Below are 72089 nucleotides of genomic sequence, written 5' to 3'. Positions count from 1 at the left end.
AAGATGGGAATTTGATCCGAGAATTAGATTATGATGAGAGTTTTGAATGCAGCTGTGACACTCTTGAGTGACAGAGGAAGCGAGCAGGCAATTATAACGACAGGCGTCTCCCCTAATCTTTACAATCCCAAGCTCACAGTCACATCCATTTAAATTAATTTTTATGAAGCCCGCAAATTTATAGCCTCACTAAATTGGAAATTTGTTTGTTTATTGTCCACAGGAAATAATTTTAGGGGAGCAAATAGCAAAAGCCACCATGTCTGTCTTGTCTTTTTAACTTGTAAAATTAATAATATGAGATTCATCTGAAGGCTACTGCCTTTATGAAAGCTCATTGATCCTTAGCAGCCAAATATGATTATGATTATCAGTGGGAAGGTCAAAGGGAGGCATGTAAAAGTCACAGCTGATTCATGAGTTCCTACATCGAGCAAAGGATTCGAAAAAAAAAATGGACTTGTGTTGTTCGGTGTTATAAGTGAGGAATCAGTCTTCTTTGCATTGCTGAACCTGAAATTTTCAGGAATGGATTTTAAACAACTTTGGACATAGTTATTTCAAGATGTCTGTTCAGTGGAGATAGCAAAAGTTCATTACCATGCATGCTGAAACCTATTTTAAGAAGTACTTTCCTGCACAAAGATTAATTTACCACATCATATTTTTTTCCTTCCAGTAACACTAATATAAATAATTGTTGTACCTTAAATTGGCATTATATTTTGATAGTCTAGTTTTTAATATACAAAGAACTGCTCAGTGAAACAGTTCAGAAACATGGAAACAGAGGCTGAAAATAGGAGTCTTCAGGAACTGCTCTCAATTTAAATTCCCTTTATTGTTCTGATGGAGTGTGGTAGCTGAAGATGCCTCGCCGTAACAAATAATGACGGAACCAGGATTGTTTGCAAATAAGCTTCAAAAAATATCAAACTTCTGTTTGCAATTTAGATATGGCAGAATCTGAGACCTCACCCTAATTAAAAGTGGTCTTTTCATTCCCATACATTAATATCCTGTTATCTCCTCTTATGGTTATCTAATAGTGCTATCTTGTGTCTATAAGGTTGGGCAGAGCTCTGTGACATTACCTTCTGGGTGTTTAATTGTCATGAGCTCTCCTAGTAATGAGTGTTAATGTCATCATCCTACGAAACAAAAGTCAGTAGACAGTATCTATAGATAATAGAATAGAAAATAAAATACATGATTAATGTCAAAAGTTGAAAATACTAAAAAGAATAATATGCTTATATTTTGGAGAGGAATTGGGGAAAATAGCTGCATCCTCTATACTCGGGGATATTATTTATAATGTCTAATGTTAAACAGCATCAAACTATTATTTATGAACAAGATGATTTAAAACTAGAAATAACAAAATGATTTGAGTATTTACCACTGGGGACACAAGAGAAGATAGAAGGATGCTTCAGAGAGAGAGAGAGTTCTCATGTCACATTTTTTTAGTGATGTGCTTGTATTTCTGTGAAAATACTTAAAACTAATTTTATTTTAAATATATACCATCTATATGGCATCATACACCATGATAAGCTTCCAATTACTGTCGATTAATTCAATTTCTTTTCTGAAAGACTAGATATTCTGCAAAAACTTTGCTATTTCCTTTTACTCTTTGTCATTTTTAGTATGATGAATAACTCATTGGTCCATTTTATTTCATTTTCTGCGTACAAACACAGCGGCAATTCCTAATGTATCAGTGTGTTGCGTTTCAAATTAGTCGCATAGATTTAGAAATGAACATGGATGACGTGGTGCTCGGCGCCCAGCTGTCAGTCAGTCCTGTGTGCAGTGCTGGACTGTCTTCCCTCCTGGTTCCTCCCCCATCGAGGTAAGCAGTCCTCATCGCCCACTTTCTATCACCATCATTTGGTGGCATGTAAATTCACGACAGGGATGGAGAAGTGCTGAAAAGAGGGTCCCTCAGAGCTGCTCCTCCCCTCAGGACCAGCCTTGGCCTGTAGAGGTTTCTTCCTGTGTAGGCGTCTGGTACCCTCCATCTGTATCTGGCTTGAACTGTGTTCTTATGTGACCCCAGAGGTTATATATCTGTTCAAAACAAATATTGCATGCATGTAGTACTAATGCTCAATTGATTGCTGTAAGTTCACCCTTGGGGGGCAGTTTATCCAATCAACTGCAGGAAGCCTCCTGAGATGGTGAAATGCATGCGATGGGGAAAATTTGATGTTGGAGAGGTCACAGTTTATGATGACTTACGCTTGGATGTTTTTTCACAAGCCCCTACTTGATGTGCGTTTACAGAGGTAGTGACGCTAACCTGAGACTTAGGAGGCAAGTGTGTCGTTCAGACTCTACCAAGCTCCAACCTGTGACCCTGGCCAAGTGGTTAACCGTTGTGCTCCCTTGTCCATCCTAGGTGCTCACTGTGACCTTCCCCAGGTCACACTTCTTTCTGTTGTTCATTCAACAAACAGATATTAATGCCCATTCTGTGCACAGGAAATAAACAATGAGCAGCAAGCCAGAGACATTTCCTAACTTTATGAAACTCAGTATCTGGGAAAAACGTAAAGATAGAAAACAAGACCTGGCTGAGTGGAGATGGTTTTCCTGGTTGAGAACACTTAACATTATACGTATTTAACTCAGCTGTCTCCAAAACCCAAAACGTAAAAATCCAATGGAGACTTTAGTAATTGAACTTAATAAGCAAACTGTGAATAGTAGACGGAAGGAAATATGAACAAGATTAGTCCAGACAATGTTGAACAGTAGGAATAGTTTGCTATACCAAATATAAAAACATATAATTAAAATATAGTAATCAAAGTAGTGCATGTTGTCCTAGGAATTAAAAATGAAGAAAGCATGAAAATGAAGACTAAGAGGAAGCTCCAGAAACAGTCGAGGAAGAGAAGAAGGGCCCTTCAAAAAACGCTGTTGGGATAATTGGACCAAATTTTTAAAATTTATATTTGTTAAAAAATTGGACAATATTTGTTAAAATTTATAGTTAAAAATAAAAGCACACTTATGTACATATATACACACATCTATAAAGAAACGGATGAACAAAAAGTGATAGAAGATATATATGTAACATTAATATTTTGAAAAGGAATTACTAATGTTTATAGAGATTACACAATCATAAATTAATACTCAAATAATTTTTCAAAATTACACACACAGGTGAGTTAATGGCAATTTAATTTCAAATTAGATTTTAAACCATGTAAATATACTTCAACAACTGAAAGGATGAAAAATAAAAGATTGTGGAAAACAACTGGCTCAAAACAGGCCGGACTCAAGCTTAAGGTCCAACTGGGTTTACAGAAAATTTTCTCAGATATTTATGAAAAAACTAATTACTTGAGTGGGGCGTTTGTTTTTCCTAGAGCACAAAATATGGGATATGTATATATAATTATGGGTATACGTGTATATATATATGGAGATGTGTTTCTATAGGGTATATGTATATACAATATGTATATGAGACATATTCCTATATAGTTATATATAAATATTGGTTTTATTAGAAATATTGCATAACTGATAACTAAGGAAAAGATATGTTTCCTGAAGAAAACTACAAACACCTCCCTATTAACATGAATGTAAAGTTCTTAATTGGAAATTCAATCTTGTAGCATATTTGATGATACATGAAGACATGAACATGTCTTCACACAAGAATCTTATAAATAATAACAAATACAAAATATGTAATAATCTCAATAGATCGACACAAAACTCGAAAAAAATGTGCAATTGAAATGTGTATGTAAACTACTAAACTAAAAGCATAAGACTATTCCACTTTAAGCCATTTAATTTTATTCAGTCTGTTTTCCTGAGAAATTTTTGCCTTCATATATGGATACCCAAAGTTTTATTAAAGAAAATAATGTATGATAAGTTATTATGCAGCGGATTTCTTCATAAAATTTTCTTCAGAGATTTTCTTGAGGGTGTGTCGACACCATGCATTAGATATCCAAGTATTTCTTAACCCTCATGGTTGTTAAATTAAAATTATAGGAACATACGATTGTAATATAAAAAGTAAAATTTTATGTATGTGCCCACGAGTGAAAACACACACCTGCATACAGAACTTTCACTATCTCGCAACAGCCACTTATATAAAATATTAAACGTTCTGTCATAGTTCAGAGGAGAGCTCACAGGTATCAAGATAGTAAGATGTTTGCCTGGAACAAGGCTAACAGTAGATGAGAAGGCGCTTTCCCCGCTGTGATGTTGCTCACAACGTAAATCAGAGTGGCTTTTCTAAAATCGACTTCTGAGAACGACTCTCCACAAGTCAGCAATAAACATAACAAAAAGATATATAAAATGAGGAGAAGTAACATAATCCAATAGTTTGAAAGAACACTTACAAATAAAAGACAGTACCCTGTTTTCCCCTGGACAATAAGGATAAAACAAAGAGATGATATTCTAAATAAGAGTTGGTGGTACCTAAAGCGTGGATCCTGAATCCCTGGCTTGTTTGAAGTGACTAAGAAGGAACCCTCCGGCATTCGTGTAAAGAGGGCCCATATCTGTTTTAGTGCCTTGAAGCTTTACAGATGTCAGATTTACAGTTTTGCCAGGTGTCTCATGATTGTAGGCACTCTTGGGAAGCAGGAGGTGAGAAAAAATGATTTCCCATTGTGTTTTGTTCACTGCCCAATTTTTCAAAAATGGAGGCCACTATTGGGAACCTCGGACAGAATAGATAAACTTAAGATTTTAGTAAATGAGTGATGGAGCTCATTCGAGTGATCATGCATCCCAAATTCCCCTGCCCATCTGCTTCAACAAAGAGCAGTAGTGGGGGAAAATATTTGCAAACTATCTCTCTGACAAAGGGTTAATGTCAAAAATATACAGGGATCTCCTACATGGCAATAGAAAAAGAAAAAACAATAAATGGGCTGAGGACCTAAATAGACATTTTCCAAAGAAGACATAGAAATGGCCAACAGTTACAGCAAAAGATGCCCAATATCAGTAATCATCAGGTAAATGCAAATCAAAACCACAATGCAATATCACCTCACACCTGCTAGGATGTCTATTATCAAGAAGATAGATAACGAATGTTGGCGAGGATGTGGAGAAAAGAGAATTGCTGTGCACTGTTGGTGGGAACGTCAATTGGTGCAGCCACTACGGAAAACAGTGTGGATGTTCCTCAAAAATTAAAAATAGAAATACCGTGTGATCCAGCAATTACTCTTTAGGATATGAAGCCAAAGGAAATGAAATCAGGATCTTGAAGGGAGAGCTACACTCCCATGTTCATTGCAGCACTATTCACAATAGCCAAGATACAGGAACAACCTAAGAGTCCATTGATGGATGAATTGAGAGAAAAAAATGTGATATATACAAACAATGAAATGCTATTCAGCCTTACAAAAGGAATTCCTGCCATTTGTTACAAAATGGATGGACCTAGAGCACATTATGCTAAATCAAATAAGCCAGACACAGATGGACAAATAGCTGAAGTGACTTAAATGAGCGATCTAAGCTTCAAACTTATAATTGCAGACAGTGGAATGGTGGTTGCCAGGGTCGGGGGAAACAGGAGGGGCTGGTCAGAGGGTACAAACTTCCAGTTATAAGATGAGTAGAATAAGTCCCAGGCGCCTAGTGTACAACATGGTGACTATAGTTAACAATACTGTATTGTGCACTTAAAAATTTGCTAAGAGGGTAGATCTCATGTGTTATTATTACACATAATAGTAAAGGGTAGGAGGAAATGTTTAGAGGTGATGGATAGGCTCATGGCAGAGACAGTGGTGATGTTTCACAGGCATATACTTATCCCTAAACTCTCCTAGTTGTATACATTAAATATGTACAGCTTTCTGTGAGTCAGTCATACCTCAATAATTTTTTTTGAGGAGCAGTGTGGGCTATGGTGAAGCATCCTGGTCAGGGTCACAGCACACTAGGAGTGAGGGGGACCCTCAGGATGCCCCTCGATTGTGTGTGGACGCTCCTATTTCTGCTTCCCCTCTGGGGAAGGCTCTGTTCTTTTCTCCAGGTGACTGTCTGTATATCCTTTGTTATTGCCCTGGACATTAACAAATAATTTAGGAAAATCATCAATTTGTAACATTTGTTCATCATTTTTTCTTCAACATTAGTGCAAGACATTCTGGTATTAACATTTTGCCTTAAAATGCTAGTGAATCATCCTTATTTAAAGAAGTATGCATTTTCCAAACAATTCTTAGTTTTCCCTGTTGGGAAAAAAGCAAAAGTGAGAGCAGACCAAATGTGTGTAGAGTAACATTGTAGCTACACGTAAAATATAATTTACCATGTGTCCATTCTTGTGGCGTGTCCAGCAGACAATTACTGATTCTACGTTATATGTAAAACTTGCACATTTCCCTTTTATTCCAAATTACTTACAAAACTCAAATGTATATCACCCATTTACACTCGATGTGCAAACATTTGTCACAGTTAGATTTTCTCAACTTTTTAGCTTGTCTTTCTCATCATTAATTCTAAAATATCTCTTACTCTACCAAAATAAATTATGTTTGAGGTTCAAAAAAATGAGTAGATCCTATAATGAGGCCCTGTGTGATTCTAATAGATTCTTGGCAAACATCAGGCTCATTTAATTATTTTCCTGTAGGATTTGCAATAAATGAACAAGAGAAAATTGAAATAAATTACTAGTATTTTTGGTAACGGATGCGGGATTTTGGAAGAGTCCTTACCTGTTAATGTTATTGATACAGAAATAGAGAAGAGAGATTCTAAACTTAAAGAAGGGCGATTCAATATTTGGCCCTGGAATTGATCCAGATTCACAGGTTTGTTTAATATGGTTAAAAACAAAAACCAAAAACTCGTCCAGCTGTGAGGGGTTAATATTGAAGATGAAACCTCAATCATGAGACCCAATTGAAGAAAATAATCTTAAAGAAAAACATACCAGAATGACAATGGTTCAGCTAATATTGAAACACAGAATTCATGCTAATAGCAGATCATGCTAGCAAAACACATATGAGTAATTCTACAATCAAGGCAGATTGTGTGGACCTTAATGAAACTGGAAGGAAATCATGAGAAGATATTTGTGTCCATATGTAGTTTGTGTTTAGGTAAAAGCTATTAAGTGGCCAAATCTTGGTGACCTTCTCCATGGGAATCAGCACTGCTATCGATGGAAGGCGGGACTTTTCCAGTTATAACCTGAAGCGTGTGGACCAGAGAAGCCTACACAACACAGGGAGCTTCTCGCAGACTTGCACGTTCTGGGCGATGGTCTGTGTGAGGCTGCTCCCGAGTTCCCTCCCAATGGGGAGAATGTTTCTTACCTCCAGAAATTGTAGACCTGCTGAAAAATCCTTCATAAGTCACCTTATAGAAATGGAAACTTTATTCACTGGAATGTGTCTAAATTCGTCTTGATGTCTGTCTAGATAGTAGGGAAGTTGTAGGCAGGGGCTCTGCTGGCAACGTAAATGGATGACATCCTGCCTCTTTCTTTTAGTGTTTGGATGACTGGACAAGGAATCCAACTCTTCTGTACTGTGCAAAGCAACTGAACATCCCACTTCCAAGTCAAAGACACAAAGCCTAGATCTCGATTCCAGAATGAGACGGAAAGGTGATTCATGCATCTATGTGAAAGCTATAAGTTTTGTCCATAAAATATAGTACTCTTCTAGATTACTCATTTTCAAAGTCAAATGACAGTACCTACTATATAGAAGGTAATTAATAGAATGTTTCTATAGAATTCATTTAGTGGTGTAAATTTCTCTATGTGTATTCATTCAAATTTTAAATCACCTTAAGTAGATTCTCTTAATTAGGATGTTAAGACATTTTTCACCTACTGAAATTATTAAGCTTTGTGTTTTTTCACCATCTCATTAGACGTCCTTAACAACAGTTCTTTTCACTTTGACCAAATATATAAACTAGTTACTGTCATTGACTCTGTATGTTCAGAGGGGACCATTTTCTTTGTTATAATACTTTTACCAATGTGTAATACTTGATTTTTTATTTGAGATTATAAAATTACAAAACTTCTGTCACAGTTTTCTAAAGAAAAAATGGATTTTCAGGCTATATCAAATGGCCTTAGGCTTGGTTTATATATCTATATCTGCGTATCTCTCTCTAAATGTCTATTTCCATCTTTATCATCTATCAAATCTCTTAATTAAAAATTAGAGAAATAAGACGGATTTTTTGTTTTGTTTTGATTGAGAGTGGACCTTCAACTAAATTTGTAACGGGGGGAAAAAAAGCCAGCCTTCTGTGGAAAACAAATTAGAATATTGTCAAATCATATATATTAATAAATACAATTTTTTGAAAATTGATGACAATAAGGTTGATTTTATTTTTTCTGTTCAGAACTTTACAGGCTGTGGAATTTAACAAGTGTATTTAACAGCAGAAGTAGATGATGCAGCTCAGGTCTCTGGGTACGGTGGACAGCAACCTCTGAATTTCACATGCTCAGGGCTTCTTTGTTGCTGGGGGCTAGGTGAACTCGCTTTACATTCCTGGAATCATGGTCCAACAGAGAACTTTCATCTCTGCCTGTGAATCACTATGTCTTCTAGTCTCACGGCAGCAACTATAAAATTCACCTTTCCAAATAGAATACAATAGGAAGGAAGGAGCAAAGAGCTCAGAGGCACGATTTCAGGATTCAGATCTTTGAATTTACTGCTAACGGACCCTGTGATCATCAGCAACTGAATTTGACTTCCTGAATTGGTCAGCTCATAGGGTAAAGAGAGATAAAAGGATACCTATTAGAATTGCTTTGAAAGTATAACGAGCTGAGGCACAAGAAAATGCCTCGTATATTTTAACTACTATTTATTGCTTTCCTCTTGTAAACTCCAACTGGTATAAATCATACTCTTAATTATCAATGCTATCTTTTATTTTTATTCAGCTGTATCTTAAATAAAGGGATACATTTATCCCTTCCAAAAGGGATCCATTTATTATTTTATTTTTAGTATTATGTGTGTATAAACTTATTACACATGTATAATTTTATTTTCTAAATTTAAGGAAATGGTACTATGCATTACTCCTCAGGTAAAACTATGTTGAGATCTACCCACATCTGTGGTTTTATATCTGGCCAGGCAGGAAGACCTTATTAAGCTTTTTGATTTGTGGCCCAATAACTAGTCCTAAGTTTCAGGTACAGTTTTCGGGACATTTTCTCAGTGGTGTTCCCTTATTCAATAACAGTTTCTAAAGTTTACAACTTTAATCAACAAATAAACTTTACTGAACATCAAGTACGGGCCACGACTGTATGACATCAGAATTATGAAAGTTGATATGCACCTACCTATCTTCAAGGTGCTCACCGTCTGGTGGGGAGTGTGTATATGTACAGATGTGACCCCTTTAGAGCAGCTGCAAGTCCCTTTTATGATCGTCTTTGGGATGTGTGTCCTCCTTTTCTCCTGTTTCTATCCTCCTCTAAACTACCAGGTAGGGAGTGACTACATTGACACAACCTGCCTGTGAAAAGTATTTTAAGCATCACTGAGGTCCGGGGATGTAAGGACTCATCAGCCATCATGGAGATGACAAATGCACTTTGTGAGGAAAGCCAGGCATCGCTCCATGAGGAGACTTCTCCCATCTATTCTTTCCGATGGAAAGCATGTTCTCATATCTGGAGCAGGTGTTGGGGCTCAATAATTCACAGGTAAAGTCTTACTGAGCTGACACAGAAACCAGTGGTTCTCAGCTGCTCCCACCCCTGGGGGGCATTTGGCTGTATCTGGAGACATTCTTGGTTGTCACAACTGGGGGTGCTCCTGACGGTGGACAGAGTTCACAGATGCTGCTAAACATCCTACAGTGCACAGGACAGCCCCATGGCAAGGAATGCTCCACCTCAGAATGTCCTAGTGTGGAGGCTGAGACCCTGAGGCTGACTGTGAAAGAAGCTGGAGGCATTTGGGCAGGATATTCACTCCAGATCCCCTCCTGACGCCCGTGCCAGAGCCACCGCTACTGCTATGGTCGCTGAGCATGCCTCAGCCCATCTTTGCCTTCTTCATATCAAGTTAAAGAGCATAGAAGTAAATGGAGAACTACCAACGTTCTTACAGTTCATTAAAATCTGATTTTTTCGCTTTATGAACAAGGAAACTCAAGTGCTCAATGTTAAATTGTGAATTAGAAGAGTCAAAACAAAAATTTATGTCTCTAAGAGTCAAATTCCTTAGGTAGACAATTACAACCCGCTGGGATAGTGTTAACTTGGGCTAACCAACCTTCTGTGGGGTTTACCCAGCTGATTTCCTGCGCCACAGCATTCTGGCTTCCAGATCAAGGTGGTTTGTACGTCCATCTATAGAAATAAACCAGTGTGGAGAATGGATTAGAGCGGGGTCCATATTGGAGGCAGTCTGAGTAGCTAGTGTTAAGTGTGTTTTGTTTTTTAATTACTGCTGCACAAAACATGGCAGAGACCTGACGTAAGACAACATCCATTCAGTCTCCTCCTGCTTTTTACTTTTCCCTCTAATTCTGTGTTTTCATCTGCTCAAAGGATGACCCTCTTTCTGCATGCCCCATGCTGTACTCCCTCTAGCCCGGACTGCCCCAACCATTTGCTCCTCGGCAATATTGTGTTTACTTATGTGTTGCTTCAAATTTTATTTCAAGTAACAGTTTTTACCAGCAGTATTCATAATTAGAATTCTCTCCTCCTAAGACCTGAATGTTTGTAGGTAATTAAACCCAGGGGGTGACATTTTGATGACCTGAAATGCTCCGCCCTCATTCAGAAAAATGTTCTGAGTCTTTTGCACGCTGTTCCTGTCTTTACCCCATGATCTGATGTTGAAAGAGCTTTTCCTGTCTTACACTAAATGGACTGTGTGCTCAATATAATTGTCCCACCAGCAAAGAAATATTTTCAAACACAATCTCTGTATGATATTAGAAATCATCCACTGGTCCTCCGTATCTCAGAGCCAGCACTTTGTAACCATTCTCCATATCACATGGGCTTCTCTGAGATACCATGTTCCTAATTTTGGAAAGTCTTAAATTAGTGAGTCTGCCACCAAATTAAAAAAAAAGTCAAGCATTGCTTTATTGTTCTATAACGTCTTTATGTAATGATATAATTTGATGATGAATTGCATCTCTTGGAATGGAAACAGAATTGAGAGACCTTGATGTGGGAATTTTGAAGAACTGCTGATACTTATCTCTCTCAAATTTGATCCCTAAACTTCCTTAATAGCGAGAAATCCTATCTTAATTCAGGTACTACAGAGGCCAAGAGAAGTGCCTGTCTTTAACCTTATCCCAGTATCCTTACTGTTTTTATCTTCCTACTATCTATTATGAGATGAATCCAGTTCCATTGCTTAATTAAATTTGGCTCATTTCAAAATTATAATTATTTTGACAATGATACTTCAACTTATAATAATTGAATGTTGAGGTCAAGTGAATAACATACTAATGCCCTTCCAGTTGAGGATTCTTGCATAAAATAATTCACATTGGAACTCTATGAATCTGGGAACATTATAACTGTTCAATTGTGTAGGAGATGGAATCCTGAAAAAATAATTATTATAAACATGTATCTTTATGATTTATTGTGTTCTGAATCTGCCTAGAACTTCATGAGGATATGTTTGATTTTGTTTTATAGATAAACTCAAGTATGTGGCTCGAGGTAATTATTGAATGCCAACTGAGAAACATCAGAGTCATACTTAAAACGATTTGAGGTAGGACAGAGTATACGTTGTAATTAAATCAGTTGAATGTAAAATTCACATATACTATTCTGGACATACATGTTAGGAACCTATTTCCTAAAGATGTGAGTTTTTTTTTTAAATCTTTCCATTGAGGATTGTCTAAAATCCAGCCACTTCCCCGCCATGTGTGTGTTTTATTCCCTCTGCTACCACATTGTTTTTAAGAAATGATTGAAATGGAAAAGTAACAGGTAAACTTAAAATATTAGGAATATGCAATAACTGTGATCATCCAGACGTTTCATAGTTGGAATTAAGGCTATCTATTGAGCAGCAAAGTGAGAAGATTACCTCTTGGTCTCTCTCTCTCTTTTTTTCTCCTTGTCTCCCCTTTTCTTTCATTTTCGTTTCCTCCAGCATCTGTTCTTTCTCTCATCCGCACCCTCGCCCTGTCATCACTCCTGGCCCTGCCCCACACCTGTGCTTCAGCACATGCCTTCTGCTAAGTATTGCCTCACAATTAATGTGTTTGCTCCAAACGTGAATTACCCGAATGCCTCTTTCAGAACTGACCTACTTTGGAACTCATAACATTCAACATGAGGTAACCAATAAAGTGGTTTGGCATAAAAAGAGTAGTGATTTGCAGAGAGCAACATTTATGGTGGTTTTAGCTGATTATAATGTGGAGAGTTATTTAATAATCGCTATCTGATCATAGCAATTTCCTTTTAGCAAAAATCAAAACTGTGGCAGACTTACACTTCTGACCAAGACGGAATAACAGGGACTGGATTTATGCTCTTGCCTGAAACAATGAATATATAAAACCAGGAAAAATATATGACTATATGATGTATGCTTTCAAGGTACTGGATATTAGGCAATAAAGGAAAATAGTGTTTAAAAGGAAACAAACAAAGGAGCCCTATGATTTTCTGAGATTACTACCTTCAGAGAATTTCATGGCTGGGGCCCAGGGAGTGGGAACCCCGACAAAGACCAGCAGATTCCTGTGGTGATGAGATGAGACTGAAATTCAGGGGTCACCAGAGCACCAAAAGTTCACAGGACAGAGCACTGGAGAGAAGAGAGGGGCCCAGAGAGCAAACTCTGGACATCAGCAGTTGGTCCCTCGAGTGCTCAGTAAAGTACACATTATCACGCATGTTTGCGGAAAGGGCCATCTGAGAAGATGAGAGTAAAGAGTGCCCAGCGCTCACTCAAGGCTGCCAATGGGAGCTGTTCCTACCAGGCAGACCAGATGACCCTAGGATTCCTGGGACATTGGGTAGAGTAATAGCGTGGACTCTTGCTTCCACAGTGGGGAATGATTGGGCAGGACTAAATTATATGCCCCGGTCTTGCCTAACAGTCTTTAAAGCAAGAAGCAAAGGAACCAAACTGCTTCCAACCAACGTAACCACATCCTAAAACAAAGCACAAGATCGTTTATGAGAAAATGGTTATTCAGCACCCACCAAGAGAAACACAATGTCTGGCAGGCAATCAAAGATCACTAGGCAAAAAAGAGGGGCATGAGGCCCAGAATTAGGATAAAAGTCAATCAGTCAAAACTGAACTAGAGCAGACACCACTTAAAATTAAGAAAGACACTGAGACAGTTATAACTGTTTCATACTTTTCAAAATTAGAGACCTGGAAGACAGGAATAAAAGAACTCAAACCTAACACAAATTAAGTCAAAATGAATTAAGTGAATTGAATGAATTAAATGAATGAATTAACACAACTAAGTCAAAAGATCTCAACTGAAAACCTGAAACTATAACATTTCTAGAAGATAACACAGGAAAAAATATTTTAAATCTTGGTTGAAAGATTTTTTAATATACTAAAAGCATAATCCATAAAGTTTTTAAAAATAACTAAGTTAGACATCATCAAAATGAACTAGTCTTTGAAAGAGTTAGGAGAATGAAAACACAGACTTGGAATATCTTTGTAAAGAATATATCTGATACAGGATTGTTTCCAGAATGTAGAAAGATATATAAAGAATTCTCAACCCTCAACAATAAGAAAAAACACAATGCAATTAGTAACCATGCAAAAGGTTTTAACAGAAACTTCACCAAAGATAGAGATGCCAAATATACATTTAAAAAATGTTCAAATTTATTAGTTCTTCAGGAAATGCAAACTAAAACTACGGTGCACATTGCACATCAGAATGGCTACATTTTTTGAAAAGACCAGAACTAACTTTGGTCCAGATATGGAGCCACTGGCTTCTTGTACATTAGTGGTGGGAAGGTAACATTGTACAAACATGTTGAGAAAGGATTTGGCAATTTCTTTAAAATTTAAACATAAGCTTACCATATTATGTAGCTGCATGTCCTTACAATGAATATGGATGTCCATGGAAGCCTTATTGGTAAGAAGGAAAATGGTGCAAAGGTCCATCAACAGGTGACGGGAATAAACGAAATTTGATATGTCCCTACAATGCAATGCTACTTGGTATTTAAGAGGAATAAACAGTTGGTACATGTAGCAACATGGATGAATGAAAGAAGTCAGAAGGAAAGAAGTCAGAAAAAAAAAGTGCATACTCTGTTTCCATTTATGAAAATCTCGTGAAAAAGCAAACGAATCTATAGTGACAGAAAGTGGACAGGGCTTGCTGAGGATGGGGTCCTGAGAGGGGAGTCAGGGATGGGTCTCAAAGGAGCACAGGAAACTTTGGGTATCCACAAGTGTTCGCTCTCTGGATTGCCGTGCTTGCCTCACAGATGTGTACTTAGAGCTTGCCAAATTGTACACTTTCAGTACGTGCAGTTCATTGTATGCAAATTATCCCTGAGTGAAAATGAATCACTTAACTGTGTGGATTGCAAGCATGGATTTTTATGTCCAGAATTTGCTCTGAATCAGGACAATGGGGCTTTGACCTCCTTGTCTGTTAATTATAATATCAGAGATAAGTGTTTTGAAAGTCCTCCAAAAATGTCGATTTTGAGACATTTTGTGCTTTTTTTTTCTAGAACAATTCTGATAGCCATTTGTTCACAATGATGGTTGGTTATCTTTAAATTGTGAAATATAAAATCTTGCATCATCGCCCAAAACCCACAACCCCCAAAATCCACTGAACCCTTTTTACCCCAGAGAAACTTCACTACATTTAGAACATACACATATAATGGGGGCTGAGAAAATGGGGAATCAATTCATATTTTATCCTATTGAAAAAATCATGTCTAAATAGCAATGCTCAATCTACCACTTGACAAATCAGTGTAAGGGAGGGCTGATAATATTTCTAGATGACAGATCAGTTTAAAAAAAATCTCTAAATTGCCCTTTAATCAGAATAATAGCCAAGGAGAGTGAGTATCCAGGCAACCACACAGACATGCTGGAGCTACGAGAAGGCTTCCTCCAACCCCAGGGAGAGAAGCAGTCCGTTCTCCTCTTCCTGATAAAAGTGTTACATGTGATCACATGTATTTTGGGGGGTGAATATAAATGCTGGGAACTACCTTTTAAACCATCATGTAACTGTTCAGTGTGCTGAAATGTTGTGTGGCATCCCCCTATCCAAATGTTCTTCACAGCACGTACGGCCGTCTTCATAACACACGACTCATTGTCACGGGAACTCCTGAAAACACCAAAAAACTAATCATAGCTGAGAATCTGTCCTTGAAGCTCTCTGCAAAGCCCTTCTCCATAGATAATACCAGGTCACTTTGGTGTATACAAGCAAGCGAGACTGCTCATGTGTCAGGGAACTTTTAACGCAAAATACTGACTTTCTTGTTTCTTTTGTTTGTTTGTTTGTTTTCCTGCTTTTGTGTGACTCACAGGATTTCCTTACTTCATCCAGGCATCCATTTTGCTTGAGGCAAAAATCACCCACTCAGAAGGGTATTAATTAGTACATATTCCCCTTTCTGTCGTGAGTGAATGAATTGCAGTCCTATCCCTGAACGGCATTATTTCTTAACAAAGGAGAGGTTACCCGTGTTGCACAAGCACACACACACACCAAATCAAGGAAATTCTTGACTGATTATGAGGCAATCTGCTTTGAAGTTATGTTGCAGTGTTAGCCTCTGCTTTGCTCAGAGGATCTCCTCTAGGCAAAGCTCATGGAAGGGGCATCACCATACGGGGAGAATGGTGGCTTCAGGGGCCCCTAGACCTGGACTCAGGTAGAGATTCTGTCACGTATCAACTGTGTAAACCTGGATAAGGCACACAAATGTTGAGTCTTCACGTTCATGTTTAGAGATAAATATCATCTTAAAAGATGGTGTAAAGACTAAACGTTGTAACAGAAAATCCTGGTGCATCTGACAAGAGTTTGAAAATGTTCAGTATAACATAATCATTGCATTATAATTGTCAGGGGCTAATTAAATTTTTTCTGTTTATTCCTTAATCTTAGATAAATATTGATATTAAAATAAGATAAAGCAAAATTATCATTTGTTTTTTCTACTGTTATTGTATCTTACTTCTTAACTTTATTTGCACAATAATTTTTATTGAATTAACTATTAGACAAATAAATGGACAAAATTGTAAAAATTAAAGTGCTTTACCTTTGAATTTCCCCTTGGACTATCATTTGCTTAATAGTATTTACCTTTATTCATGTATTCATTTGTTAAATAATTACAAAGTTCTATTCTGCAATATGCTAGGTGCAAGGACTATAGCAATTACTAAGTCTGATTTGGTTCAGGCATTATGTCATTTACAGTATAATGGAAAACACAGATATTATGCAATAATAATAAGCATAAGAGCAAATAATTGAGTGATAATTAGGAGTAATGTAGTGAGCTATCAGAATATATAATAGGCAGCTTTAATCTCCTCTGTGCTGCTGAAGGACAATTAGGAAAAGATCTTTGGTAAAAGTCGTGATAAGGACTTTGGTCTTAGCTACAAAGGGCGCCAGGAGGGTGACCACTGAGAGTTTGGGGCAGAGGGTTGTAAGGATAATATTTTCTTTGTAAATAAGGTTACTTTGATGACTTTGTGTGTTAGAAAGGTGCACTTGTGATTGCAGGCAGACTAAGAGGTTATACACTAGACTGGTGGCTTAGAATGAGCTAGTAAAATGGAAGCTGCGAGGAATAGATGTGAGAGGATGTAGCATACACAGAATTTGGTGATTTATTAGATTTGGAAGTTGAAAATGTCAAGTAGAAGATGACAACTTGAGTCACAAATACATATGTAGGTTAAAGTGATTATGGGTCCACAGATGTGGATAGAGTGAGGCATGGTAATATGGTAAAACAAAGCACATTGATAATGCAAAGAACCTGTTCAAGGAGCTTGCTTGTGCTTTCAGGATCTATTCAGATCTATTCCTGCGTGTGCTACTTGTATTTGGTTATGATGTGCAAACAATTACTGATGGTTTGTCCAGATTACGTGGTTACCTGGTGCCTGCTGGTCATATACCTCTCTCTCCTGGGGCATGGTGGCAAAGCAAGGTGTGGTCATTAACGTGAGCTTGGTTATCAGGAAAACAAGATTGCAAAATGGCTGAGGTCTCCCTGTGATCCACTTAGGGCTTTCCTGAAGCCCTGTGAATTATCCTAGTCTGTCACAAAAACTTGTAGCACTGTTGGATGGACTAAATTACGAAGGCCAATTGGCAAAGACTGTTGCTCTGGAGACAATACCAGCTGTAGCACCACCCCCGCCCACAAATTCACGTGTTGACACATAACCCCCAAGGTGAATGAATTTAGAAATGGGGCTTTTAGGGGTGATTAGGGCTTGATTAGGTCATGATAGTGGGGCCCTGAGATGGAATTAGTGCCCTTATAAAAATAGGAAGAGACATGTGATGTCTGTGTGTGCACGAACCAAGGAAGGTCATTGAGGCCATCACCAGCAAGAGCCCTCACCAAGAACTCGACCATGTCGGCATCTTGCCCCTGGAGTTCAGCCTCCCGAACTGTGAGAAATCTGTTGTTTAAGCCGCCCAATCTGTAGCATTCTGTTACAGCAGCCTGAATTGAATAAAACAAGAGTCTGTTTTGCTCTGAGATTCACTCCAAGCTGATATTGTGGCTCATTTTCTTAGTGGTTAGAAACAAAAGGGATAACAACTTGTCCGATACAAGGGTACTTCAGAAATTTGTTAGAGGTTGCAAGAGCTTTTATTTTAATGGAATTTGTTTCTCGTCGTCTGGAACACATGTTTACTATCAAAGCATATAGGAAACCTGCCACTTCCAGCCTTCCAGGTAATGTCAGCATGATGTCATCAGCATAGGAGATCACCAATATGCCCTGTGGACTTACAGAATCAGAGGAGCCCCTTTGGAATTAATTATGACACAGAGCCAGAGATCTGATATAACACCTTAGGGTTCCATGCTTATTGGAGTAGGAAAACAAAAGTATCGGCAGGATAAACAGTTTACCATATGTCAGCGCTTCCAGTAAGTAAAGTAAAATTGGACCATCAGATGCAGTTGAAGGAACCAATTGATTAATCCATTTTATAAAACATGCCGAGGGGGTTAGTTAAACATGGGTACAATGAAAACCACCAGATCTGCCTCTTTTAAGACTTTTTTGAAGACACTGATCCTTATGGTTTCTCCAGGACAATGTTACAGCTTTTATTTACTTATTTATTTATTTGAGGAAGATTAGCCCTGAGCTAACATCTGCTGCCAATCCTCCTCTTTTCTTTGCTGAGGAAGACTGGCCCTGGGCTAACATCCCTGCCCATCTTCCTCTACTTTATATGTGGGATACTTCCCACAGCATGGCTTGCCAAGCGGTACCATGTCCGCACCCGGGATCGGAACCAGAGAATCCCGGGTGGACTAAGCAGAACATGCACACCCAACTGCTGAGCCACCAGGCTGGACCCTATTTATTTGTTTTTACTTTCAAGAGGCAGGGGTCTTCACTCTTAATTTGCTATCAAATTATTCTTTCTTTTACAAGTCAGCAAGGTAAATATGGCAGCTCTTCCATTTACTGACATTATTATTCCAAAACTCCATGAAGTGGGAAATAGCCCAGTGATGGGGCAGGGAATCTACGGGGTCTACAAGGAGAAAGACCTAAGACAAAATTCCACTTGTCTGCAACCCATAATCTGACATTCTGACCAGACAGACCACAGATCTGTTCTTTCCCTAGCATTCCATTTATTTTAAAGTCTGTGTGCAATAATACCTCAAATGCTAGATATTTCTCTTTAATGATTGTATATTTTGTATTTTTGATATAGTGTGTTAATATGCAGTACCCCAGGTAAATGGATACAGATGCGAAGACCTGAATGTTAATGGTGTTATGGCAACATCCCTCCCAAACTGGGCTCAAGTGGAGTTTGACCTGTGATGTGACTTAGGTCTGGCACCTGGATGAATGACAATTTTTCCAGCTGGCCTCTATCATACTGATGTTTTCAGGTGTAAAATTCAAGGAAGACTTTAGTGAGATACTCATCTATTTTGGAGTATTTCTGTGTCAAACTATTCATGTCTGTTCCCTTCCATTGATTGTAAACATGCTCACCTGCTCTCTGATAATTAAATACAACCCATGATCTTAGTATCCCCTTTTAAATCAGAAAACCCATTTCACCTGAATCCTCTACCTTCGTTAAATAGCAATTAAAGCATTTTTTCAAGGATAATGCAACCCCTCTCAACAAATATTTACTTATCAATGTTTTCATAAAAGAAGTACATTTTGAGACTAAGAGATGGATTTTCACATCACAAATGAATCATTCTTATCAAAGACTTTGAGTCACTTTCTACACTTCATGGCAAATAATTTCGAACATCTCAGGTTAATTTAGCTGTGAGTACCACTGACTGCAGATTGCACTGAGTCAACTGAAGCAGATTTTAAAAACTCACAGAAATTTGAGTTATCAGTTTTAATCTGGAATTTCCTGAAACTCCACCAGTTTAAGCGATTTCAGTGTAATCTAAACTCTCTTCTGTCCTCCTAAGATGGCATTCTCATAGGATCCATTCCCATACACATTCTTCAGAAATTCACTGATACAAATTCAAAACATTTTGCACTGTCCTGTGTTGATCAATTTTGATGGATCAGTGCAGGTAGAAGCCATATGGTGGGTGTTGGGATGTGTAGATATCTCTTCCAAGGTGTGTAGATATGAGAGGGAGCAGAGAAATAGAGGAGCCACTGGAATGCAATGTGGGCTCTAAGAGTTGGCGTTTTATTTGGTTCTGATTTTTAAGATAAAAAACATCAGTATGTGTTACTGCTAAGCATTGTTTACAGAGGAAGAGAATGAAATTAAGGGAATAAGAGAGTATAGTGGCATGATCATGGAAGGGATCCAGAGAAAACATGCAGAAACTGGACTAAGAAAAGAAAAGGAAGGAGAAAGGGAGGTATAAGGATGGAATCAGGTACGGACATTGATTGGCAAGCATTGAGCTGAAGCTGTTGAATGGGTTGTTTACGACAATTTATTCACTAACCAAGCAATATTTGTCTAGTCCTACTCTGTGCCAGATGCTACACTAAGCACTGGAGATAGTGGTGAAAAAGATGAGGTACCTGCTTTTTTTAGAGTTTACATTGCATGTTAAAAAAAATAAAAGGTCTCAGACTAGTTAGGAATGAGAGGAAGCCATTTGGGTCTTCCAGGTGAAAACTTGCATCAGTCAGGGTCAGGGTCCAAAAGAATGATATAAGCAAAAGTCAGTAATTGTTTTGTTTGTTTTGTGTTTTTTTCCAAAGGAGTGGAGGAACAATGATCTGATAGTCGATTGGTTATATCGTGGATAATTCTACCTCCACTTACAGTCCCTGGGATACATGAGCTATCAAAGAATAAATAGGTTCAGTAGTCAGGGTTTCAGAAGGAACACAGGTTGCTTGGGAAGAACGAGTGGGAAAGAAGGAGCTGGGTTTAATGAGGATTAGAGCCAAAGAGATGATGGAAGACTAGAGGGTGACTTCATGCAATATCCCCATGGATTGCAACCACTTTGAAAAGATCAGCCTGCAGACATGGAAAGATTTGTTGTGCTGAGATGAGCTTTGTTTTGGCATAATAACTTTATGTTGCAGTCACACCAGGTTTCTTTGTATTAATCTCTCAGATTCAGGGAAGGAGTAAACCTTCCCACAGGATGTTATAGCTGGAAAGCATCTTGGAAACAACATGCAAACACAGGTTTATTGACTTATATCTGCATTTGTAACCATAGCTCTCTGTCAGCTAGTTTTTATTTGTTGCCCAAGTAGCGTGAGTATCTTACTTAGAAACACAGGGGCAGATAACAATTGATCTACCCCAAAATGAAGATACTTTCCTGTAAAAGGAAAATAATTGGAGGGGGAAGTGTAAGGATGAGTGGAGAAAATAACTGCTTTTTTTTCATCATAAGACTTTAACTAAACTCTGCTTTTAAATATATCTACGTGTATTATGCAGACAATAATAAAAAACTAAAATGCGATAAAGTGACAGCAAGAAAGAAGAAACAGAGTAATCCGCTCTGTGTTTAACTTGGCCAAATTTGGGCACATGGAAGACAGGCCATGTGTGGGCTCAAAGACAGGAGCAGGTGACATAATTATAAACACGGCAGTCAGTTCTGGACCTCATAGGGATCAATATTTAAGGCAAAGCAAGGGAATGTTTCTGCTTCCATCTATACTGTGTTAGATTGTATCAGATCAATTTTCTTATCAAGAACAACCAAAATAACTGGATAAAATGCACAAAACCCTCAACTACTTGAGAATATTAGAAAGCAATCGATGGATTAGGACTTGAGGAGGCCAGACCCTAGAGAAAAGGAAACTGACAAATACTGAGCCTGGAATTCTGCGTGGAATTTCCTCTCTAAACTTTTGCCAAATTCTAAGCTGCTGAGGGGTGAATGACCAAGAAATGGAAAGGAGAATAGTGGCTGAGAAGCTAAACCCTAAGGAGAGAAAAGTAGGTACTCTGGCCAGAACCACGAGCATCCGTAAACACTCTTAAAGGGCTGCATCTGAAAAGTAGACAATGGTACTGAAAATAGACAAACTCACAAAGCCACTTCTATCTCTTAGTGCATCAGAGTGAGCTTCTGCCTGTGTAACTGTGGACTGGAAGAAAACCAAGTACGGTCTGGAGAAAGAGAACTTTATAGAGAGGATCTTCTGTTGCCCCACGTCCAGCCTCCAATAAAAATTGCTTGACATCCAGGAGTAGACGTACAGGTAAAGCAAATCATAGTTATCTATCTCAAATTCTTAAATATGATGAATATGTTTAAGAAATGAGATAACTAGATGGAAAATTTCACCAGAGAACTATAATCTATAAAATAGAACCAAAGGGAAATTATAGATCTGTACTTAACTATTATTGAATTTAATAATCCAGCCGAGGTGTTAATAGCATATTAGAAACAGTAGAAGAGAGTATTAGTAAAAGGAATTACAGGTCAGGAGAAAATATACAGAATAAAACACAAAGAGAAAAAAGGATGGGAATACGGAAAAACGGTCACAAGATATGTGTGAGCCTCGGTGAAAAACCATAACACATATGGGATTTCATTCCCAGAATGATTGGAAAGGCAGAGAGAGAAAAAGACTGAAGCAATATTTGAAGAAAGGCTGTTCAAATTTTTTCCATATCTGACAAATTAATTCATGGATTCAAGAAATCACAGATTCAGCCCCAAGCCAAAGAAATATAATGATAATCACACCTTGAGACACAATGGTGAAATTCCATAAAACAAAGAGAGAAGGAATAAAATTAACCCTTAAAATCATCCAGAGCTGTTACCAGAGATTATCTTTAAAGGGAATAAAACAAATGATGGGAGGTTAAAGAAAATAGAATAGGTTCTTTAAGCCAAAAATAATAAAAACAAACTGTGAAACTAGAATTCTACACTCAGTGAAAATAGACTTTAAAAAATGAAGGTGGGCTAGCCTGGTGGCATAGTGTTTAAGTTCACAGGCTCCACTTCGCCAGCCCAGGGTTCACTGATTCAGATCCCAGGCATGGACCTATGCACAACTCAACAAGCCACGCTGTGGCAGGCATCCCTCATATAAAATAGAGGAAGATTGACCCAGATGTTAGCTCAGGACCAATCTTCATCAAAAAAAAAGAAGCTGGGCCGGCCTAGTGGTGTAGTGGTTAAGTCTGTGTGCTCTGCTTTGGCACCCCAGGGTTTATAAGTTCCCATCCCAGGTTCAGACCTACACACCACTCATGAAGCCATGCTGTGGTGGTGTCCCATATACAAAATGGAGGAAGATTGGCAACAGATCTTAGCTCCAGGCCAATCTTCCTCACCAAAAAAAAAAAGACCAAATAAAGATATTTTCAGGCAAACAAAATCTGAACTAATTGACATATCAAAATGAGTTCTTTGGCAGAAATGAGGTAACTCCAGAATTTTGATTATTCAGGGAGAAATGAAAAGCCAAGAAGGATACCATGCAGTTAATACTAAATAACTGTTAATTATCTCACTTACAACCATACAAGTATGTGGTGTTGAAAATAAGATTTTTGCCCATCTTGTTGAGGAAGAGGGAATGAGGCATGGACCTCACAGCTGAAGTCAGGCTCCTGTCCTTCCGGCAGTTAAGTACTCCTGTTCCTCTCCACATTCATGCCTCAGGGTGTGTGGAATGATTCTTCCTCAGAACTGCCACTAATCTTTCTCATTTAATACACCAAACTTGTCTGAATAGTGAAGAAAATACAATGGACTTCAAAGCCACAGTGAAATCCCTGTGGCCTTCTGGACGCCCTGACTTTCTCACCCTTAAAGATGAAATGGAACTTCTGAGCCAAAAGCTTCTGCTCTGGTCCCGCGTCTTGCTGATTTTCTTTATTTCTAGTCATTGAGCTGCCTTAGCACCAAACTGAGACAACAGTCCAGAACTGCTCTTTTTTTTTAACCCCAAGAGTCTTGTTTCCTTGACACCCTCTTCCAGCAGTTTGAGAGGCATAAGATTGGAATAAAGGCCCTAAACTAGAAAATTGTGTGTAATTAACGATCTCTCACCTCATTGTCTCCTTTTGGGATGCACAGTAACTTGTGTCTTCAGATTTGTTTGTATATGCAAAAACAAATAATTTCAAAATGATGGCAACTTGACTTCCAGACAAGATGGAATAAATGCATTCCACTCTGTTCTTCCAAAGGGTTACAGTTAAAAACCTTTGACAATATACGTAAAACAAATATCACAAAACTCTTAAAGATGGAGAATGAAAAGTCAGACGGGCTAAGGATATGGAGATGTGGGAAAAGACACAGTGGTGGGTTCCTTTGTTTTATTACCTCCATATGAGAAACACTGCCTCCTATGTATCCCAGTTTGGAGAAGCCCTTAACTCTGAAATGCAGTGGTGGAGAGGAAAAAAAGGCCCGAGGAAAGTCCACTTTGTCGCGCCAAAGGGGCCTGCCAGGGGTGGCCAGCAGGATGGAGTCTGACAAACCCAGCCTACCCCAGCTGAGCACCAGGAAATGGCCACACTCACTCCCTTCCTCACTGGGCTCCGTGTCTGGCAGGGAGTGGAGTGGAGCCTGTGTCCATCTCTGCTTTGCTGTAGCAAGGAAGAGCTTCTTTCCCTCCCGGGTGGAGGGGGAGGATGGTTAGGGAGGGGACGAGCTGGGGAAAGGGGTTCTTTAAGGCACTGTATGAAGGCTGAGGCAACCTCCTGAGTGAGGGGCTGACAAGAACCAACACAGCCAAAGACTCGAGGACTGAGCCTCAGTGACCCCGCCACTAAGACTGCAGATCAGCCTGGCCCAGCACACTCACAGGGTCACCAGAGAGAACTGCAAAGGCTTTCACACGGACCTTTGAACCACAGTCCACAAAGTGTCCAAGGCTAGTGTGCTAGACCGAAGCAGGCTGACTACCAATAAAACAGAAAATTTAAAAAGGAACCAGAGTCTCGTAACACAATACCCACAATGTCCAGGACGCAAGCAAAAATCATTTGCATACCGAGAAACAGAATTTCTCAGCGCTAATGAGAGCACACAAAGGACAGACAGGGGCAGTGAAGGAAGCAGATGCTCTAATTATCTGACAGGGTTTGTTGTCTTCAAGTAGTGACTTGGTGACTAAAAAAAAACTTGATAAAAACGTGAGCTGTTTTGCTGTGGAGAAGGAAACCTGCAGGTATGAATAACCTCTGTGGACCCTTAATTGGACATCGTATAAGTAAACTGAAGGCTCTTAGAAATTGATTCTGAGTTTGAAAGATTAAACCTATGGAGACAACTTATTCAACAAATATGCCGGCGAGATGCCTACGAGGGAGAGTAAATCTAGGAACGTATAATCGGTCCGTAGAGATGAGACATGGCCATGGATTACACAATTTAGGCAAACCCTAGATTATATATGCCCAAATACACAGCCTCGTGCGTGAATGAGTGGCCAGGGGAAATCTATTCTCGTCTTCTAAAAGTCCATGTGGGAGATGGGAGGTGATCCTGATGGACTGAGCCACACACGATGCATTTTTATGTTTGTGATTTCAAACATACACAAACATCCCTGCTCTCACACATCTCTATAGCCGTCAGAAGGAAGAGAGTTAGGGAGGAAAATCTCCACCAGTCACAATACGCGCCACCCAAAATAGCGGGTGCTTGCATATCGCTGTTCAGAAAAAAAATAGTTCTTCAGTATAAATTAGTGCATGGTCACTAAAAATGATCTAGATAGTGCAGAGAATTTGTAAAAAGTAGAGCCTATGTGCTTTTAATCACAGTCGCAGTGAGCCTGTTGTCTTTTCTTCCCATCTATTTTTTTTTCCCTAGGTAATTTTTCTATCCTCTGTTGTTGACATAACTTAATTAACCAGATGCCTGGGAGATATTTTTTGTCTTTTCACAGAAAATGTCAGAGTAGAGTGAAAATGAAGGATCCCATTATAGGTCTGGATTTAATAATGGAATGAGTCCACAGCCAGAGGTGATACAGTTTCTCCACCACAGCACCAAGTTCACACCCGTACAGAGCCTGCATAGACGGTTCAGATTATCATGCCGATTCTTGGACATGGAAGTGGCTGTGTCCATGCTGGACAAGAGAGCAGTTAAGGAACACCTATCCAGCCAACAGAACTACCTTCTCGGTCACATCAGGGGAAAGGACAAGGTGTTAAGAATTGTCAATTCCTCCGTCAGTAGCAATGAACGCACACCACTTGAGACAACCGTCGGTTTCTTACAGAGTTTAACGTGTATCTGCCCTATGATCTGACAACTTAATCTCTGGATATTTGTCCTGGAGAAATAAACATATAAGCACACACGCAGGCACATTCACAACTTAAATAGGAATATTTATTGCTTATAGTAACTTTATTCAAAATAATCAAAACAGTAGGAACAGCCCAAATGTCCATGGAGGGGAGGCATGACTAAGCCAACTGTAGTTTATTCAAACAAAGAAACGCTTCTCAGCAGGATGAAAGAAGGAGCTGACAAACGCAACCACATGGACAGATTTCAAAACAACATTTGCAGAGTGAGAGAAGTCGGATGCGGAGGAGCACAGATGTCCTATCCCATTTATGTGAAGCCCAAAAACAGGCAAAAACAAATCTGTGGTGATGGAAACCAGGAGGATGGCCTGTGGAGGGTGGGAACCCATGAAAGGGGCCCAGAGGAACTGACGTGAGGGAATCTCTCTTCTTGAGGGTGGTGGTGACATGGGTGCATGCATTTCCTGAAACTCATTCAAATTGCATGCTTCAGATCTGTGCAAAAAGGGAAGAGAGAACACAGAAAAGTCTAGGAGAGGAGAGCAGGCATTAACGGAGAAAATACAACCAAGAGGAAAAAAGAAAGATCATTGTGTCTAGAGAAAGAAGTCTTTTCCTCCAGTCTGTTGGTCACAATGAAAGAATAGGTAAAAGCTTAGTAATCTCTTTCATGAGAAAAGAGGCCACCCTGGACTGTAATGGGCGTTCCTGATGAACAGCGCAAACCCTAGGTGTTGTGGTAACATTCTCACTGCCCGAATTGAATGGGAACCTTAAAGACAAAAACCAAAGACCCCCCTCCCTGCAGAATGTGGGCAGGGCTTTTTATTCTCCTCTCTCTCTTTCTTCAGAGGCCATTTTCAGAATCTTATTGAGACTATACATCTGTTATGGACTGAATTGTGTCCCCCAGAATCCCCCTCCCCAGAACCTCAGAATGTGACTGTATTTGGAGATGAGGCCTGTGAGGAGGTGATAAAGGTGCTTATATAGAGAAGATGAGAGACAGAGATCACAGAAGAGAGGCCAGGTGGGGACACAACAAGAAGGTGTTCTCTGTAAGCCTGCTTGTCCTCACCTGGCACTGAACACTCCAGCTCATTGATCTTGGACTGCCAGCCTCCAGAACTGTGAGAAATAAACATCTATCGTTCATAAGCTACCAGCCATAGTACTCTGTTATGACAGCCCAAATGGACTAAGACAACATCTTGGTTGTCTTACTCTTTCTTTGCCCGGGTACCTCCATTTACTCTGGGATGCTCCAGTGGAGCCACATGGCTGCGTCATCCAAGAAGCAGGTTCCTTAGACTCTCGTTGCACAAGTCCTGCATACTTTCTCTGCCAACTGAGCAGAGGAGTTTGCTGTTATGAGCTGGAATTGATGCCCCGGTTTTCTGTGCCTTTTACTGAAAACTTCATCAGGAGGGTACATATCAACAACTTTTCTGGTGATTTTCTTTGTGATGCATATGAACAGAATTAGCCCTCACTAACCTTTTTAATATTGAACTAGTCATTTTATCCGACAGTTTCTAACAGCATGCAGAATATCTTTATACAGCATTAACGCACTGCCTTTTAATGACTTCAGACAGAGAGGTGGAATGTCTTTGGTGAGACAAGAAAATATATATTGTTGGGAGAGAGAGTGGAACCCAACTGTGCCAGCTCTTCTGTTTGAGCCCCTGAATAATCTCAAGATCAGTCTGGGCTTCCCAGAGGCTTTGAAGACTAGCCACCTTTAAAGGATACAACATAAATTTTCCACCTGTTATAAATCACCAGGGCCACTTATCATGGTGTTGGCCAGTTTAACGTATTAAATGCTTTATAAAAAATTCACTGTCATATCCAAATCATTGGAAGTTCTGAATAGTCACTTCTTCATAATTTTTGACAAATGCTTGTTAACGCTTACCATTGGCCAGGCATTGTTTTAGAGCTGAGAAATATAGCAGTTAAAAAAGAAAAGAAAGGAAGGAAAATACGTCTGCCCTCACAGGCATGTCGTTTTAGTTGAGTTTGGTGGATAATCAACAAATAGACTAGTTTGTATGTGATACGTCTGGAAAGTAATCAGTGCTTTAGAGGAACATAGAGCACATTTTGGATCATATCAGAAGGCAGGAGTGGAGCGTGTCTACCTCAATTTACATGTCAGCAGGTTCTCTAATGTGATGTATAAAGCACAGATTTACAAGAAGCGTGGAAATGAGCACACAGTACAGATATCTAAGAAACGGGCATTGACATTAGAGGGAGGAGGAAGTAACTTTCTAACAGCATGCAGAATATCTCTATACAGCATTAACGCACTGCCTTTTATTGACTTCAGACAGAGAGGTGGAATGTCTTTGGTGAGACAAGAAAATATATATTGTTGGGAGAGAGAGTGGAGCCCAACTGTGCCAGCTCTTCTGTTTGAGCCCCTGAATAATCTCAAGATCAGTCTGGGCTTCCCAGAGGCTTTGAAGACTAGCCACCTTTAAAGGATACAACATAAATTTTCCACCTGTTATAAATCACCAGGGCCACTTAATCAAGATAATAAACGAGGCCAGTGTTGGGTTAAAACAGAAGAGTGAGTGAGAAATAGCAGATGCGAGCAAAGAGGTGGTGGGGGCCTGTATCATGTAGGTGCTTGTGGACCGTGAGAAAGAATATTCATTTTATTCTGAGCTGTGAAGCCACTGGACCATGTGGAGCAGAGAAGTACCGCTGAATGGCTTCTGTCTGTAAGGCTCTCTCCAGTTGCTGTATAGACAGTAGACCCTGAGTGGCGATGACAGCAGACAAGGAAATCAAGTGATGTGGCTATATGCCAGCTGGATGTGCAGTGGGAAGAGTCAGCTACTGTAAAGGAGGGATCCACTCTCTTCGCCGATGTTTTGGGTTTGCACATGGAAATAAAAGAGAAAATAGCTGGGAATCTCAAAGCATGCGGGCTGAAGAACTGAATGAGTGGGGTTGCCATTCAGGGAACAAAAAGAAGTAACACACCGGAGTGTGATACTCAGAGAGAAATGCACGCTATGAACAAGAGGGCAAATATCCAAATTGGCCTCATAAACTATGAGTAAATGGGCATTCTGATAGGGGGCACACAAGGGAACATGGAACCTGAAATTGTATCCAGGACACCCATTTGGCCATGTTTCACATCTATAACGTGTCCTTCTCCCGCTTCTCCATCCTGACCGAGTATGGGTTACGCCTTCAGAAAATTGCTTCTCTTGTTTTTTTGTTCCCGCTAGCAGACCTATTTCCCATGTGCAGTGCCCTGCTCTCACAGCGCTTCTGGCTGCTTGAACGAGCAGGGAAGAACATTATGATTACCAGACACCATCTGGGAAAGGAAAGGAGGTGACAGACTGTGTTGGGATGTGACAGTCAGGGGCAGGGTGGCCCCTCTGGGACAAAGTTGTGCTCCCTGAACACAGTAGAACACAGAGGCATTCACCTCACCAGGCTCAATCTGTCTGCCTTCAGCCCACATTCCCAAAGCTACTGATCCATTGCCAGAGAGAATCTGAGGCCACATTCCTCTTTCTAAAAATGTGTATTGGGCTGGCCCCATGGCCAAGTGGTTAAGTTCACACTCTCCACTTCGGTGGCCCAGGGTTTTGCCAGTTTGTATCCTGGGTGCAGACATGGCACCGCTCATCAGGCCATGCTGAGGCAGCATCCCACACAGCAAAACCAGAAGGACCTGCAACTAGACTATACAACTAGGTACTTGGGGGGCTGTGGGGAGAAGAAGAAGAAGAAAAACAAAAGAAGATTGGCAACAGATATTAGCTCAGGTGCCAATCATAAAAATAAAAATGATTCAAAAGAAAGAAAAACGTCTATTAACAACCAGACCATGCCACCACCCTCAAGAACGAATGCACTGAGTCAGATTTACTAAGCCTCCTGAACAGAGGGGACACCCTCAGCGGCTGTGGTTTATGAATTCCCAACGGCTCTCCATTTCTTCTCTTTGCAAGGTGTCTCCACCGCATGGCTTTGTCTCCTCCCTCTTGCTATTGTTCTTCACCTTGCACATAGTAGGCATCTCAAAATGACTATTGAAATCTTAGAATATTGATCATGAGTGCCAGGATCTGAAGAAATCATGGTGCTAAACTAACTCATGAAAAGTGAGAGAAGGAGATGACATTAAAATCCCTCGAACACACTGATTTCCATGTTCTTTGATTATAACTCAGATTCTTCTAAGAAAACATCAATCCAACACAGAATTCCTTGGTGACAACTCAGAGAAGGCTTAGCTTTGGTTGAAAAGTGTAAGTTTTCCCCTCCAGCCCCTGCCCTGCAGACTCCAGTGACAGCCCACAGGGTGGGGTAAGAGAACACTGGGGTCTTGTGAGCTGACCTACCAGCATGTGTATCCCTTCGTCCATCCCCTGTGAATATGGCCTCAGTCGTGGCCAAGTCTGACTGAAGGGGCTGGGTGAGCTGGCCCCCCTCACCACCACCCCGCAGTGATGCTCAGCGGGGAGCAGGAGAACAGAGTTTGGGTGGACAGCTCGTCACTTTTTCTGGATATCAATTCCAAGCTTATAGTAATTATTTGGACTTAAAATGGCATGATTATAATTTTTATGTTAGGTCAACTTTTTCCTGATGAATTACATTGACATCTTTATATCTTTCCTGAACTTTCTCTAAATCACAGTATAAAATGTGATTTCTCTGAAGTTTCACAGGAGCTTCGCTCAGACGACCTGTGCAGGTGCGTGACTTTCCAGCTGCACACATGGAGCTTGCATCTTCCTGAGTGTCATGCCTTGTGCTCTTACTAACTCTTGTGACAATTACTTTTTATAGATCTTAAGTCAGAGAGGTCGTATGGTGTTTATGCTAAGATCTCCATTTTGCTGAATACTATGTATAAAATCATGTCATTTTTATTTTATCCAGTGATGACTTTTCTGACAAATATCTCTCAATTATAGAGTCTCATTTTGTATTGATATAGAGGTCAGATTCCAATAATAAATGCAGGCAGGTCATAATAAGTATATGCAAGCTTATAATCCCAGTTCATCATTTTATACCCAGAGTCCCAAAATTATAAAACCATCCTGATGTGAGAAGCACTTTAGAAAGTATTTCCAGCAAAAAAAAAAAAATTAATATAAAGCCAAAGACAGACAGGTATAAGAAAAGAGCATTTTATGAAGACTATTTTGACAGTGTATTAATATAATTTATTAAAATTCTAATAATCTAAATTACCTTAGAATCATGTATATTTGGGGATGACTATATTCATAGAGAAAAGAAGTACGCTAGTAGCATTTGATGTTCAACTTACGTTGACTATTTCTTTACTTAAATAGAAGCACATTTCCTTTGGCATATTTGTTCCTGTATGTTTATACCTAGGTGTGATTTATAATGTGCGTTTGTACATTTTTCCAAAATAAAAGAATACTTAATGTGTAAATATTTCATATATAAGGGAAATTATATATATATATTAATGTCATATATATAAAGATCACTTTTATATATATGAATACAATTTTATTTCTCCTGATTATAAAATATAGTAATTTTGGAAAATACACAAAACATAAAAAGTATGTTAAATTTAAAATATAATAAATATAAAATCACCTATAATCTCCACATATTTGTGTTTCAATCTCTGATTTTTCTTGTTAAATAAATTTACAAACTCTGACTTTTATTCTATTCACAGTTTGTCCTATACAAACTTATTATTCTAAATTGTGAGTAGCAGCGTACTCACATGCCTGCTAAGTCTTCACCCACTGTGCTATTCTCAATGTCATTGCTGGAAAATGGTTGCAAAGTTAGAAAAATATATCCTTCTGTTATCTTTTGGTGATAAACCAACATACACCATATCCAAGGGGATGAATCTCGTGTCTTCTCATTTTGGTGCCTTAGCTGATGCAGCAGAGTTGAGAATGCAACTCCCAACCGGCTACACCCACACAGGCTTGTCCGTCCTGCATCTAACCTCCAGCAAAAACGCTTCTGAGAAATGAGGAAAGGAAAAGGTTTCGGGCAACTTTCCTGTGTAGCAGGCTTAATGTGCTTTGACGAGTGATAGAAACCTGAAAGTCGTGATCTTTCAAGGAGAAGTTCTGCTAGTTCAATGTGTTTCTCCAGTTTTTCCTTCCATTATTAATTATGGGTAGTGCATTTCCAAAATCTGATTCATTGTATCAGAGTCAGCTGAAAATGAAAACTATGGTCTCCAGATTGTTAACATCCATTCAAGAGAAATGCCACCTATGTGGCATGGAGATGCACTGTCCAGTGAAAGTCTAGACAAAGCAATTAGAAAATAATAAACCTGATGTTTATTACTTAAAAAGATAAACTATTTTAGATCAGTTTTAGATGAGCAAAATTTGGGAGAAGGTACAGAGATTCCCCCTATAACTTCCAGTCCCACACAAGCACCATCTCCCACACTATCAACGTCCCCTGGCAGAGTGGTTCATTTGTTATAACTGATGAACCCACATGGACACATTGCCCCATCACCCAGAGTCACAGCTTATACTAGAGTTCATTCTTGGTGTTGTTTATTCTATGGGTGTGGACAAATATGTGACATGTATCCACCATTATAATATCATACAGAGTAGTTTTACTGCCCTAAAAATCCTGTATCCTCCACTTCTTTATCCCTCTCTTCCCAACCCCTGGCAACCACTGATCTTTTTACTGTCCCCATAGTTTTGCCTCTTCCAGAATGTCATAGAGTTGGAATCACACAGTATGTAGCCTTTTCAGATTGGCTTCTTTCTCTTATTAATAAGCATTTAAGTTTCCTCCATATCTTTTCATGGCTGATAGCTCATTTCTTTTTAGAGCTGAATAATATTCTATTATCTGAATGCACCACAATTTACTTATCCATTCACCTACCAAAGGACATCTTGGTTGCTTCCAAGTTTTGCAAATCATGATTCAAATTGCTATAAACTTCAGTGTGCAGATTTCTGTGTTAACAAAAGTTTTCAGCTCCTTTGGGTAAATACCAAGGAATGATGTTGCTGGCTCCTAGGTTAAGAGAATGTTTAGTTTTGTAAGAAACAACCAAACTGTTTTCAAAAGTGGCTGCACCATTTTGCATTCCCACCAGCAATGAATGAGAGTTCCTGTTGCTCCTCACCCGGTGTTTGGTGTTGTCAGTGTTCCAGATTTGGGCCATTGTAATAGCACGTAGTGGTTTCTCATTGTTGTTTTAATTTGTATTTCCCTGACGACATAGGATGTGGAGCATCTTTTCACCAGCTTAGTTGCCATATGAATATCTTCTTTGGTGAAATATCTGTTAAGGTCTTTGGCCCCTTTGTTAAGTGGGTCGTTTGTGTTCTTAGGGTTGAGTTTTAAGAGTATTTGTATGTTTTGGATAACAGTCCTTTATCAGATGCGTCTTTTGCACGTACTGTCTCCCAGTCTGTGGCTTGTCTTCTCATTCTCTTGACTGTTTCTTTTGCAGAGCACGTGTTTTTATTTTTAATGCAGTCCAGCTTATCAATTATTTCTTTCATGGATGATGCCTATGGTGCTGTGTCTAAAAAGCCATCACCATACCCAAGGTCATCTAAGTTTTCTCCTACGTCATCTTCTAGGACTTCGATAGGTTTGCACTTCACGTATAGGTCTATGATCCATTTTGAGTTATTTTTTGTGAAGGGTCTAAGGCCTGTGTCTAGATGCATTTTTTTGCATGTGGGTGTACAGTTGTTCTGGCACAATTTGTTGAAGAGACTATCTTTGCTCCACTGTATTGCCTTTGCTCCTTTGTCAAAGACCAGTTGATTATATTTATGCGGATGTGTTTCTGGGCTCTCTATTCTGTCTCAGTATTACGTTAGTCTATTCTTTTATCAATACCATGCTGTCCTGATTACTGTAGCTTTATATTGTCTGAATGTCTATTGCTTTTTAATAGTAATACAATCCTGTGAGTAGGAGTTTTAAAGCCCTGAAATATCTTTTTTTTCTTGATGATTTAAATTGTTTCCCTTGTTGTTCTAGTTTATTGTGTATTCCTTGAGAAAGCTAAAATCTTGCAGGGTATCTCCTCTGTGTGGCTGGAGCCAGGGGCAGGATTAAATACATGTTACAGCCTAATCTTGGGAGACCAGGTCACTGACGGGAGGTTGTAGGAAACATGATGTGACCCAGGTTCATAAAAGTCTGTGCATTAAGTTCTTACAAAGGCCATGGTATTTGCTTTACTTGATGGAATGACGGACACTGTAAACGTGGAATGAAATTTTATTTCTCAGCATGTGAGGAGCTAGGAAAGCCTATGACTTTGGATATGGCTTCAAGGAAATGAAGAAGTATTTATTAAGCTGTATGCCCAGCACAATGCCAGACATTTTGAGAAAATCCAATGCAGATACCTCTCAAACCCAGATTTCCTCCTCTTATTTACATGTGCACTGCATTTTCACAGTCACTGTGTTATCGTGTAACCCTATGTGGTATTTCAGGTAAATGGCATGAGGAATTGATTTTCAACTCCTTTTTTTTTCTTTTTTTAAAGAAAAGCATAGAAATACTTTCGCTTATCAATAGGCAAGACAAAATAAGTCTAATATTCTTTTCCTTTTAGAAAAAATTTATTCACCTGCTACCATTTCTGAACTTCTAAAACATAAAGTGACAAACACAAGTCTCATAAAATATCCTGGTTCTGATGAGCAAGACAGCAGAACTGGATAACAAATGCTGAACGGGAGCCGCCGTGGCAGAGCCACTCAGCCAGAAACTCAGACCTGCCAAAACACTCTTTAGGAAGGAAGGCAGAGCCCACTCTTCAGAAAGGTCTCTTAACAGTCAGAGGCCATACTGTTGTTCTGCAGAAATGCAAGGAAGATAGACTGTGTTCTCATGCTTGGATGTGCCAAACTTCTGCCTGGAGCACCGCTCAACGGTGTATTATTTGCAACATGACTTTTCCCCCCTTATTTCTAAAGGTAATTTTGTTTAAAATACAAATATAATTAGTGTAATACAGTAATTGAGGTGAGCATGTCTTACAAATTCATTCTCACGGTCTCAAAAAGCCAGGAAAAAAAAAAATCCATTTCTTTTAAAAGAGGGGCATTCCTCTTTCCAACACCTTCTTCTAGTTATTTTTTCCTGTCAAAAATGTCTCCCTCCTTCTTTAGAAGGAAAATAAATGCTAATTTGTACACAACACATAGGACAAAGATCTCTCCTCCTGAGCACATTCGCCAATTGTGTGTCGGAAAGATACTGTGAACCCACGAGTGACTTGTGACAATTAATCTAAAGCTGGCACTTGGCACCGTGCCCTCCAGGAGACCTTCTTCATCAGGAACTTGTCTTATGCGTAGACTTCTGGGCAGAGAATAAAACTCACTCTTTCTATCACCAAAAACACCTTTTGAGGTTTTCTGCTTCCTGAAGGTGACCATTTCTTCCCTTTCCTAACACGCTATTTATTATGACCTTTATTCTGGAGGCTCCCAAGCACTTACAGGACCCTGGGAATACTAACTATTTAAAGTCTGCTTCAGTCTCATAATTAATTTTCCCCAAACTGCAGAAATTTCAGCTACAGGGATCACCTGATTGGTACAGGGGCCCTCGATAGCCGCCAGCTCCGTGTCCGTAGGGTGAACCAATCATGTATCAAAAGGCCTAAGATGGCTGCTTCTGTGAGGAAGATGTACAGACTTTTTCCTTCTTGTCATTATTCCCTAAACACACAGTACAGCAAGTGTTTACATAGCATTTACATTGTATTGGCTACTATAAGTAATTTTAAAGTGGACGGGAGGATGTGCAATGTGCACAGTTATGTGCAGATATTTCACCATTTTATATAAGAGACTTGAGCATCCTTGCAATTTGGTACCCGTGAGGGTCCTGGAGCCAATCGCCTCTCAGCTACCGAGGGATGACTGCATGTATATTCTTTGTGTAGAATATCCCTTTATTCAATTTGTTGTCAGGAGATAACATTATAAACGTTTCTAGAGGCCAAACTGCAAAATTTTAAAATAGCTCATCACTGAAATACCTCCAGGTAAAGATTCCACTCGTCCTGGTACAGCCACAGGGAGAGGTTTTCCTCTTGTAGGTGACAGGTCTCTGCCCAGGTTTGTTGACTCCTGGTTAATAGCTGTCCTCCACCACAGGGCCAGAGCCTCCTGTGCTCTCATCCTCCAAGTCAACACAGGCAAAGAGACCTCAAGCACCGAGGAGCAAAACTCACACAATGACAAGCCAAGCTATTTCATGACCGCTAATCTTCATATGTTGAGAGCTGTTGAACTATGGTTGAGGACCACAAGCTGAATGAAACCACGGCCAGATCTTGCTGAACACAATAACTACAAATTTGTGACAGGTCTTTTGCAAAGTTGTGAACCTCACCTCCCAATGCAGATTTACTCTTCTTCACTTCATTTTCTCTCCTTTCAGATATTCAATGGGCTTCTCCTGCTTGGAGGGGCTGCCAGCCTCTGAGCATCATTTCCGTCTCCTGTCCTCTTAGCTTCCAGTTAAAACTCACAGCTTTGGAGGATGGCTTGCTTATGGCTCATTTCTTAGCTCCATGCCAAGGACTGGTAGAAAACTCACCAGAGTAAGCTATCTCCTCTAAAACCATCATTCAGCATGCACGCTTTCCTCAGCTCCCACTTCTCATCAATCAATTAATCTAGCAACAGTGGTACACCGAGAGGGGCGCTGTAATTGCAAAGGGAGCAAAAATAATTCAGGAAACATTCCCGTGGTTAAGGAGTTTACTTCTTTCCTGGATAAGCAGCCTAATACCATGGGAATGATAACAAAAAGTGGAAGGGTCTTATTCGGTTTGCATTTCTCTGATGACTGGTGTTACAGGTGAGTTCAGTGAATAAGAGTTGGAGAAAGGGAGATTCATAAGAGTTGAAAACTCCCACATGTGGGAAGCAACTGAGGCTCCAGTTCAACCTGCACAATGTGGAGATGCAGACCTTGAAGACTAGAGAAGGGGCTGCCCAGACCCTCTGACCTCCATCAAGTTCTTTTTCTTCCAACCCATAAACAGGCAGAGAACTTGGCTGAGAAAAGTGAGATTTGAGCTAAGGTTTGATCGTGCGAACGACCCAAAGTGAAAATTGTAAAGTCATTAAAAGACAAAAGCAAGCCCTGGGAACGAGTGGTGACCGGAGTCTGGTCCTCGCGTCACAGCTGCAAAGGGAGGAGGGGTCTCTGTGGGACTGGACATGAGCAGTCAGCTCTGCCAATGTCAAAAACCACCCAAATCTCAGCGGCACGCAGGGCTCGCCTGATGCCACATGGACTGTGTGCGTCAGGGCGGCCCTGTAGCTCAGGCCCAGGGACTTCTCATTCTAGAAACAGTTGGAAGCATCCTTTATCTGGAACACATTATTCTTATGGCAAAGGGCAAAAGCGAAGTTCAAGACAAACGGGACAATTGTATTTTGAGCTTCCGTTCCGATATCAGGTACGGCGGTGTCACATAGCGTCACAACAGGTCACACTGCCAACATGACAATGGGACGAGAAGGTGCATTCCACCTCCAGGGAGATGCTGTAGGTCACAAGACAACAGTGGGATGTGGGATCCTCTCATGGGGTGGGCCAGAGCAAACAGTCACACCAACCAGAGCTACTCTAGGCTGAAATGGATCAACCACTTGTCTTCCTACTGTACCTGCAGTAAGTGACTTCCCAGATCAGGTTAGTAAAATAAAACATTAGAAGTGCCTGACATTTATCGTGCACCTTTTGTCTACCTGCAGCTCCAGGCCACAGCAGTCAGTGAGAAAGCTACTGTTGAACGTTGTTCTACGTTTGTTTCTAAAAATACATTATTTGCAGAAAAATTTTCCTAGTAAATTTCTGTCACATTATTGGCAATGAAAATGAAGTTCTCAAAAAACAGCTTGACTTTAACCCTGTTGACCTGATTTTTCTGCACCCCTCCCAAAAATAAAACCTACATCTGATGCCCGTTTTTTCCACCGATGTGTGCCCTGTGCTACATGGAGCTCAGCGGACACCGAGCTGTCAAATTTAAGATCTATCAGAGTTTAAGCACAGTTTAAACAGGGACTGACTCAAGCATGACTGGATTCACAATTAGGGCAGAAAAATCTGAAGTCCAAGTTTACAAATTTTTTTGGAGCAAATGATACAAGAAAAGAAACAGGTCTTTGACAAGTGCCTGGCGTTTTTCTCAGGGTTTCATCTTTACAAGCACTTTCGCATGTCAAGAGATTCAGAGGTTGACAACCACTACTCTTGCGGTAGCCTAGGAAACAGAATCAACAATGGCCTTTTTGGCAAAGATGGAAAGAGAATTTATATTAAAAAATAAATACTTCTGCTCCTCTTGTCTAAGCAATTATACTAATTAGATTGAAAAATCCTGACATTTCCAATTAGCATTTACTACCAAATGTATATGTGCAAATACAACAAAAGGTAAATACTGATTTGCGAAATCGGAATAAATTGCATGATATCATGCCACAGGCGTGAAATTAGCCCAATATGGTAACATTATTGTCTAAGTTTTACTAGTTTTGAATTGAAACAATCGTTTGTAAATTATAAGTGTTAGGAAAAATGTAAGTGAAACATTTGGAAATGAAATATGTCAAGGTGGGCTCAAAGCAATTAGAAAGCAAAAAAAGAAGTTGTCTTTCAACTAAAAAGTCTGCAGAAGATCATAAAACGTGGGAACTCCCCATCAACGGTTACTCACAATGGGTATTTTTGAGGTCTCCACACCTAGTCTACTCTCATGCATTGTGATGATCGAAGGACAGGAAGTCCAATGGACTTACCACTGGTCTGTCATCACATGTAAGGGGTGTGGAATTGCTGCCAAATCCTAGATTTAGGGAAATTCAAATTCAGATTTTAACTGTAGGCTTCCATATAGATTGCACAACTGTTCTGTGGGGTTTCCTTTGCACTGGTTTGTGCTTACACTCTGAAATCTCCCTGTTATTACGTTGGTCATAGAGGCGCACATCATACCAGCGTCAGGTGGAGCCATGGGACTCTTCACCGCCCACTCTTCCTGCAAACTCTTCATGTCATTTGCCTACGATGTTCCCCTGAGTCCCTTTGAATTCCTCTAACAGTAAGTGGTGTTTGTACACACTTTGGCGGATTGTTGACTATCAATCTAAGTGTTTCTCTTAACTTAAAAAATCCTGAAGAGTGGGACCTGCACCTCGGCTCACCTGCCCTTACCTACAACATTCTGCTAGTTACAGTGGAAAAGAAATTGAAGAAATTAGACTACATTTTAAAATTCTGGTTCCCGAGATTGTCTGTTCTGATAAATAATCTGACATTTGCTATATTGAAGACTGTGTTTGTTCTTATAAAGAGCAACTTAAGCAGGAATGTTGTTAAACATCTTAATTTTAAAACTTAAACCACGGTAACAAGTGACATGATGCCCATGACAACCATCCCAACAGACTTGCCATTTTGTCTATAATAGTCTCAGTCTGTTCAATGGAGTGTAGAGAGGTTGATTCTGTGGAACAAAACTTTTCCTCCATTTTTATCCCCAACTTTGAGATTTTTGTCCCACCCCTACCCCCAAAACACACCACGTACCTGCACACAGAGATACACATGGACTCACTTACACACCCACACACAAGGTGTCTGTTAGGTATGATTAGGTTAAGTTGCAGTGATAAGGTGACACCTAGTCACCATGGCTTGGCAAAATGAAGGCATATACCTCACTCACAGATGTGCCAATGGCCTGTGGTACAGTTTGCTCCATATCTTCTTTCAAAGACCCAGGCTAAGGGATGCTCTGCTCTCTTTTGCTGCAATTAGGTCATCATAACACAGGAAGAAAAAGCTGGAGGGTCAGGAAAACACATGTTGTTCTGTCTGTGATTCATTGACTAAAACTAGTGCAACAGCCCTACCCAGCTCCAAGAAAACTGCGGAATATGGGAAAGCTGATGGAATAGCAGATGAGCAGCTGAACTGCTACCCTTGGTTATCGCTTCCTAGAGGAGTGTAAAGACTGAGAAGGAGAGCTGTCACCAGGAGAAGGACGCAAGCTGGGAGGGTGATCAAAAGAATCAAATTACAGTCCTAAATGCGAGAAGTAAAATAGAAGAATGAACGGAAAAACACAGTTCCTCCGTCATTCAGTTTCCTCATACGTATGGAGTAACGGGGTAAGAAGAGACACCTATCTGAGGTGGTTGTGAGTCTGCGCACCACAAGCCTGCTATAGATTCTGCATCCACCAGGACAGGCAACAAACACCTCAAAATCTCAGTGTCTCAAAACTCAAAGACTCACTTCTCACTTTCTCTGCATGTCTGTCGCAGGTGGGCTCTGGAACAGCACTGGTCACCCTCAGAGGAGAAAGAGGGAGCCTGGAAAACTGTGCTGGCTCTGACATTTTCCAACTCCGCTCATATCTTCCACGGTGAGGTAAGTCACATGACTATGTCTGACTCTATCAGAGCACAGTGGGGCCATCTTACCATGGATTCAAGAGAAGCACCATGTTTGGACTTTCCTTAAAGGACGTGAAAAATATGACAATTGGAATAATTGAGATGACAGTGTGTTTTTAGCATGTACAAGTCTATAAACTCTGTGAGGGCAAGGCCACGTCTGTCACAGTCATAACTATTTCTGGTCCTTGGTGCAGTTCCTGACACCAGTGACGGCTCTTCAATTTTGTGTGACATAAAGGACAAGAAAAAATTAGATGAAAGGAATATCCTATATTAACAGCCTCCAGATGTTTGTCATTATACTCTCTTGTAAAGCAGAAAAAGAAACAATAGCTTCTATCACAGACACCCTCCAGCTCCCGTGAGCCTGCCCTAACCATTTTCCTGAGTTCACTTGAAACCCTTGTTTTTTTCTGATTGAACTTCACTTCCAAAACCTCCTTCTCATTTAGCACCCCTCCCCCCAAAACTTTCTAGTTTATTATTTCTTCTTTCTCAAGTGTCATTTTATGAAACGTGGAATATACCAAAGAAAAGTAACAAATTTCTACCTGAAGAAGGAAGGAGAGAGGTGTATGTTGAATAATTGAAGAGGCAAAAGTGACTTGGAGAAATTGAGGTGGCTGTCTTAGCGATCAGAGGCATTGTAAATTATCTTCCAATAAGATAAAATATGATCTGAAGATATGTCATGCATATTGAGTGGGCAATATCTGATAAATTACTTGCACAAAATTATGAGATACATTTTAAAATTCGATTTTGGTCTTTAGTTCTCAATTTCCATATTTCTTTAATAAAAGATAGTGAAGGCATAAGGATAAGTAATGCTTATTAGGTTTTAAATGTTTTCTCTGTCATGTTTTTGTATAAGAAAGAAATTAATATACACAAGAAGGATCAATCACATACAACTGCCCAGTTCTCGCTTTCTATATTCCTAAAAAGTAACCCTTTGTCCCATTGGTAAGATACACAAATATGCTCTCGTTGGGAAGTCTAACCTGGACAGGCTTTTAATGACATGGGGAGTCACAAAAGAAGTGGTGACATATTGAGAACACACAATTATAATTACAAATAATTATGTTTTCTTAAATTAAAAGGATAAAGAAAAAACTTGACTACACAATTCAGAATAATAAATATATTTGTTTCTGCAAGGACCTTACTTGGCATTTATAGTTTTTTTGATCACAAAACTAATTAACCGGCTTGTCTACTTAAGAAAAAAAAAATCAGAAAGCCAATACAACACACAATGTATTAACAGATTTCATTAAATAGATTGTAAGTCTTTGTTATTGAGCTGTAAAAATGTTAAGTTTTTTTCAGGAACTAGAAGTGTTGGGACTGGTTATTATTTTTTCACTTAAATAATACAGAGCAATTTTTTTTCTCTGGGCTTCTAGGTGACTTCAAAGTACACAGGCCAGATTTAAAGGCCTCCTCAGCTGCACTGTATGAATGGATAGATCATCACAGAGTACGGGGAGTTTTCCTAAATCACGGCGCAGTGTGTGAAACAACGGTAGTGTGGGGATGAGGTGGTGTGGGGTCAGGGAGAGAAGGTGCTACAACAAAGCCTGGTTTAGCCATTGATCTGATATGATAGTTTAGGCAAGTCACCTGTTGTCTATGGGTCCATATATGGAATGGCCTCATCCCCACAAGAAAAACTAGGTTGAGCAATGGATCTTTTCCAATGCTTGGTTTTGTAACTTCATGCACTTGTCATTTAAAGAACATCAGCCCGCCGAGTCGCTCAGCTTTTCCAAATGTTGACACATTTCATTAACAATATCAGAAAATTAGACTTGTTAATATCATTTATGTTCTCATTGGAAAAGCTCTACGTATTGAGAAGGTGTCAAACATTTAAAATTTAAATTCATCATTGGACACTAATAACTCAATTTTTTCTTTAAAATGACAGTTCCACATTGTTTATTTTTGAGAACGTATCTACCAAATACCCAAGTTGGAATAACTATAGATGTCTGCCAGGCTTGAAGTACAATGGAGTTCTGTGAAAAATATCTGCCAATTTGTCTCAAAATTCAAGCAAGTGCACCAATGCTTTTTCTCCTTTGTTATGCAGGAGGAATGTTTTATGCATACGTCCCTTCTCATCCCACAGAAAATTTAGAAAGATGCGTATTAAGGTTGGCATTTAATAAAATAAGTAATTTTATAAGGACATCCTTAAGTGACACCATCACTTTTTTAAATGAGGGTACAGTGAGCTGAGTAACACTATGATAACCAGCATAGTTTGGTGCCGCTGCCCTCACTTGCTAAGGTACCAACAGCTAACCCACTGCTGTGTTTGGATGGAAGGTGCAGATATCAACAATTCCACAATGGTGCGAATAACCTCATAATTCTTATGACAACAATTTTGGCCTCTCAGAAACTCTGAGAGGGTCTCAGAAAACCTCAGACCACATTTTGAGAAGTTTTGCTTCAAATATTTATGTTCACAAAGAAAAAAGACCTAAACTCAATGAGATTGCTTCTCACCTAAAGATGTTACAGAATGATCAAATCAAACCATCAGTAAGTAAAAGAAATAAAGTAATAAAAATAAAACTGGAAAATATTGAAATAGAAAACAGAAAACAATAAGGTAAAATCAAGGAAAACTAAAGTTGGACTTTGGAAAAACTCCATAAAATTGATGAACCTTTAGATCCTTTGAATGAGAAGAGAACTGAGAAAACGCAAATTGCCAATATCAGGGAATGGATGAGACTTCACTAAAGACATTAAACACGTGGAACAGAATAAGGGGGACTGAAAACATCTTTACTTCAGTAACCTTGACAATTTAGATGGGCAGACAAATTTCTTGAGTGACATAAATTAATACAACTGACAACAATAAAAAATAGAAAACTTGGACTATCAGCCCCTAAATCCATTACAAAACTGGATTTCTAATTTAAAATTTTCCCACAAGTAAAAAATTCAGCCTCATGGACTTCACTGCTGAATTGTATCACGCATGAAAGGGAGAAATCATACCAATCCTATGAAAATTCTCTCAGAAACTAGAGAGAAAGAAATCCTGTCTAATTCAATCTATGAGCCCAATGTTACTCTGACTGCGAGCAAAGACATCACACTGACGAAAAGTACAAACATCCCTTGTGAATCTGGACAGCATTATCCATAACAGAGTTTTCATCAATAGAATCCAGAAATATATAAATAGAAAGACACATTGTAACCAAGTGGGGTATATGCTAGAAATGTAAATTTGCTTTGACGTTTGAAAAACAGTCAATATGATACACTGTATTAAAAGGATAAAGGATAAGAATAATTCGATCGTCTCAACAGATGAAGAAAAAATTTTACAAGATTCAAGACCCTTCCTTCTTAAAAACTCTTATCAAATGAGGAAAAGTAAGGAATCTCCTCAAAATGATAAATGTCATGCATGAAAAACCTACAGCTAACATCTTACAGAGTGAAAGACTACAAACTCTCCCGCTAAGATCTGGAACCAGGCATTCGTACCCACTCCTGTCACTTCTACTCAACACTGCTCTGGATGTGTTAGCCTGTAACATAAAGAGGAAAAGAAGTCAACTCACGCAGATCAGAAATGATGAGAGAAAGCATCCTTTATTTACAGGTTATAGGATCATTGTACACAGAAAACTAATAGTAATTAGCAAAAGTTACCAAAGTAACAAAAATGAATTCAGCACTGTGACAAAACACACAATATACACAAATGAATTGCTCCTAAGTACTATTGAAAACATTTGGAAAGTACATTTTGAAACACTGCTTGCAACAGTATCTATACAGATAAAATATTTTACGATAAATTCAACAAAATGTATGCAAGACCCATATTCTAAAACTACAAAACCTTGCTGAAAAAAAAATTAATCTAAAATATCAGAGACAGACCATGTTCATGGATTAGAGGCCTCAATACTACTGAGACAGCTAGTCTCCCTAAATTGACCTACAAATCCAATTTAATATCACAGATATCTCAGAACACTTTATGATAGAAACCGAGAAGCTGGTTATAAATTCACATGAAACTGTAAAAAAACCTGGAATAACTAACACAATTTTGAAAGCTATGAACAAAATTGAAGGAATTTCAATGCCTGATTTCAAGACTCACAATAAACCTCTATTAATGAAGGCTGTAAAGAGCATATAGATCTTCAATCAATAGAACAACATAGAGAATCCAGAAATAAATCCAAACATAAGTAGTCAATTGATTCTTAAAAGATATCCAGGTGGGGGGGCTCGCCCTGTGGCCAAGTGGTTAAAGTTCCAGCATGCTCCGTTTTGGTGGCCTGGGTTCTCGGGTTCAGATCCCAGGTGCAGACCTACTCCGCTCATCAGCCATGCGTGGAGGCATCCCACATACAAAGTAAAGGAAGATTGGTACAGGTGTTAGCTCAGGGCTAATCTTCCTCAAGCAAAAAAAAAAAAAAAGAGGAGGATTGGCAATGGATGCTAGCTCAGGGCAAAGCTTCCTCACACAAAAAGAAAAGATGTCAAGGTAACCCATTGGGGAAAAGTGGTCTTTTGACAAATTGTGTAGAAAGAATTGAATAGCCATATAAAAGCAAAATGAACCTCAGCCTTCACTTTGCATTATACAAGATACATGATTCATTTTTTTAAAATTATCAATTGAGTTTCATCAAAATGAAACTTCTGTTTTCTGAAGGACACCATCAAGTAAATGAAAAGGCAAGCCACAGATGAGAAGATAATGCCTGCAAGCATGTATCTGATAAAGGCCCAATAAATAGGACAAGATACTCAACATCTTCAGCATCTTCCCTTGTGATAGAATCACAAATTAAAATGCCAACGAGATACCACTGCACGCCCTGAACTGTCACACATCGCCGGTGAGAAAGCAGAAAGGATCAGATACTTTGGAGCCCAGGGTGGCACTTTCCTATAACGTCCAATACATAATTGCCTTATGAGCCAACAGTTGCACTTCCAGACATTTATCCAAGAAAAATGAAAACATTACTCCACTTAAACACTTTTTTATTAATGCTCATAGAAATTCAATCATAATAACAAAAACTGTAAACAACCCAAACATCCAACAGTTTAGGATGGGTTAAAAATAAGTGGGATAGATCTATGTAATGGGAAAGCATTTAGCAAGGAAAAGGGATGAATTACTGATAACACGCAAGAAGAAAAACACTCAAAATTACTATGTTGAGCAAAGTAGAGGTCTTATGATTTACATGGTTTTATTTCGTTTATAGGTAGTTCTAGAAGAGACAATTCTAATCCATAGTGACAGAAATCTGATCAGTAAATTGCCAGAGGCCTTAGGTAGGCATGAGGGGTCACTGACTGCAAACAGTCACAAGCGAACCTTTGGAGCAAGGCAAATGATCTATATTTTGATTGTGCCCATGTTTCCTGAGTACATACATTTGCCAAAACGCATCATTCAATTAAAGTAGTTGTGTTTTATTGTACGTAGGTTATGCCTTAAAGGGTTTATTTATGAGAGATTAATTGTATATTATAAGGTGCTGTTGCAACTGACTATCTATCCATCAGGAAAAACTGAAACTCAGTCCCTTAGATTTTGACCTATGTTAAGACAGGCATTCCAGAAGGACTAAAAGCATAAACAGGAGTCCAAGAATGCTCTCATGAGAACATATAAGGGATGGAGTAGAGAGTCTCATAGCACAGGAAAACCTTTACACCAAGTCTGCATGAACAGACAAAATACTGGAAAAGGTAGACATATTTGTCCATAGAAAAACCGTAACCTGTTGATGTAGCTAAATGTATCCTCAGCAAGGTTAGCAGAAACATGACAGATTTGGACGAAATCCAGATTGGGAGAATCTAAGTCATGCCTAAAGTTAATAACACTGTATTGTGCACCTAAAAAGTTTGTTAAGAGGGTAGAATTCATGTTGTGTTCTCTAACACACAGACACACAAACACACACACACCCCAAAGAGACAGGAGGAAACTTTTGGAAGTGATCGGTACGTTTATTACCTTGATTGTCCTGATACTTTCACAGATATGCATATGTACAAACTCATCAAATTGTGTACTTAATTATGTGCAGTTTTTTGTATGTCAAGGATACCTCAATTAAGCCATTAATAAGTAAATAAATAACAATTTTAAAAAATACATCTAGCAGAAAAGATCATGAGGCAAATTCTAATGGCTATCAAATACAGGTGCTCCTCGACTTGTGATGCGGTTTCATTCCCATAAACCCATCATAAGTTGAAAACATCATAAGTCGAAAATGCATTTAATACACCCACCTACCAATCATCCTAGCTTAGCTTTGCCTACCTTAAATGTGCTCAGAACACATGTATTAGCCTATAGTTGGGCAAAATCATCTAACACAAAGCCTATGTTATAATGAAATGTTGACTGTCTCATGTAATTGATCGAATACTATACGGAAAGTGGAAACAGAATGACTGTACACACAGAATGGTTGTAAGTATGTCGGGCGTTTACCCTTGTGATTGTGCAGCTGACAGGGAGCTGCAGCTCACTGCCAACGACCAGCATCGTGAGAGAGGATCGGACTGCGTGTCGCTGGACCCGGAGAAGATCAAAATTCACAATCTGAGGTACAGTTTGTACTGAATGCATATCGGTTTTGCACCATTGTAAAGTCAAAAATTCCCAGGTCTAGCCATTGGAGGTCGGAGACTGCCTGTATATGAAAGGACAGATTCATTGGTAGGTAGTTAAATGCGTTCAAAATTGCAGAATTACTTTTTGCCCATCTGGCCCAAATTTAAAACCTGAACAATTCCTATTGCTGGTTGAGATAACTGAAATGTTCACTTCTGGGCATTGGAGGTAGAAATTTGAGTTAGTCCATGTGGAAATTCTAGGAGTATCTAGTAAAAATGCACTCAGCTTTGACCCAGCCATCCGGGCCCCAGCCTCTCTTCTGCTGCAAGACATCACTCACATGGAAGGGGGTGTGATGAGGGCACATTATCCAGCTCTGATTCTAAGGATAAATGAGGAACGTCGGGTCTCAGCGGTGGGAGCCGTCACCCCCAGCAGGAGGAGTTCTTTATCACTAGCCTTGTTGGGAATTGCTGACACACTGTGGTAACATGAGGCAGTCCAACTCAGAGTCAGATTTAGTTTGTCCTTACGTTCTCCAGTTAGTCCTCCACTGCCCCACGCTTGTTAACCTGCTAATGAGGATGCAGTAAACATCATCAATAGTGCTGAGACTGAAGACACTATGTAACCTTCACAGGATGCAATCATTTTCAGCTGCTGAAAGGAATGAATTACAATTATAGGATTTCCTGGAATTCTCCTGCAAGTGAGCGGCAAAGAAGTAAAGCCAGAGGCAGAAAAGTGTGTAAAATATGAAACTGTTTTCACAAGACAGAGAACAAAAGCCCTATACGTGTGTGTGTTGTTGTTCCAAGATTTTATACAAATATATGAATACATAGAAAAACAAATAGTTGATTATTAGTGTGAGTTATCCGGGGGAGGGGATTAGAAGTTGTGGAAGAGAAAAGGCAGAAAAAGAAAGAGGGGAAGCCCTATTAGAAAAGAAAAAATTAAAAATTCATATTTGGCATATTTGACATGATTATGTCTATACAATTATGAAAATTGCATGTGTGAATATTTGTAGATTTATTTATAAAACAAAATAAGGTAAAGGAATATTACAAAACTGAGGAATGTGGGGGGAGACTGTTGCTTGTTAGATGCTCGTGAATGAGGGTCGCTAACATGGAACCTGGGACATGGGTGGTTCTTAGTCACCGACTGCAATCTTTCTTTATCATGGTATCTTCAGATTGTGCATGGCAGATGTTAGAGAATAAGACACCGATGAGAAGAAAACACAACCAAATTTGACAATAGATACATTCATCTAAAATTCAAACATATTCATAGGCAGATCCTAAGAAATAACTACAAATAACCTATAAACACTCAACCAAATGATCCGGTCCATCCACCCTCTGCTTTAGTAAGAAGCTGAGCTTCTGTAACCAGAGGCACAATAACACTGTGATGAGAGAGAGAGTTTGTTTCCCTTTCCTCTGGCCACTGTAGGTGAGCGTCCAGGCTGATGGCAGGCTCTCTCCGAGCAGACACTCCAGGATACAGTGGGAGAGTCACATCCCCATGCTAACCTCTGCCCTCCAAATTTGCCTTAGTAACTGCCATTCTTGGGGTGGGAAGAGAAAGAGCAGAAGTCTAGGCTAGTGTTTTCCTCCTGGGTGAGTAAGGTGGACGTTGTGATCCATCACTTTAGTTCACAGGCCCCAGGGAGAAGCTTAATCTTATGGCCACCAGCAGCTCCCCGCAAAGCTTCATAATTGAGTCTAGCCTTGTGCACATGGAGAGAAGAAGAGGGATCTGGATGGCCAGCAGCTCCCACCACACTCTGCTTACTTCTGACTCTGTCCAAATTCCCAGGATCTCAGTAAGTCATGTATAGGAGCCAGCTCCCTGGAAGAAATAGGTACCACCCCCAAGACACCAGGATGCAACCTGTATACAGAAATCCACCTGTAGAAATGCAATTGAAAATGTGCTAATCTGCCTAATCCAGGTGAAGAAACAGGAATGAGTCACCACTGTCATAAATCAGGTTCAAGTGAATCAACCAGTGTGGGAAGGACAAGTCTGTATCCACCAACCCCTCTGGGGAAACCAGCCCACAGAAATCACAAGCCATTTGCACAGGGTCATTGCAGCGAGGTGATAAATGGAGGCAAGTGGACAAAGCCTAGAGAGTAATGGGGGAAAGTGCAGTAATTGTTGGGTTCATGGAGTAGCATTGGGTGTAATTTTTTGGACATTTGCTTAAAAGTTGTTGTGCTAACTTTTCACTGTTATTTAAAAATATGTCTGTATCGGAGATGCTGAAGGTGGGTCTTCTCCTCTTCTTCCCCCAGGAGAGTGCACTGCTGGCCTCCTCTCAACCTCCAGAGAGTCTTACTAATCCCAGATGCTAAATCAGCCTAAATTCCCACAGTGCACACTTGAACGTGTAAATGGCTTCCAGTCACGATTTTCATGTTGTCACCAGTAAAGTAAACATATAGCTGTTTTCTCTGCACTGTAAACTAAAGAAATTATCTACTAAAATTCTCTGAATTTAATCAAACAGTAGTGCCTGCAGCTTCTGAAACCCTCTGCAGAAAAAATGGAAGCAATTCAGAGCAAACGTGGTGGACTTGGATTCCAAACTGATAATGGTGTTCCTTTTTTTTTTCATTTGCTTCTTTTTTGGGCATTTTTGGGGAAAGGGAATGGTTTGAGTTAAAATTGAAAAGAAGTAAGAAACATGAAAGGGTTTTAATCATTTATCAGTTATTTATTTTATCTGTACCCTGCTTCATGGAAGTAAGAGATTATAAACGACCATTTTTTGTGTGTTCATTCTTCTTAGCTAGAAACCACAGAGCCCGCCTGGGTTTATAACAGTATTACTACCACCATTCCAATGAGTGAGGTTCATTTACCAGGACAGTGTATCTGGATTTTAACAAGTAATGAGGCCTTTCTGATCAATAGATTAAAAATCTTACCATATGTAATTTTATTTTGTAAAATATAGTGTCTAAAATAGCTGCATTCTTTGGATTAAAATTTTAAAATATGTTTAGAGAGGGGCCAGCCCAGTGGTTCAGCGGTTAAGTTCACACGTTCCACTTCAACAGCCCAGGGTTCCCTGGTTCGGATCCAGGGTGAGGACGTACACAACACATGTCAAGCCATGCTGTGGCAGGTGTCCCACATATAAAGTAGACGAAAATGGGCACGGATGTTAGCTCAGGGCCAGTCTTTCTCAGCAAAAAGAGGAGGATGGGCGGCAGATGTTAGCTCAAGGCTAATCTTCCTCAAAAAGAAAAAAATGTTTAGAGAATGTGTGCATAATTCATGTATCTGAAATTCCATAGCTCTTACATATTTTCATCACACATTCATTAATATTCACTTTCCTTTTATGTGTCTATATTCCAACCGCCTAATTAGATCCTAAACTTCTGGAAGGCAGGGTCTCCTTTTTCATTTTTTTCCTTTTTTCTTTTTTTCTTCTTCTCCCCAAAGCCCCCCAGTACATATTGTGTATTCTAGGTGTGGGTTGTTCTGGTGGTGCTGGTCGCCTTTTTCTGTCTCTTTATCTTTCTAACACCTATGCAGAAATCATTAGGGTCTTGAAGGCTCAGACAGTTTGTGAAGAAGGCTGTGCCTTGAAGAGTAGACTGGACATCATTTACTCCATGGAGGAGTCAGCACATGTGATCTGTGATCATCATGGCATTGACGAGGCAACAGGAAAGCTTGCTCATTTAAATTAGGAAATAATTGCAATAAGTAAAGAAGAATCATGTTATGAGGTTCCTAAATGTCAGAATAAGGAATTTGATTTTATTCTCAAATTCTTGCTGTTGTGATTAAACTTTTGTAATTAATATTTTGGGAAGCTTCCTCTAAATATACCGAATGACACTCAGCAGAATCGTGGAAAGTGAAGACTAGGGGAAATAAAATGAGGCTGTCAGTCACTTTAGTTAATGAAACTCTGTGACTTGCAAGGCTGGACTTTCATTTCATTAAAAAGTTAAAAAGAAAACGGTTAAGTGACTTGAACAAAAAAACTATTCCATAAATCTTAAAATGCTCATGGTGACCAGCTGCACCCCACACATGCCTAGGCAGACATACCAAATGTATGTGCTGTTGGACAATCTGCTTAAAATGCGTTTATTTTCAATGTAAAGTACTTGGCTTTTAGTGCTTGGTATTTCGTACTTTAGCTGTTCTCATTTGTGTGCTCAGTTCCTTAGGGTGCTTAGCTGCTCTAAGGCATAAAATGTGTGTGTATGTGCTTTTTATTAAAAAAAAATAGCTTACATCCAATTTTTAAGCATCAACACAACTCATTAAAGATGATGTTATTTTAAGTTGATTTTCTCTTTTTGCCTTTCCAGTACTTTTCCATCCCTAATTATGCATCTGTTTTGGTTTCCCTAAAGAAGCATTTTGCTCTGAGCTAATTTTATTAGTCAAATTTTGTCTGTAGGAATCTACTTTTTACATTCACTTACCTCACAACTCCCTGGGGACTTGCTGTCATCGCCAGCATCTTGGAAAAAACCTCAGTGTGGCCCAGACCAGGCAGGAAGTTTGTCTCTCTCACTATTTCTTTCCTTCCTTCCTTTTTTTCCCTGAATTCCTCCTCCCTCCCTCTCTCTCTTGTTCATTTTTTCCCCTTTCTTTCTTCTATGCTGCTGATGATATTAATGTAGAAACAAACAAGAGATAGTTGTGCGCTGGAGAAAAGAACACTCTGCATTACTCCATTCCGAAAGAGCAATCAACTTCCTTATTAACCTCCAGGACCGAGACCAGAGGCCACGTCACAGAGCTGTGATGAAGTCCACCTGTGATTCCAGGAGATTCTGAGAAATGATTTACAGAGCTTTTCAAACTGAGGCATATTTCAGGATAAAACAATAAATCTGAAAGTAGAGAGGGAAAGTATTAATATTTCAATTCATGGATGAAAGGGAAGATAATGAAAAAATAGAAAATCCAAACTGACTAATAACAATTAAGGAGATTGAATCAGTGATCAAAAAATCCCCCAATAAGGAAAAGCCCAAGACCAGAGGGCTTCAATGGTGAATTCCAACAAACATTTAAATAAGAATTAATATCAATTTTTCTGAAACTCTTCCAAAAAATAGAAGAGGAAGGAATACTCTCAAACTAATTTCAGGAGGCCAACATTACCCTGATACAAAAGGCAGATGTGGAGGCCACAAGAAAAGGAAATTATAGGCTGATAGCTCTGCTGAACACAGCTGCAAAAATCCTGAGCAAAACACTAGAAAGTTGAATTCAAGAGCACATTAAGAGGATCATACTACATAATCAGGTGGAATTCATGCCTGGGATGCAAGGATGGCTCAACATATGCAAATCAGTAATTATGACACACTACGTTAACAAAATGAAGGATAAAAATCATATGACCATCTCGATAGATGCAGAAAAAGCCAAAAAAATTACTCAGAGAATTGCCATGAGAATAATTATTGTTTTTGGAATACAAGCTAAGTTTTGGGAACATTTTCTACAGAACATTTTTGTGGTAATAGCAAATTGATATTCCTAGACTCAATCATTTATAATTTTAAAGAATACTAAATTTAAAGTGCTCTAAAAGCTCTTGGGGTGCAGAGATAGACTTTTTAAAAATATCCTTAAGTTGAAAAGGAATAAGATTTTTCATTGGTAGGAATGAATTCTAGGCTACAGAGGAATTTGACCTTCAATTATGTGAAAGCAAATGGTTTTTGTCTTAGAAGAGATCTATCAATCAAGCTCAAAAGATGGACTTGTGTTCAGTCAGGTAAGGGCTCAGACTATGAACTCATATGTTTCCTTTCTGGAAAAAAATCTAAAGACAAAAAACTTGATTTAATCCTGCAAGGGGAAAAAGAAAAACAATAAAAAGAAAAACGTGACATATCAAAAATTGTAGAAATAACATAGGATTCCAATGAAAGGCAAATTTATTATGTGCAGCCTGGACAGCAATCAATCTACATAAGAAAAGCATGTTAATGTCCTCTGAGAAGAATGGCTTCCATTCTCAAAACAAAAGTGGAATAAAACCAAGAAATAGTGGTGGTAAGAAATGGAGGATAGTAGGAATAGTTTAAAAAGTATATAATAGAGCCACAGACAGAACAAAAAACAAAAGGAAAAGAAAATCCCATTTATCAAAGAAATACCAATATAAGTCATGATTTTGAACAATTTGTGGGAAATTTCTCTTTCATGTGGCATAGATTTCATGAAGTATAGTCAGACTTTCCCAAGTAGTCATGTGTCAAGCAATATTAACGTAATCATACTGTTATAATCTTTATGTTTACCAACTCTCAGAGTCAATCCCCAAAGGGAGGAAGAGAAAATTGTAGGACAGAGTCAAAAAACATTGCTAGTCTTGAAAATGTCTACAAATTTTCACTTCTGCCGTTCCACTTCCACCACTTATTTTACTTAATCTTTATAATCCTCGGCTTCAGCATGAGATGCTATTTTTAGTTTTAAAAATCATTAGTTTAAAGAGACTGTGAAATAATTGCCATACTTTTCTAAAGTTCAGGAGAGAATTATGGCCTAGAGGTTAAATGCACTTAGATTATAATCCATATGGCAGGTGTCTCTCTGCCCTTTGAGGTCCAGATATAATTCCTTTGAGCCATCCTTTGCTTTCCTAGCCTCTGAGGAAGAGAGACTCTATCTCAGAATTTACAGCATCACCCCCACTCTCACCTGAGGTTGTCAGGCTGTGGTTTTATCAGGAAACTTGCTTTCTAGCTGGCACGGGAAAAAGATCTGGGAGAAACGAGAACATGCAAGCTTAGCTACATTTACACAATAAAAATGCATTTGTAAGGTGCAGACAAATAAATAAATGAATAAATGATCTCAATAGGGGAGGCAACATGTAAAAAAGCCCATTTACGTGGATCAGCACATATATTTTATTTCTCCCATATGTTACTGAGCTTCCCTTTCTTCCTTGCCAAAGAAAGAAAAGTGTTCGTTTTGTTGTCATCATTGTAAAGATAGAGGCAAATGAGCACTTACATGGGGATGACGCTATTATCACAAATAATTTATAAAGAAAGAATTGGTGGAGACTTCAAGGGGACATATTGTGAAGAAATAATATAAAATAAATTATTCTTGAAAGAATAATAAATATATTTTCCTACAGGCAGTCTTTGGTACCTCGATTTTACGTTAACTTCTGCTGAGATGTCAGGAAGTCGACAATCCAAAGTTTTGAAAGAGGATTAATATGTTTTAAGTGCAACAAGAGTGTTTACTAATTTCTTAGGATTTCAGAAGAATTAAACAGTCAGGGATTCTTATTTTTGAAAGTACTGTTTAAGTTTTTTTCTAAATCTGCATGGATCTTCAGAAAAATGTCTGATGTATCATTCCATTTTCAAAGGAAACAGGGAGTCAGTCCTTGTGGGGTGCGTGTGTGCATTTTGTTACAACAAGATTTTTTTAACTTCTGAGTATTTAGTTTAGCTTCCACATGAGCAAAGATCATGGAAATTTTTCTTTAACTTTTAAGAACTTTTAAATTAATTAATAACCTATGAGATATCATCAATAAGGTCATGTGAACCAGGCATTTGATAGGTGACAAGAGTGTGACTGGATTAAACCTTAAGTCTATCAGGCTCTCTGGTAGATTAATTGAAGATTAAATAGATTTGGGAAAATATTGCTTTTGAGGTTAAAACGTAGCATGAGAGTGACTTGGCAATATCCTTTCATTAGAGCAGAGAATCTGTACATGCTTAATTATCTTTACACGAGATCAATTTGCCTCCCTTCTCCTTTCAACCCTCAAGTGTCACAAAAACGTCGCAAGAAATAGAGGTTGCATTTGTAAAGCAAACCATAAGATCTGCAGACCAGGCAAAGAAAGGAACATCTTGGCGCTGACAGCAAAGGACGGGTGTAAGGCAGAATCAGTAACCTCAGCTATCTAAAGAGGGCCACATGTGGGGATGGCCTGAGTCTCGTTCTCCACACCCTGCAGAGAATTCTTATGTCAGAAAGTGGATCTCAATTAGATATGGTTACAAAAGTGTTGTTTCCTAGTAGTAAATTGAGACACTGTTTTTAAAAAAGCTTTTATTAGTGCTTTCATAAGAATAACTCAATTACAAAAATGATTAAGTTTTGCCCTACAAGAGCTAATGGTTTAAAAGGGATTTCTGATGATTTAATTATTGGTTAGCATTTAATATTGACCAGACTTAATAATTCCATTATTGGACACTCAATTTTAAACAAGAGGCATGAGCATGTTATATATCTGTATCTAGATACCTAGATATATGCATGTATGGTATATATCATATATGCGTACATGTGTATACGTATACATAGAGAGATATATGTATATGCTGATGGGTATGTGACTGGCCCATGAACGTTTCCCATTATCTACTTTGAACGAATCATTTTATTATCAATCTTTCTTTTGTGTTTTTTCCTGTGCTCTTAATAAATTCAAACAGCATTCTAATTATAATTTATAATATTAATATCTATAAATATGAGCTGCTGCAGATCCACACTCCCTTATAGCTAATTCCGCAATCCAACCATCGTTGACAACTGAAAGTTTTGTTGTACTTCATTGGGAACACTAATGGGCTGAGCTAAATGAGGCTATTTATGCAAGTCTCTCTGTGCCCACCCAGTGCCAACATCTGCATATTCCCATGCAGAGACAGTAATGTGTTTGATTCTCTGCTGCTCACTCAGACCTTTTGAGCCTGTTCACGTTATCTGTTTCAGGCGCTGTCTCATCATTCTAAAACCCTCCAAAATTCTGAGCTTTGGAAGTCATCTGACTCCCGGGTTTTATAGAAGGAATTGTGGATATGAACCAGGTTCTCCGTCAGGACGGATTTTTCTGTTTAACAATCAAAGAAACAGAATAAATGATTATTCCCAAATTATTTTTAAAAGGAAGAAAAACAATGATCACAACTAAGAGGAGAAATAGACAAATCCACCATTTTACTTGAACTCCTCAACACTCCTCTCTCAGGGATCAAAGTAATAGTAGATGAAAAATCAGCAAGGATTTAGAATATCTCACCAAGAATATCTGCCAACTTGGCCTAATTGGCATTTATTAAGCTCTCAGCCCCCAGGCAGCATAATCCATGTTATTTTCATGGACACATGGAACACTCAGCAAGTTAGACCATATTCTGAGCCACAGAACAAGCCACAGCAAATTTAAAATAACTGAAATCATACAAAGTGTTTTGTCTCACTGGAAAAATGAAGAAATGAAACAGAAGGTATCTGAAAAGTCCACACATGTTTGGAAATTTAAAAATATAATTCTAAATAACCCATGGGACAAGAAGAAGACACAGGAAAATTAAAAAACGTTTTGTGTTGGGTTGAAATGAAAAATACGTCACAGATAAGTCTGGGATTTCTGCTTTCCTCACTCCTGCTCCGTTTTGTTCTTGAGGTCCTAGTCAGTGCAATAAGGCAAAAAAAAGACGTAAAAGTCAAATAGTTTAGAGAGGAAGTAAGAAAACTGTTTCTATTTTCAAACAGGGTAATTGACTACATAATACCTACCAAAAACTCTACGAACTCTTACGGAACTAAGTTAGTTAGTCCACTCATAGAATACAAAGTCGATACACAAAAAGCAATGTGTTTTCTACATACAAACAATGAACAATTAGAAAAAAAATTAAAATAAAAACACCATTGATGATAGCACTAAAACCCCTGAAACTTAGGTAATAATCCCACAGAGTATGCACATGACCTCTATGTTGAGAATTGACGTAATACATTGAGAGATATGCCATGTTTATGGATTGGAAGATTCAACATTTTCAACATGTTAGTTCCCCCCAGATTGATTTATTGATTCAAAGCAACACCAATCAAAATCTCAGCTGGATTGTTGAACAGATGTGGAGAAGCTGATCCTAAAACGTATATGGAAACAATGAAAGGAATTAGAATACTCATAAAAATTTTGAAAAGACAAGAACAACGCTTAATACCTTACTTCAAAACTATTTAATTCACAGTCATCAAGAAAGTGTGTTCTTTGGATAAATGCCCAGAAGTGGGATTGCTGGATTATTTGGTAGGTCTATTTTTAATTTTTTGAGGCTCCTCCATACTGTTTTCCGTAGTGGCTGCACCAATTTACATTCCCAGCGACAGTGCACTAAGGTTCCCTCTTCTCCACATCCACTACAACACTTGCTACTTCTTGTCTTTGTGATAATAGCCATTCTGAGTGAGTTAGTTTTATTGTTTGTTTTCGTGGCACCTCTTGCTCTGTTTTTTGTCTGGTTCATTTAAACGTTTGCTTAGTTATTCTTGTCTCAGTTCTGCCTGCTGTAAGAAAATACCACAGGGGGCCAGCCCCATGGCCAAGTGGTTAAGTTCACGTGCTCCACTTTGGCAGCCCAGGGTTTACTGGTTTGGATCCTGGGCATGGACCTAGCACCACTCGTCAAGCCATGCTGAGGTGGCATCCCACATATCACAATAAAAAGGACCTACAACTAGAATATACAACTATGTACTGGGGGAGTTTGGGGAGAAGAAGAAGGAAGAAAAGAAAAAAGAAGATTGGCAACAGATGTTAGCTCAGGTGCCAATCTTTAAAAAAAAAGAAAGAAAAAGAAAATACCACTGAGTGGGTAGCTTATAAACTACAGAAATCTATTGCTCACAGTCGTGGAGGCTGGAAGACCAGGATCAAGGTGACAGCATGGTCAGGCTCTGGTGAGGACCCTCCTCCTGGCTTGCAGGTGGCCACCTTCTCATTGTATCCACACATGGCAGTGAGAGTGGGGTCCCTTTCATAAGGGCACTAATCCCAGCATAAGGCTCCACCCTCATGACCTGATCACCTCCCAAAGGCCCCACCTCCTAAAAGCATCACCCTGGGGGTTGGGTTTCAACGCCTGAATTTTGGGAGAACACAATCAGTCCATAAGGGCCTCAGCCCCCTCACCCTAACTAGAAAGCCAGTTCCACAGGGAGCAGGATTTGATCTGCCTTGTTTCATGCCTAGATCACTGCCCAGCATATGGAAATCACTCCATACATATCTATTAAATGAAAACATAAGCCTCTATTCCAAATCAGCTCCTCATGCTGACTTTGCACAGAAAACTGTAGGCTCCGTGAGCCCTCCGTGCTTCGTGCTGTGCTAGGGCAAGCCCCAAGCCTCCGTGCTGCGTGCTGTGCTAGGGCAAGCCCCAAGGCAGGGTTGGGCCTTCACTCTTCCACTGACATCCTGACCTCAGCACCAGCCAAGACCTCCCATGCTCTCACCATGGAAGGCAGAATCTTTACCACCACTGCCATCAATACGGCAGGCAGACCGTGGTCAAAGGACAGGTCCCACAAAGCCAGATTAGACGCAGCACAAAGGGGAAAACACAGGGGTCATTCAACTCTTTTGTAAGTCAACAGAGCACTTTGGTTTTATTTTTGTCCTGTATTTCAACACATCGACAGAAAGAAGTAAGTGGCATTGCATGATGTCCAATTGCCGATCCAACTATGCCTCTTTTGGGTTTCTCCCAGAGTTTACTGTGCCACCATCTCTGCCCATCCTTGCTCATAATTCAGGGATTTTTTGTGTTTTGTTTTATTTTTCTCCCCAAAGACCTAGTACATAGTTGTATATTCTAGTTGTAAGTCCTTCTAGTTCTTCCGTGTGAGCCACCACCACGGCATGGCTACTGACAGAGGAGTGGTGTGGTTCGGTGCCTGGGAACTGAACCCAGGCCACTATCATAATTCAGGTTTTTGAAAGTAGACCACAGTTCTGTTTTCTTGGAGGGGACTACCCTGAGTGAAGCTGGCCAGGCCTCAATGACCATCCTGGATGCTTGATTCAGAGCTGATACAGGCATTTTGCCCCTGAATTGAATAAGGCAGGATTTTACTTTTTGCTTTCATGTTCTTTTTCTGCATAAAGGCAGAAGCCACCCAGGCAAGGACACAGATTCTGAAGGTCGGTATGCTGCTTTGGGATTCAACTCAGCGACTTGTGCTCTTTTAGCTCTGGAGGGTACCAGCGGTTCCCATCCTGCCCCAGGGAGCTTAGCGATGTGTCATGTGCTTTTGTAATTTGCTTCACTTCTCTCAGGATGCAACGTGCCATTTAGCGAAGTATTATTGATACAGCCACTGGATGGGAAAAGACTGCAAGAACCAACGCAGCTCCCCAAGGTCTCTGATTAAAAATCGAAGAGGAGCTTTCTTATCAAGAATATCTGGCTACGTACTTTGAAACCCATTTGTTTACTTTAAAATGCATTACCACACCATGAAAATCACATCATCACTCTTCATCACAGATTACATAAAACCCCGCAAGTCTTTTTCTTATAATGTGTGAATAATTATTTGGTGATTTGAATCTCAACATATGTAGTCAATTGAATGTCACCTGGGAAGTTATGTAGCACTGGAAAAGATATGCAATATTCTATTGTGAATATACTCATTACAGTGCCTTAAAGAATTTCAGCTATGAAAGCTTTTAATTTCCCCAAATGCCCCCTCTTTTTTGTATCCGATAAATGATTCATCTCTGTATAGGAACATCAATAAATTTAACAAAGACAAGAGTCTAGAGGCGTTGGCTAGATTGGGGTAAACTGAAATGAAAAGGGAAGAGAGAGGGTTGACAGGGAGAGCGCCAGGCCTGGAGCCCTGATGGCACACTCTCAGGTAATCAGCAGACATTTGTGCTAACGTATGGCGGCCATAGAGAGTCCATGAAATCATAGCAAGCGCTGATGAGGCCGCTCATTTTTGAAATTAAAAGAAAAGTTTTATCTTCAGAATCATTAACTGGTCAGCTTAAAATTTCCATAGTGGAGAAGGAATTGGAACAAAGTGTCAAGTAATCAATTTGCAATCACCTGGAAGAGAATAAGGTGGGGGCTCGTCAGCTGTGCTTTGGGAGGAACAAACTGTGCCAAGTCAATTTAATTTCCTTCCATAATGGAGTGTCAGGACTTCTGACAGAGGAGAGACAATAGATGTAATCTATCTGTGCTTGAGAAAGACTTTTCACTGTGCTACACAGAAAACCCTTGCCTACAAGAGAGAAGGCTGTATTGGGTGGGTGGGTGGGTAATTATGAGGGAGGTCAGGAGACAGCACAGGGAGGGCACAGGCAGGGGAGGGCCCAGCCATCCTGTGGTTCTCTGAAAGTCATCATTCAGAACCCATGACATACAACTCTCCGCATCCCCAAGAATTTGAGTAGACTCAAATAAGCGGGTTAAGTTATTGACTTAAATTTAAGTTATGAAAAATGTAGCCAAAGGATGGAAAAAAGTATTTCCTTTCCAATTTATAAAATTATATTGTACCATCTCTGTAAGTCATGGTCCTTTTCCTGAATCTCCAGAAAATATAGCATGTCATGATCCAGATTAGGCAAGACTCAGAAAAAGTAAATTAAGATGACTCAAGTCTCCAGATATTAACTGTAAAATAAGTAGTGTCAATTTATTATTAATTTCCAGAGGTGTAATTGTTGAATGGATTAGATTAATAAGATACACATAGATATTAACAAAACGGGTAACTTCGAAGAAGGTACAAAAAATAAACTCAATAAAATATTAATGAAAGTGCGTGTAATGTCATTACTATCATTTTTACTTCATATTACTGGGTTTTTTGGTCATTTGTCTTAGTCCACGTTGAATTAGGATCATTTTTGCAAAACAGTGCAGGAGTCTTCAATAACATTATGAAAGTTTTACCTTCAGACGTTTCAAATACTTAAGTTTGCCATCAGGAAAAGACTAAAGGTTTCAGTAAAGTCCCTGAGCCACATTGTCATAAGATAAATAATTAGACCACTTTTAAAGACTACAGAAAACTGAGTCAATCGTAGTAATTAAAGAAATGCAAATGAAAGTAAATTTGTGACAAATGTTTGTACTCGCTAAATTAGTATTTTAAATTATAACACACGAAGATGGCAGGTTAAGGGGGTACTGAATTAAACATAAAGTATTGAGGGCATTCCAAATCCTTTTATAAAGAAAAACTCTGATACTATGGCAGCCATAAAGATACACATGTGTTGGACGCACTAATCCATTTCCTGGGAATTTACCTTAAGGGAATAATGTCACAGAAGTAAAAGTCAGTCCTTGCATTTATTTACAAAAGCAGTAAACCTGGCGAGGTGTAATGTATACTTTGAAGGGAAATGTTGGAGCCAATTCAATCAACTCGGTGGAATCTTTTGAAAGAACAAAATTAAGCATTATGAAGACTGGAGTAAATTGTAATAATTTAAAAAATGGATAAAAATCAGACTGTGAGGTGGTGGGAGATAGCTGAAACAACCGTAGGAGCTAGAAGACCTGAAATTCAGCTCTTAGAGCCTCCACCACATTTCACGTTGACAAAGACCCTCTCCCTGACCCAATGCTGGTCAGCCTCCTCTGAGCCTCCTTTTGGACTCGGCCTCATCCTTGGGCCCTGACCCAGGCCTTCCTAGTCCAGTTTTAGCAAGAATCCTGCCAAGTCAGTTTAGGGAGAATTCTCCCCCTTTGATCACCCTCCCTCTCTGATCAGGGTCCTCATCCCCATCCTTACCTCTAAGTCCTTGGCCTGCTTTTAGCAAGAATCCTGTTAGGCCAGTTTCGCAGACTCCTCCCTTCCCCCATTTGACATCTCCTTTTAGTGATTTTCCATCCACTGACTCGACTCTCTGCCCCCTGGTTATAAATCCCAGCTGTGTTCGCTGTATTTGGAATGGAGCTGAGTTCTATACGGAAGACTCTTTCCCTATTGCAACAGCACTGAATACAACCTGCCTCTAACCGGTGTCCGGCTCCATTTCTCTTTGGCAGTACTTCCAAGAAGCTCCCCAACCTTCTTATAAAATGAAGCAGTGCAAACCCTCTTTACCATCCACGCCCAGCTTCCTGGCCTACAGCAACACAGCTCAACTCTTAAAATCTCATCTCTGAGGAGTGGGCCAGGCCAGGCTTGGGGTAGGTGATCCATCCTGATGGACTCGATCAGAGACTGAAGTAGAAGAATCATAGAGATGATCTGGTAATTTATGAAGTGGAATATAATAGTCTCATGGACAGCCTGTTGACATATACACCTTGTCCTAGGAGAAAAGCTACAAATGAAGTCAAATTATTGGATGATTTCTTCTTAAGCGTGATCGGAACAAAGGGAGTTAATTGTGCGGCTTGAAGTTTTAACAGGGTGAAGTTTTGTTAGGCTGAAGTGTCCTTCCCCACACTGGGTAAACATGTGCTACACAGACCCAGAGCTCCTTTGCCAGGCAGCTCGAATGGACGCAGCTTACATCTGTTAATTCTTATTGGCACATTCTTCCTTTTGATATGCTAATACTCTTAATCAGATTATAGTCAACTGAGTTTTGCTGAGGGCGCACTTTATTCTTAAGGTGACTTTGCCTATGGCTGCCAATCTGATTCGGAATGTGGGGTTTCTTGGCAGCATTTGTAGGGTATGAATTTGTACAGTTCTGCCTACACCTCACAGTACTGCTTCTCCAGCGTATTTATAGTGTCCACAGTTTGAATGAGAAGCTTGCGCTTGGATTCAGCTTTACCACATGCTGTGGTTTAGACATGCCTCACCGACATTGTGGAGATCCAGTGAGATCCTATATTTGAAAGAGCTTTGCAAACTGTGAAGGGCTATAAGATGTATGCCGTTTTAACCCCCGATTCCATGCTGATACCATCTGAGAAGGTATTATGGAGGTCACTCAGTTACCAGAAAGAAAGTCTTACTCATCCGGATTGTGGGTACAGAGTCCTGAGGAAAGGGGAAAGTTTTTCTCCATTTGTCGTTTATCAAAGTCGTCCTACATGGGAATCAGATTTTCCTTCCTTCTCTCTGTTTTCCTCTCTCCTCAAGACATCCCATTTTTTTCTTTCCTCTGCTCAACTCCCAGATCCCAGAGTATTTGGGAGTAAATGGGTCAGATCCTAAAGTTCTATGCACCCCAAGAAATTTAGGATCTTAAGGATGAAATTAATAAGGCAAATATGTCTTTTTGCTCACTAAGGACTGAGCAGCCATACTGTAATATGCCGTGTGTTGCATTCAATTCTCTCTTACTTGAAATTACTGTATGTTTCATTTAATTCTCTCTCACCTCCCCTGGAGGAGTCTGCAGGATGCTCCTCAACTGTGGATCACGGATCATGCTACCACCAAAGACGCCTTCGCCTGACCCCAGGAACCAGTTAAGGGGTTGCGGGCTGTGTGTGCCTAAATTATGAAGGCTCACCTTTTATGGATCCTAGGAAACTTCTTTGACCAAGTACAAATTTAAAAGCTTATATTCCTTGGGCCAGCCCGGTGGCGTAGTGGTTAAGTTCATGCACTGCACTTCGGTGGCCTGGGGTTTGCAGGTTTGGATCCCAGGTGTGGACCTAGCACTGCTCGTCAAGCCATGCTGGGGTGGCATCCTACATATAAATAGAGGAGGATGGGCACAGATGTTAGCTCAGGGCCAGTCTTCCTCACACACACACACACAAACACACAAAAGCATGTATTACTATTTTTAACTCAATTACAAGCAACAAGGCTGGAAGATAACCTACAGCCAGCTATGATAGGCCTGAACTTATTGAAATACTAAACCCCCAAAACATACACTTCCTGATGCTGCCTCAGCCTCAACTAAACCCAGTGGAGAAGGGAACCCGGAGGCTGGTTCTGGGGGCGTGGAGGAAGTCTGTGATCTGAGCGCACCATCATGACATCGGTGGCCATTAGGAACCAGCATGCGAGGTAAAAGGAGTTGAGATGAAGGTGTGATCCACAGAGCAGAGGCAGGTGGAAGTGCTTCCTCACAGGCTGGGGCGTCTGACAGTTTGGGGTCATTTTTTCCTCATGTCCAATAGTCTGCTATGTTTTTCCCTCTTTAACTATTTCATTTTTTATAAATTTAAAGGCCTCCCAGCATCCAAAATAGAATTGATTATTCTTTTAGCTTTATAGATATATTTTATTACCTGCCTATTACATGAGAGGCCTCTTTTGTCTACTTTTTAAAATTGCTTCCTTCCCATCCACAGTCCTTGTTCCCTCTTTCATAGGGAATCTTGTACATTTAACTTATAAATTTTTTTTGAGGAAGATTGGCCCTGAGCTAACATCTGTTGCCACCCTTCTTTTTTTTTTTTCTCCCCAAAGTCCCAGTACGTAGCTGTACACACTAGTTGTAAGTCATTCCATTCCTCTGTGTGGGATGCCACCACAGCATGGCTCCATGAGCAGTGTGCATCAATGAGAGATTAGGCATCAAAGATTAGGTATCAATGAGAGATTAGGCATCAAAGATTGATTTATTCAACCAAGTGTGGAGTTGAAATGCCCACCTGGCCTTTCCATAGGTCTGTGTATGTATACGTTTATGCAGAGGGCGTTGTGCACTTATATTCAAATTTTTAAACCTGTCTTAGACGTTGTTGCCAAAGAGAGGGAGGAGGAGCAAGAGGAGACAGAAAACAATGAGAAGACAATCAGGACTGTTCAGAACTTCTTTCACTTGGCCTAGTGATGGTAAATCAATTTGTAACATGAACTTTTCCTTCTTCCCAAGTTTCTCTTGAATTTAATATGCAACATGGCACAATCCTTGTCCCTGAGTCTCAGAGACAGATATTTAATTTGGTAATAATGTGCAAGCTCTTCTCCACCCTGCCAATATTTCATTCCAAGGGAAGGGTTTCCTCCTGGGGTGTTCTTGGCTGCAGATGACTGAGACAGTGAAATATTCAAGTCAGGCTGAGTCCTCAGAATAAAGGAAGGCAATCGGCTATTCAGGCAGAGGAAGTGGGGCCCAGGTGGAGAGACTGGAGCCCAGTGTAGCCCAAGGGATGCTAAATTACCCCTCAACCTGCTCAGCCCAATCAATAGACACCAGGAAAATCACACTTGATAAAAAAAAATAATCGCTTAGGAGGAAAATGGTTCAGCTATAACACACTAACGATTAAAATGGAGTTTTACTAATTCCTTATATTTGACGTCTCCTCGAGACTTCAGTTACAAACCGATACTCAGGGATGTCTTCTCAAATCTCTAACATTAACACATTGAAAGAACTTGAAATACTGCAGCACAGCTTTGAAATGTGAACAATTAGCTCCCATGGTTGGGAAAATTTTGCTTGACACAACGGCTTAAGACAAACCAGAACAATATTTGTAACAGCGTGGATCAGCTTAACTGGAGTATTTAATGATGATAGGGTCTTTCATAGAAATTTGTAATAGAATAATATAAATTAATAGGATGTTCTATAATATTCTTCATTTGCAAAGTGTATCTAGTTGGGTCACATATGTTCCCTGGGTTAATGGGGTTGATGCATTTTGGAAAATAATTTTTCAAGTAGATTTGACAAAGTCTCAATCAAAGAGGAACTCTATCCTCCAAGTTCTCTAAAAAATTCCTCTCTTTCTCTTTTAAATTATATTTTGACTTTAGTATAAATGTTTTTCAACAAAAACATCATAGGAAGTTTCACATGGAGTATCATGCTTTTATGCATATTTTAATTCAAGGAGGAATCAGGAAATTCCTAGTACTGTCTCATTTTTCAGTCTCATTGCATTTGTAAGAGGTGTCAGCTACTGCAGAGAAGGAGCCTGGCGGTGGTCTAGGGTCGTGGCTGACACCACTCCATCTGAGGCAAGCCTTCTTGGCTTCTTTAACACTTTGGTTTGCAGTGGAGCAGCTTTATGACCTTGAGAAGGTCACTTACCCTCCCTGTGCCTCATTTCTAGCACGAGATTAAGAATCTCATTATTCGTTATCATCCCTCTTAGTATTGTTCTTATTATTCATTAAATCTCAAATCTATGCACTATTAGATGCCCTGACCTTGAAGAGCTTGCAATTTAATTCAGCAGACAAAATATTAAAAATTAAATATTTCAAAAGAGTTGCCCAAAATAATGTTTGAGTACCTCTCAAGTGGATAGCTAACCCAGTACTATCAGAGATCTTGTTTTGATCTGGAGAAATCAAAGATTTTGGTGAAATTTCACTCGCATAAACTGAATGCTTTATTTTTAATTACTTACTTAGGTTTTTGCATTTCTCCGTCCACCACACTGGCCACATGTCCCAGTAATTACAGTCGTCCCTGGCAGAGTGGGGAAGCTGCCCCAGAATGGTGGGTCTGCTCCCTCTTCTGTACTAAAGGAGGGCAAGGCAGGAGCGCCCTGGGGGCCATGGGCGACTTCCCCACACCCATCACAGAGCTTAGGCAGGGCCAGACCACGCCAGTTTTGTACAGCTGCCTCAGTGTAGAAGGGCTGACCACACTTCCTTTCAAGTCAGGGTTTTTCTCTCCCCGTTGTAAGGGGAGAATCACAAGAGAGAGATGCCTATGAAGGCCAGATGGAATGGGGCTCCACGAGGCCTGGGTTGGATCCCGTGGCCCGTCACTGTCTTCCTTTAGAGCCCTTTGAAAATGACTTAGTGTTTCCAGCCCGAGTTCATCTGACTGTAGAGTGAGCGTCAAAGTACCCGTCCTGCTGGCTACAGTGAGGGTTGGTGCACGAGTGTAATGTGCTGGGCGCTCAGCACTTTCTCCCTTTGGCCGTTTGAAAGATGACCGTGCGAGAAAATGCTACACGTGCTAAACAACGCACAGGCATTTGATATAAAAGCTTTTACCTGACCAAAGTTATATTAAAGGAGCTATCGTAATCCATGCAAAAGAGGGGGTGAGCACATAGAACACCGCATCCTAAGACAGGGTCCACCACAATGCACCACACAGGGGACTCCGAGAAACTATTATGGGGTTTCTAAATATTTGCAAAAATATTTCAGTTTATTTCATTTTGTTTATTTGCAGGGCAGGATGTGTATATCAAACTATGTTTCTAGAAAATCAATATAACGTTTAAAATTGACGTCTGAAACAAACTGAAGTACGTGGTGGAACATTGTAAGATTTTGGTGAAATTTCACTCATATGAACTGAAACACCAAGATTTTTTTGTTTTTTTGATTAAACTCTTCCCATTTTGGAGTAGGGAACTATTTTACCAGGCTCTAAAATCCTACCATCACTTTATGCTCCCCTAAGGTACACTTTCTATAATGTTAACCCACCGATCAGTACCTAGATTGAAATTTTTGATGTGAAAAATGGTCATTTACTAGACTAGTACCAAATGAACTAAGATTGCGGGCTATAATGCCTTTTAAACAAAACTTCAGTGTGAGCCACAAAATTTGTAGCATTCAGGGTTATGAGGAGAAAATAGTTGGTTAGCTTGTGAAAAGACTGGCAATTTGACACAACGCAAATATTTTTTGAATGATTTTAGCCCACTGCCTATAATATTTGTAACCTATTTCCTTACAGTGAGTGTAAACAGGAAACCTGATGATCTTAAATGGGAGCTGCAAAGTGATGGCGATCGTGGACAAGATGCTCCTGCTTAACGCTAATTAAGGATAATGAAAATGTATCCGCAGGAGAAACAGGGAAGCCCGCTCTCTGAATGTGGAGAAATCTGACAAGCTCTTTCAAATTGAAAAATCAAGGGGCACAAATTGCATTGAAGGCCACGGCTCTCCTGTTCTTGGTTCAGCTTTTGGACAATTCTCAGTGGAAGACTTGGTTACAATTATTATTCACTCATGGTTCAAACGTCCTTCATGTGAAGGTAACCATTCTAGGCTTGAAACTTGATCTGCTGGGAGACTATGTGTACATTATCTATTTCCAGAGGAAGGTAAATTGTAAAATGGAGAAAACGCCATTTGGGTCCAAAAGTAATGCTTTAGCCAAGATGGAAGAAAAGGGACATAGATTTATCTGGAGACTTAGGATCTATAAAGAGAGAAAGAGTAAGACACAAAAGTGTCATCCTAGTAAGGACCTCCATCCAGAATGCTTTACCTAGCACTGGCATCTCTGGGTGAGGCAAAGTTGACTTCTTTGTCTTTGCATTTCAGATTTGCAATAAAAAGCAAGTATTTCAATGACATCAAATTCTTAAGAATAATCGTCACTAAATTCTTACTTATCATATTTAAATTTTTAATATACTTTATCTTTTAGAGCACTTTTCAGCTCACAGCAAAATTGAATGGAAAGTACAGAGATTTCCCATAGATCCCCTGCCCCCACATACCCACAGCCTCCCCCACTCTCAACATCCCCCACCAGATGGGACATTTGTCACAGCTGATGAACCTCCATCTATGTGTCATATCACCCAGAGTCCATACTTGACAGTAGAGTTCACTTCTGGTGTTATTCATTCTATGGGTTTGGACAAATGTATGATGACACGGATCCATCATTATAGTATCACACAGACTAGTTTCACCGTCCTGAAAATCCTCTGAGCTCCATCTATGCATCCTCCCTCTCTCCAACCCCTGGCAACCACTGATGTTTTCACTGTCTCCATAGTTTTACCTTTTCCAGAATGTCGTAGAGTTGGAATCACACAGGATGGAGCCTTTGCAGATTGGCTTCTGTCACTTAGCAATATGAATTTTAGGTTCGTCCATGTCTTTTCATGGCTTGATAGCTCACTTCTTTTGAGCACTGAGTAATGTTCTGTTGTCTGGTGAACCACAGTTTATCTATCCATTCACCCACCGAAGGACATATTAGTTGCTTCCAAGCTTTGCAAATTATGAATAAAGCTGCTATAAATACTTGTGTGCAGATTTTTGGGTGTAAATGTTTTCAACTCCTTTGGGTAAAAACCAAGGAGGATGATTGTTGGACTATATGGTAATAGTACGTTTAGTTTTGCAAGAGACCACCAAACTGTCTTCCAGAGTGGCTGCACCATTTTGCATTCCCACCAGCTTTGAATGAGACGTCTTTTTGCACCACACCCTCATCAGCATTTGGGGTTATCAGCATTCTGGATTTTGGCCATTCTAATAGGTGTGTAATAGGATCTCCTTGCTGTTTTAATTTGCTTTTCCTTGATGATATATGACGTGAAGCATCTTTTCCTATGCTTATTTGTCATCTGCATGTCTTCTCTGTTGAGGTGTCTCTTCAGATCAGTTGCCTATGTTTAAATCAGGTTGTTCATTTTCTTTTGTTGAATTTTAAGAGTCGTTTGCATATTTTGGATGCCAGTCTTTTCTCAGATGTGTCTTTTCCAAAAATTTTCTTTCAGTCTGTGGCTTGTCTTCTCATGCTCTTGGTAGTATCTTTTGCAGAGCAGAAGTTTTAATCTTAATGAAGTTCAGCTTATCAGTTTTTTCTTTCATGGATTATCCCTTTGGTGCTGTATCTAAAAAAGCATCACCCTACCCAAGGTCATCTAGGTTTTCTCCTATGTTATCTTCTAGGAGTTTCTGTTTAGGCCTATAATCCATTTTGGTTTCATTTTGTGAAAGGTGTAGCATCTGGGTCTAGATTCATGTTTTTTGCATGTGGATGTCCAGTTGTTGCAGCACCATTTGTGGAAAAGACTATCTTTGCTCTATTGTGTTGCCTTTGCTCCCTTGTCGTGGATTAGTTTACTCTATGTGTGGGTCTGTACTCTATTCTGTTCCATTGATCTATTTGTCTGTCGTTTCAACAAAACCACACTGTCTTGATTACTGTAGTTTTCTAGTAAGTCTTGAAGTTGGGTAGTGTCAGTCCTCTGACTTACTTCTCCCTCAATATTGTGTTGGCCACTCCTGGTCTCTTGTCTCTCCATGTAAACTTTAGGATTAGTTTGGCAGTATCCACCCAATAACTTGTTGAGATTTTGATTGGAGATTGTGTGGAATCCATAAATCAAGTTAGAAGAACCGGTATCTAGACAAAATTGAGTCTTCCTATCCACAGACATAAATATCTTTCCATTCATTTAATTATTTGATTTCATTCATCAGAATTTTGTAGTTTTCTCATATAGCTCTTTAAATATTTTGTTAGATTTACGCCCAAGTATTCAGTTTTGGGGTGCTATTGTAAATGGTGTTGTATTTTTACTATTTAATTCCATTTGTTCATTGCTGATATATAAGAAAGTGATTGACTTTTGTATGTAAACTTTGTGTCCTGCAACCTTGCTATAACATCTCAATAGCTCCAAGAGGGTTTTTTTGGCTCATTCTTTCAGATCTCATTAATTTTCTGAAAATGTATATAACCAACATATAACGTTCCTCAGAAGAACAAGATATTTGAATAAAAAGACTTATGAAATTTTCACTGAAAGGTGAAATGACTGTCTCGAGTTCAAATTAATGTCATTTCATCAAGTTTTCTCAGTGGGTGTTTTTCTAATTTCTTTGATGGCATAAGACACCATAATTGAGTTCTTTGTGTCTCTGCTGGCAGTTCTTTAGGAATAGAGTAGTCAGGCTTGGTCTGCATCTAGATGATGACGCCCTAGATGTGAGCTGTGCTACCTAGCATCTTGCCTATAAGGATCTCCAACATGGTGGAAATTAAGCCAATTGACAGCATCATATCTGTCTTCACAATCACATTTTGAAATAGTTCTCTCAAGATTCACTTCCCATAACTTGCACTAAAAAAAGGAAAATTAAACTCTACCAAAAATTAGACTTTAACATTCGTAAGAACATGGTCAGATTCATGGCACCTCATCCATAAAAGCCTGGTACTTGGTTTAATGTTCTGCTGTCACTGTCTTAAAATTCTTAATAGGCTTTGAGAAAAGGACCCTGAAATTACATCTTGCACTTGAGGGTCACAAATTATGTAACCAGTCCTGCATTAAAATATTTTTTGGTAAAGCATGTGGGCTTGTTGTATGGCTAATTTTTTTAAAAATTCAAAAAGTCTCAGGTTTTTCAGGAAATATTTTGCTTAACTTGGGGCTTTATTCTTGGTTATTCAAAATTCCAAGGAAAACGAAGCAAGTGTAACTTCTACTTCAATTCTCTTCAATGTAAGTAGAAATCCTCTTGATTAAAGTGAGAATACATACTCTACTTTAAATCATTTTTAATAACTAACCAAGATTACTTTACTTTTAAGTTTTATTTGTTGCTTCATTTTCAAGGGAATTTAAAGTGGTTTCAGAACCTAGGAAGAAAGTAGGATGAAGGGAAATAGAATAAGCAAATAAAGTGAATTCATGGAGATACATGCCGTAAAATGCTACACAGTTTCTATGGTAGGGCCATAAGTGGTCCAGGGACATCCCAACAGCCAACGCATGGAAGGAAATGCACCCAGTTATCCATTTCAAAATATCCCAGATCTACAATGTCAGTCCTTGGAATGTAAAGTTCCTGAGGTCCTAGGATGGAACTTCTGTGGAGAAGGTTTCTGTCTCTTTTGCTCAGGACAAGATCCCCCGTGCTCCAGCAGTTTTGTCAACATCTGCATCCAGTAAGGACATGTTGAAAAACTGTGTGTCTGTGAGACAACAGGGACACAGTTGTTCAGGGGAAGAACAGCTTCGCAGATGCTTCTGGTACCTGAGTGGGAAACACAATTCTCCTTTGTAGTCTCATAATGGACCCAAGTTTACAAAAACAAAACCCCCACAATAAATACAGTGGTTACACTGATATGACCATTTCATGAAGAATTCTGCATTTAAAGTTCGTGATGGGCTACAATATCAAAATGCAATTCAGCGAAAGAGATTTTATGGGGCCAAAAGATGTTGTCTATAGTTTTCTAATCTTTGAGAACATGTGAAAGCCATGGAGTGTCTCCCCAGAGAAGGGCAATTCAATACACCCAAAATTTATAGAGCATTTCAGGAACTCTGGTTCTGGCTTAAAACAGATACCTGAATCTTATTACCTTGTGGTAATTTGTGATCCAAATGACCAGCCCTTGATCTAGACAAATAGATTAACTTCAAGTGCTTTAAGAAATTCCC

Source organism: Equus quagga, chromosome 12 (genome assembly GCF_021613505.1).
Source record: "Equus quagga isolate Etosha38 chromosome 12, UCLA_HA_Equagga_1.0, whole genome shotgun sequence".
NCBI classification, from domain to species: Eukaryota; Metazoa; Chordata; class Mammalia; order Perissodactyla; family Equidae; genus Equus; species Equus quagga.
This window is presented reverse-complemented; position numbering follows the sequence as displayed.